We start from the raw sequence: 72089 nt of genomic DNA, 5'->3' as shown, positions 1-72089 counted from the left end.
GTCCGGTGGGATTTTTAGAATTATTCTCTTGTGTGTCTCCCAATCATCCCCTTTCTGAGTGGGAATGTTTACAGAAGTTACCCTATCCTGAAACCATCATTGAGTATTGGATGTGTAATGAAAAGAAAATCTACCACTTTAGTCTTAAAGTCTCTGGATCAAAAAGCACCATTTCTAAACCTGCTGTAGAGACTACAGCACACCACTAGATACCCTAGACTTTGCATTTGGTTTCCTTACTCTGTGGGGCTTTTTGGTTGTTTTCCTTGGGGTGAGAATAAATGTATTTTGCACATAAAAAGAAGACTGAATCAAATATTGTGTTTCATAGAACAACTGTGGAAGATATTAAAGTGTTCTGCTTCCTCTCTCCTCCCAGGCAAAACAGACGATGGTATTTCCTTCTCCAGTGTGACTTGCTTAAACCAGTAAGACATGAATGGAAGTGCCATATGTTCCTTCCATGTGGTAGCGCTAAGGCCAGTATGTAATTCACCACATTCCCTTTTTACATTTGGTGATTAGGCCTTGGTGATTATGGATGTGTTGAGATGGAGTGCCTATCAGCCTACATCCCTGAAAGACTGCAATAAGCAGAGGCCCTCTAACCCATGTAGAACACCTAGCAAGTGAAAGAAATACTGTAAAGTTGTGTTGTGTTCTGTTGTGTTGTGTTGTCTGAAGAGCCCTGAGATTTGGAGTTGTGTGTTACTGCACCATAATCTAGTGCATCCAGATGTGTATGCTGCTTTCTTGCAACGATTAGGAATTTACAGTGGAGTCAGCCCCAGTCACCTGGCCTCATTCAGGGTGCCTTTTTATCCTTTCGAGTACATTCAAAATCTCTTCATTTTTGTTCACTCGATTTGTTGAACTTAGTATCGATTCTATCTGGTGAGACAGCACCCACTAATTCTTGTGACCAGGCATTTTCAGCCTTATACCTCAATGGGTATTTTCTTTGTTATGAAATGACTTAGGTATTTTTTTAAAAGCCACCTAATTAAGTTTTCATCTTGTCTCCACATTTAGCTGGAAAAATCATTCTTACCAGATTCCTAATATGAAGCAACTATTTATATTTTTTAAGACTGAGCCCTCAGGGTCCTAATAAAGAACAGTGCCATGCAATGTTCCAGGCCTCAAAAATGTGTTTCTTCCTCCAATGTCTTTTTCTTAATTATGCTTTTCCCCTCTAATCCTCTAAGGAAGATTCAGCTGAATTTGTGTCAGTCTATCTAGCACTGACTACTTGGGCCTGAAACTAAGAATATAAACCCAAAATCTCAGCTGCCTTGCAATTCAAGAGAACCAATTACAAGGGCAGAGGTATGGCCAAAAATACTTAAAAGGCCCCTAAAGAACCTATTTTCTCTATCTTTGGAACTTTGCTTCTTGTATCAGTCAGTAATCACTGTGTAACAAATCATCCTAAAATGTAGAGGCTTAAGACAATATTATTTGTTATTTATTATGAAACTACATATCAGTTTAACTGTTTTGTTGAGTTGTGTTTAGCTGTTCTCATTTGGATTCCTCCATATATCTGTGGTCAACTGAAAAAGTAGAGCGGCAGCCAGGTGGTCTAAGTTAGTATTATTGGGGTGACCCATTTCTGCTTCATGTGGTCTCTTATCCTTTAGCAAACTACACAGACTTGTTTTCATGACAATGGCAGGATTTCAAGAGAGGAAGCAGAATCACTCAAATACATTTCCAAACCTCTGCTTGCATTGTGTCTGCTACTATCCCATTGGCTGAAGAAAGTCATGTGAGCAAGTGCAGAATCAGATAGGGAAAACACTATCAAAGGGCATAGATACAGATGGCACAGAAAATAGGGGCCACTAGTGCAGTTAATATATCACACCTCAACCAATGTGCTTAGGAAAAGCTAAGTACATAAAAATCTGTATCAGTCTGCACTCTAAGACCATTTTGAAACCTGTTCACAGGTTTGGTTCTGGCCCTCTAAGTGGTTGTTATTTGATGATGACAATTCACAGTCTATTTGCTAGGATCTATTCACCTTTGTCCAGGTCTACTTTGCCTGTGTGCTCTTGCCAAGAAACTCTGGTTCCCATAAGCCTACGGTCTCATAGCCCTGCACACACTTGACACCTAAGATGTCTCTGTACACTCTTGATAAGGAAGCAAATAGCCCATGGGTAGTTGTTTGGTTTTTTTGTTTTTGTTTTTAAATCCTGAAGTGCTTCATGAATCTTAGAACTATCACTTACCTGTGCATCAAGCCTCCATAAGTTACAGTTGAAGATTGTCATAGACTGAATGTTTGTGTCCCCCCCAAAATTCATATGTTGAATCCCTACCCCTCAATGTGATGATATTAGGAGGAGGGGCTTTGGGGAGGTTATTAGGTTTAGACATGGTCATGAGGGTAGAGTGCTCATGATGGGATTAGTGTCCTTATAAGAAAAGGAAGAGATGCCAGAGCTTCCTCTCTCTGCATGTGAGGATACAGTGAGAAGGCAGACATCTACAAGCAAAGAATAAGGTCCATGACACAAACTGAATCTGCCAGCATCTTGATCTTGGACTTCCCACCCTCCAGAACTGTGAAATAAACATCTGTTGTTTAAGTTCCCCAGTGTATGGTATTTTGTTATAGCAGCCTGAGCTGACTAATACACAGACCAAAGTCAAGTACCACATGCCTAAAACAGTAGAAACAGAAAGTTAGTACAATATAAACTTCTACAAAGTGCCAAGGTCAAAACAATCTACATACACATTAAAATCAAATGTCTAGGGCTTCCCTGGTGGTGCAGTGGTTAAGAATCCACCTGCCAATGCAGGGGACATGGGTTCAAGCCCTGGTCTGGGAAGATCCCACATGCCATGGAGCAACTAAGCCCATGAGCCACAACTACTGAGCCTGCACTCTAGAGCCTGTGAGCCACAACTACTGAACCCACGAGCCACAACTACTGGAGCCCGTGCACCTAGAGCCCATGCTCTGCAACAAGAGAAGCCACTGCATTGAGAAGCCTGCGCACCACAACGAAGAGTAGCCCCCACTCACAGCTGGAGAAAGCCCGCGTGCAACAATGAAGACCCAACGCGGCCAAAAATAAAGTAAATAAAATAAATAAATATTTTTAAAAGATTATTAAAAAAAAGTTAAAAAAAATCAAATGTCTAAAGCTATACCAAATTTTTCTTTGGGTGTAATTTTTATTGGCAAGTTCTATTCTCTGTTATATCTAGCAATATTTCTAACCTCTACACCAAATACTAAGAATTTCAGAGGGCCTTGATAAATAGCACCCCTCTCTCCTGCTGAGATTATTACACAATTTTACAAAAAGACATACCAGCTCTTAGGCAACCAAAATATCACCTTTATGATTGATAGAGGCAAAGCTAGAGGATGCAAGTTAGTGTGACAGCCAAATGTGCTTGCTAACCGAACCCTAGAATTAGGCAGACTAATTAATTCAGATATAGGCAGTACTGATGAGAACTCTACTCTTTGTGATGGGAGGTGGGTGGTCTGATCCAGGAGGAATTACTGCATGGAAAGCAGAAGTTATCCTGCTTCCCAGTTCTTGCTTCCCTCAGACTTTTATTCCCCACAAGAAAAAGAGTGGAAACCAAGCCAATCAGGTTTAATTTATTTCATCCAAAGTGTAGAGCTCCAATGCATCACTGATTGCTCTCTGGGATAGATTAAGTTAAGGGGTGAAATTACACTAATCGAGTTACCTCTACATTGATGGATATATCAGAAATTGGTGATTTGTATTTCTCCCTAAAATCAATAAATGGAATAAAAAATATGCAAAAGCATGATAGAAAAAAATTCCCTGCATTAAAGGAAAAAATATGCCTATTAAAATGAAACACTATGAATTCCACTTTTACCCATGAAGAAATTCAATGATGGATATATATATATATATATATATATATACATATATATATATATATATATATATATACATTTCAACTAATGACAGTGGAGCAATTAGATGTCAATAAGTAAAAAAATAAAACTTGACCCAAACTTCATACTTTATAAAAAAATTTATTCAAAATGGATAGTGTGCTGAAATTATAAAATTATAACAGTTAAAGCGCTATTACCAAAAGACAGCACAATGATTGTTGAGGAACCTTAAAGAAAGTGTCCTCAGCTAGTGACTGATTTGTAAGTATCTTTCCCAGTCAGAAGTATCAATGCTGTCTGGCATTCACTGTTATTTATTCATGTATTCATTCATTCATTTATGTCACTCTTCTCGGAGGAGTTCAAAACACCAGAAAATGAAGTGTTTGTTCTTCTCCAGGCACTACATCTGCTGATCTGTCATCACGTTAATCCTGCAGAGGAGGTTAACACAGAACCTCGGATGGGGTACCCTTGTGGTGTAGCAAGCACACTGCATCGGTTGAATTATGGCAAGAAAGTAGGGAGGCTGCTATGACTAGCTCCCCGGACACCTCTTCTGCCCTGAGCTTCACAGATGGGATTCCTTTGAATTTTTAAATTTTTTTTCATTAAAATTCATTTTTTCATTTAAATTCATTTTTTTCAGTAAGGTATAGTTGATGTACAACATTATATGTTTCAGGTGTACAACAAAATCATTCACAATTTTTAAAGGTTATATTCCATTTATAGTTACTATAAAATATTGGCTATACTCCCTAGGCTGTACAATATATCCCTGTTGCTTATTTATTTTATACATAGAAGTTTGTACCTCTTAATCCCATACTCCTATCTTGCCCCTCCACCTTTCCCTCTCCCCATTGGTAACTGCTAGTTGGTACCGCAAAAAAAAAAAAAAAAAAAATTCTCTCCAGGACTTCCCTGGGTCCACTGGTTAAAACTCTGTGTTCCCAATGCCGGGGGCATGGGTTCAATCTCCAGTTAGGAACTAAGATCCCACATGCCACATGGTGTGGCCTAAAAAATAATTTTAAAAATTCTCTCCAAATATTAATATCAGTGAATATGAGGACATTGAGGACATTTACAGAAAGATAATGAGGGGATAACATTCTCCTCTTTTGTTAGAAGATAAGCTTTATTCCTGCCAAAATGAATTCCTATTTCTCCCCAAAATGGTGTGTGTGTGTGTGTGTGTGTGTGTGTGTGTGTGTGTGAAAATATTTTGCCAACTACTGGACACTAGTCACATATCAATATAAATTTTTTTATCGTGGGCTTCCCTGGTGGCGCAGTGGTTAAGAGTCCGCCTGCCAATGCAGAGGACACGGGTTCGTGCCCCAGTCCGGGAAGATCCCACATGCCGCGGAGCGGCTGGGCCCGTGAGCCATGGCCACTGAGCCTGCGCATCCGGAGCCTGTGCTCCGCAATGGGAGAGGCCACAGCGGTGAGAGGCCCAGATACTGCAAAAAAAAAAAAAAAGCAATTTTTTTATCGTTACCCCATTAAGGAGTTAAAAGTATATGTTTGCTTCCCTTTAGCATTTAGTGTCTGGTTACTAGGCAATAGAGCTTCATGGATAATAAAGGTGAAATCACCAATGAAATTCTTTTAAGAAAAAGAAAAAAATCCAGCTATGCCAAAGTTCTGAGAGTTCCATGTTGTGCAATAAAGCCACTGGCTTTGAAACAGTGCCATGACTCCAGCACCTTGTGCCAGATACTACATTTACTCAGGGTCATTTGGGCAAAACTAATGAAAAATATTAAAGCAATGTTTACATAGCAGATATGCAATATCAATCATGTTATGTACATTGGTGATAAGAGTAAGGATTGGGTTGTTTGGGAGAAAAGTGACATTTTCTCTTAAGTAGTGGAAAATTACCAGGAGACAGTGTGTTTGAGTTCTCTACTTAACTTTATTTCTTTATTCTTTCTTCATGCAGCTGCACTGTAAAGCATTGTGATAGCAAAAAAAAAGGTATCACCAGACATGTTTTCTAGAGTGATCTGAGAGTCAAAGAAACATGCTGATAAACTATAAATTATACATTGTCCAGTTTGTTATTTCTATGATGACATAAATGGGCAAAGTGTGGGAGCAATAATTATGCTCAGAAAATGCTTATTAATTGCCCTCAAGAAGAAGACCACAATCCAGCTCCTACCTCTCCCAGTCTCACTCTGATAACAAATTCTAAAGGCTTACAATGCAAGTGAACATCCCGCAGTTCTGCTTAGCAATATAAGTTAAGTTAAGTCCTAGATCTACCAATAGGTTTAAGTTGAGAGTTGTCTTGTGGCCCCAAATGTGGTTTTCTTTGAAACCCACTGAACTGTAGCTGTTCCTCAAACCCAAGCAATGCTTGCTCCATCCTAGTGACTAGCTTTGTTGTTTATTCAGTAATCATATAGTTGGGTCCTTAATTCCATACCCAACTCTTCTATCTGCTAACAGCAAGCACTAGCCCTTGATACCTTATTTCCTATTCCCAAACTGAATACCATTCCCTAAAATAAAGGGCTCTAAATGCTTATTAATCCCCAGTCCAACCCACAAAAGCCTAAGTAATACATGGCACACCTAAAATCAGTATTCCAACTACTTCCAACTACCTACTTTGCCATTTCCTTTCCCTTTGAGAAATGTATTGAATCCCACTAGAGGAGCCAAAGAAGAATGTCTTCCCTTGATAGTAACAGAAGCTTTTATCTATTTTTGAAGGGATAGAAGTAGAACTAAGCTTATCGCTTACACTGTTGCCCCGGGCACTTCACACAGGTTATCTTATTTAATCCCCAAGCAGATGTTACACAGATTTTACAAATGGGGAAGTAGAGGCCCTGAGAGCCCAAAGTGAAAAAGGAGTAAGTGATCAAATCAGGATTCACACTGTTAGAGGTCTAATTTCATAGTCCATGCTCCTTCTAAGAATACCATTCTGCCTTTCAAAAGAAAAGTCCAGGCCTAGGTTAACTACTGCTCAGGTGATCTAAATGAGGAACAAAGAGAAATTATTCCTGTTATGGACTGAATTCTGTTTCCCCAAATTCACGTGTTGAAGCCCTAAATCCAGTACCTCAGAATGTGGCTGTATTTGGAGACAGGGTCTTTAAAAAGGTCATTAAGTTGAAATGAGGTAATTCCCCATTAGGGTGGGCCCTAATCCAATATGACTAGAGTCCTTATAAGAAGAGATTAGGACACACAGAGAGACACCAGGGACACACATACACACACGTGTACACACATGGAAGAAAGATCATGTGAAACTACAGCAAGAAGGTGGCCATCTTCAAACCAAAGAGAGAGGCCTCAAAGGAAATCAACCTTGTTAACACCTTGATCTTGGACTTTCAGCCTCCAGAAATGTGAGGAAAAAATTTCTGTTGTATAAGAGAACAGTCTAGTCTATGGTGTTTTGCTATAGCAGAACTAGCAAACTAATTCAATTCCCATGATAGGGAGTGCTGGATCTCCTACCCATTTATGTGGCATGAGTTATCTTGAGGCCATTGTTGAATAATGCAGTTCATCTTTTCTAGGCTTGAGGTCTGATTTCTATAGAGCTTTCTATATAACCAAATCAGTCTAATTTCTATTACGTCTTCAAATATTTTCTTTAGGCATAGGAAACCACCTCAGTGCATGGGATTGGAGACAGAGATATAAAGTAAACATGACAGAGATGTGTACAATATACCTGTTGTGATTGGTACCCTCCTGGTCTGGGAGAACTCAGCTTCCCACCCCAAAGGTGGGGGTGTGGTAGGCTAGAGATTAAGCTCTATAAAAACTCAGGAACAACAAGATTTAATAAGCTTCTAGATCGGTAGACATATGAAGGTGGTAGGAAGGTGACACACCCTAAGAGGGTATGGAAGCTCCACACCCCATGCCCCATAATGGGGCATATATGTGTGCATCTATGCATCTCTCCCATCTGGTGGTCTGAGTTGTATCCTTTTATAATAAATCAGCAAGTGTAAGGAAACACTTCCCTGGGTTCTGTGAACCATTCTAGCAAGTTATCAAACCTGAGGAGGGGGTCATGGAAACCCTGGTTGGTCAGAAGTACAGGTGGCAATCTGGATGTAGCGGTTGACATCTGAGGTGGGGACAGTCTTGTGGGACTGAGCCCTTGACTTGTGGGATCTGATGCTATCTCCAGGTAGATAGTGTCAGAATTGAGTTAAATTTATAGGAGACTCGGTCAATGTCCACTGAGAACTAGAGAATTACTTGTTGTGGGAAAAATCCACACCTCTGGTGTCAGAGAATTATTGAGAGTAGAGGAGGAAAATTAAGTTTTCTCATACAATACCCTTAAAAATCCCAAAACTTTGGGTTGGCCTCAGAACCTTGTTGGCTTCCCACTGTCCTCTAGAAAGTGGATGACCTACAGCTGGGCAAGGTCCCCAGCATTCTTCCAGGATACACTCATGCTCTTGAAGAGGAGGGTCTATCCAAGGGCAGGGGAAAGTACCAGGGGGCCTGCTACAGGCTGTGTCTTCCACAACGTTGAGCCTCACAACGTCCAGCCTCAGAAACTCACATTCTTCTGCTTGATCTGTGTGCTTTGTTTACTAGTTAAGATGTAGGATGAAATATTTAATAAGTACCCCAAGACTCACTGCCTTCTTCTACATTACCTATCTTGATATGCCTGATGACTTTAAATTAGCACAATGGCTTTTTATTTTCTCTAGTGCACACAGAAGTTGACCTGGAAAACCATTTCCCCTTTATCCTTCCATTCCAATCCACTAGGGTGGTGGAAGAATGATTGCTGGAGTTATTATTGTATGTTTAAAATTTGTTCCCAAAAGGTGGATAGGGCAAATTGATATTTAGATATTGCAGAAAGTATAAACCCCGGTCCCCTCCCCAGCCATTTGTGACGGGGGCAAGAGTTGACTTGTAAGCACACTTGCCAGGAGTAACAGGGCTTCGCCCTGCCAAGCACAAGTGTGTTGCTTTCTGTCCGCCCCTGGCCTGGGGCACTTATCCTAAGTGTGAGCATGTACTGGAGCCAGTGGGAGAGGCAGAGAGGGCAGGAGGGGGATGAAGAACAAAGGTCAGAGAGGAAAATCAGCCCTCACTGCAATCAGCAGCTTATTCTCCCTAGCCTAGGGAAGAGCTTGGTCATGTGCCATTTTCTTGGTCCCCTAGACAAGCTCAATGGAAATGCCAGGGCAGCCAAGAAATGCTTTCATTCATTATCAAGACTGCAAAGATGACTCAGCCTCTAAGAGAAACACTTTTCACCAGACTCAGAGGGAAACTGCCAGTCTAATGTCCACTTGCCTGGTATCACGAATACATGGGTATCAACTTTGCTGCACTAGAACTCAAACCTTTATTACAAATGATCAGTATCATATTTTTCAGAAAAGCATGTTGCTTTTATTAAAAATCAGCCCCACTCATCATTCTTATTTTTCCTCCATAACACTAGGGAATGAACTAAATCCTCTTGAGGCCCTCAGCTCAGGAAGGTATCTCTAGACTAGTGAAGGAGACTCTCCCCACCCTCCTTTCTCTCCTTTGGCCCCTGGCCAAGGCTGCTGGCAGGAGCTGTGCAGTTACTCCACCTGAGAAGCCATAGGAATATTCCCTTCTGGGCAGCTGAGCTGTGGCCAGTGCTGCAGGGCAGAGCAGCTGTCCCTGACAGGCCCCCCTGAGCAGCCCCAAACATTCCATCTCTATGGGAAGTGCAGCCAAGAACGTTTGGAGGGCCTGGTAAGGTGATGCAGAGAACAAAGTTAGGTACATAGTTCTCCTCCAGGGAAGTCTGAAGAAGAATCTGAGGAAGAGAGAGAGTACCTCACTGGGTATTTATCCAATAATAGGAGAAAATGTGTTCCTACTGTGATTCTAAAAAAAACCAGAGTTCTTTAGAAAAATCTTATTTGCAAATGTGTATTCTTATTTCCTCTCACACAACAGAGGACAGAAAAAAAATGTTGTGACATGACATGTCTCAAGTCATGGAACATCTGAAACTTAGGGATTAAAAGAGTTGGGGGGAGTGGGGAGGAGAGATGGTCTTCTATTGTAACCGAGCAGGACCCTATGAGGCCTTCTCAGAACTGACTCCCCGCTGCCCCACCATGTCCTAAGCCTGCCTCTTGTCTGTTAAAAAACTTTAGCCTCCTAGGCCTTCCCCAAGTTCCAAAGAGTAAATTTAATCAGAGAAGTGAGAAAATGCAGAAAGACAGGAAAACAGTTAAACAAGACAAAATAATACTTTAGCCATTAAACAAAGCCAAGGACCTTTAGTTCCTCCTCAAAGGCTTTAGATAATATTCTGAGCCACGTCCTTTAAGCTGTTTTGCAGATACTGAAATCCCCACCAGGTGGAAGAAGTTAACTGTGTGCTGCCCACAGGCACATAGCCCCCAGGCTTGTTGGAACCAGAAGGTTAATGATGTTGATTCCTGATTACCTCACCACCAACCAATCAGAAGAATGTCCATGTGCTGATAACACCCCCCAAAAACCCCCTCCCTCACCCTGTTTTTAAAAACGTTTTTCTGAAAGCCTTCAGGGAGTTGGGGCCTTTTAAGCACTAGCTGCCTGGACTCCTTGCTTGGTGCCCTGCAATACATGCTGTACTTTCCTTCACTACAACCCGGGGTCAGGAGATTGGCTTTACTGCAGGTGGGCAAGTAGACCCAAGTTTGGTTTGGTAACACTACTTTCATTCTAAAATCTACCATTTCTAATCCACTAACAAGAACCAAGTATCTGGAAAAACAATAAATAAACAATAGATAAATAGATTTTATTCTCTTTTTATAAAACAAGAGAATAAACTCTGGCACTACCCATTGTTACTTACAGAAAAAAAATTTTTCATTTAAAAATAGAGTTAACTTAAATATGAAATATCTTACTATATACTTCTTATAAATTAGATCTAGACTAAAGGTAAGCAAATGGAAATAATTTGAACAAACATGCAACTCAGGGTTTTACAATAATGTGTTACCTTTGGTATAGTATAACATCCTTGTATCAGACACACAAGACAATTTAACTGGACATGTGAAAAATGATTACTTCTACCCATTTCTGAAAAATAATGAATGGCATTTGTTAACATTTTAATAGGTGAATATTAAATATTTCTTCTATAAAACTGAACAGCAATTTAAAATTGATTATACCACCCACTCTTACTATAATTTACTGTTGGCAATCCTGTGTACATTTGATGGCAATGGGAACTCCCCAGGGGGCCTACAAATGGATAGACAGCCCCCTGCACATGTGTATCAAGTAACAACATTTTCAAGTCATTCTACCCAAATATATGTATTATAAAATGTTGGATGTATAATTTAAAAGTTGATTTTCACTTTTTAAAATAGTTTTTATTTTATTTCTTTTTTTCTAGGCTTTCTCTTTTAAACCCATCTGTGTATGTGTATTTTTCTCCTGCTTTAAAAATAACCTAAGTAATAGCATTTCATTACACAAATTTAAACAGTACCAGAATATACAACAGTAGACAAGGAAAGTACCCAGCAAGACCACTAATAAGACGAGAGACTGGTAGTTTCCACACGAACACTGGCTTTAGACTGCCTGCATTCAAGCCCCAACTCAGCTACTTGCTATCAGTGTGATGTTGGCAGAGTTACTTCGATCCATAAAAAGAGGTACCTAAGAAAGGTAAAAATCTTTCCTCAAAATGTTGTGACTGTTAAATAAAATCATCCACATAAAACACATAGTATAGTCCCCAGTTATACTAAGAGCCCAGTAAATATCAGCTTATCATCATCATCTTCATTAGTATCATTATGTTTAACGGGCAACCACCTTCAATGGTTTGATTTAATTTTCAAAGTTACTTCACTACTCTTAGTGACTTGAAGATCTTCTCAATTCACTTCCCCTTGACAGATCCTTCGACCTATTTCTGTGAATTTACAGGAACCAAATTCTTTGAATTGTAACTAAAGTCCAGAATAAATAGAAGCAGACTATTAAGACAGTATCTGCTCTTTTTCTCTACTACCTGTTAGAATTTCCCTCTCACCAAGCATTCATTTCCTGTCACTGGGATAGTTCCTGGACAATTCTAGCATAGATTAGAAAAGGCTTGTGTAAATAGATCATTCTCATTTGGTATCGAAAGGGTACCTTCTCTCCATCTCAAATTCAACGTCTTCCACCCCCATGGATCCACACCCATAATGCATTCACTCCCCCCACTCCACTCAGCGCTCCACAAACTGCTCACCAGGCCCCCCTTCTCATAATCCATAATCCAAGGTGACTATAACACCTTGAAAAAACCAAATGCTGGCATTTCAGCTTTGCTTCCTAATGCTTGGCGTGTTCTGACACTCCTCCAGTCTGGAGGTTGCAAACGTGGGCTGTGCATGACAATCTATCATGGTGTAAGTTTCTACAGTCAGTTCTGCTAGAATGCTTGTTTTGCAAACGTGAATTTGTTCCAACGTGACTGATAAATGAGGGAAAATTTTAGCACAACAGTAATTTTGGATTTGCTGGTGCCAATTTCATCTCCAGGCCAACACAGAAAACTGTACCCAGCTGAACTGAGCTTTGCACAAATCAACAAAATGCACACAACCTCTCAAGGACAATGAGCTCTACCTACATTTGCTGTTCCGTTTACTGTTCCAACTTTCTGCATATGCTCTTCCAACTTTCCATCTGATTTCAGGTAACCTCCTTCTGATCACTCATACGCTGCAACCCTGCATTTCGGTCTCATGCCCTCCCTTCTCTTCCATTTTTTCCCCTTTCCTCTCAGCCTATTTTGTGGTTTTCCTCTCTGTTCTCTCTTATTTTTCTCTCTTTATTTCTCTTTCCCTCGCTTTTTTCCTACCTTCCTACTGTTCTCTTCCTCTGGCACACAGGGTGGCAGCCACGGGAACAAGGCAGGCTTGGAAGGGGGGCAGGTTCGTAGGAGCTCCCACCCCGACAGACAAATGAGACATTTTCAGGGTCAAGTGCCATATTTATTGTAATAGTGACATATTTCTTTACCATTCACCATGGATAAAACTGTGCTACCATTTTTATTATGTTGCTATCTTTTCTATGTGTCACTGACAAAACTGTTGAGTGTTTATTCCAATCCCAGCCCTGTAGCTTTTAGTGCATGGTTTTGCACAGTACAGTGAGTCTTAGGAACACATATGTTAGGTATAGCAGAACTGATAGTATCTATCTCTCTATGATTTATTGAGCTTTTACCAGATTCTCAAAGGAACGCATTATCATTCAAAAAAGTTTAAGAACTATTGTTCTACAGGAGTTTTGTCCAACAGAAATGTGAACCACATATGTAAATTAACATTTTTGAATACTGAAAAGTAAAAAGAAATGAAGTTAATTGAAAGAAATTAATTTTAATAATGTTTTCTTTAACCCAACTATTGTCATTTCAATGTATAATTAATATAAAAAATATGTAAATGAGCTAGTTCACCATCTTTATTTTTTCTACTAAGGCTTCGAAATCTAGTGTATATATTACAGCACACTTCAAGTGCTCAATAGCCACGTGTGACTAATGGCTACTGTTACCAGGGTAGGTATGTCTAAAGGATTCTACCTCTCTGATCAGAAGAGAATGGAAGGCAAGGAAGAAGGTACCTACTTCACACTTTTTTCTCAGATAATATAAATAAAGTGAAAAGGTAGCTTTGGTTAAAAAGGGCCTTGAAATAAATCTACTAGCCTTTATATGCTTCCTAGCCTGATTTAGATAATTCCTTGCTTAGTGTCAGATCTGATGTGGTCCAAGGGTAGGGAAAATGCACATCCATTTAAATACATCATCTATTTGTTGGGGAACTCCTGGGGAATATATAAGAGTTTTCTCTTTCCGAACCACTTCTCCTGGACTATAAGGTTTATGAATACATGAGCACTCTTTGACTAATAGTTCTTCTAACAGTGAGAAGCATGGCTTTTAAAATCACTTTCATGAACAAAAACAAGAAAAAGAAACACATTTAATTTTAAGTTGATTCATATAGGACCAAAATTCATATAGGACTAATAATGCATAAAGAATACATTCATAATGAATGTATTTTTAAAAATCCATTTTAGAATGTAGGCCTTCTATGAAAAGTTCCCTACATTCAGTTGCTTCTGAGTATCAATTTGATTATCATCAACTAAACACACTCATAGTTTTCTGAAAATTTTTAGGGCAATTCTTTCTTCAAGGGAAATACTATATAAAAGCCAAATATGTAAAATCAAAGCTTCCTTCCCTCCCCACCTTCATGTAGAAACTCAGGGGATTTTCTCTATAGAGCATATTGGGAAAAACAAACTAACAAACAAACAAAGCCCTAACATCTCTGTCATTTAGAATAATCTGGGTACAAAATTAAGTTAAAGCTCTTAGGGAAATGTAAAAGATCTGAAAAAAACAGTCCTGCATTTAAAAAATTTAAAATATATCATCTGAAGAGACACTACTAACAACAAAGACATAAAAAATTAGAGAACAATTATGAGGGACTGATGGTAAATATAATGTAAAAGTTGTTTGAAGAAGAGGTGTTCTGGTCTCTTTAATCCCTAACCTCTAATGCACAGTGACTTTATAAGTAGGCTAAGAGTGCATTGGCCCATATATCATGGTTTGAGATGCAAGGGGCATGACCTCCCATCCAATAATATATCTCCTAAAACTCCTGCTTTGGACCGTTATCTGTGTGGCTTGTAGGTCTTAACTGAACATGCGCTCGTATACAAACCCTCTCCAGACTCAGGATGAAGGAATTTGCTAGTACACTGGGGTCACTATCAAATCAGCCTTGACCCTAACTGCTCATATCCCACGATCCAGAACACAGATCCTGCCAGGAATCCTCGTGACCTTAGAGTCCAACCACAGGCACTGCCTGGTACTCCAGGTCCTCCAGCACTGGAGTCCTACGGTGTGTGCACCTTCAATATACCCAGAAGCCCCAACACTCATCACCCTACGCACTCTTTCTAGAGCCTAGAATTCCCTTGCTTAAACTCCAGGAGTGTGACTGGATCTCTGCTACGTGAAACTGCCTGTCCCTAACATTGTCACTTGCCTAAATCTCTACCTGGTGTTTTCCAGGGTATTAGGCTGATCTGACTACGGTATCTGGCTCATCAGTGATGGGTAAAGTTGATTTATGAGATCTGGCCTTCTACGCTATTATTTCCTTTCTCCTTCGCCATTCCCTCAGCAGACCTCACAGAGATGACTTTTTAAAAGGAGAGCAGTTCTCTTACCAAGGAAATGCAGCTCCTGTTCTTCCCTGATCAACAGCACCTCCCCCATTCTTTATTGCCTGTTGTTTGGAGCTGTCTTAATTCTCCACTCCTTTCCCAAGGGCCTGTCCATTCTCCAGAGGTGACCCTTCGCCGGTCTACTTTGTCTTACTACAAAAGCTCTCTCCCTGAAACCTACCATTAAAAATGCTCCTTTTGAAAGCTTATAGATTCTCCAGAGCTTCCTATTAAATGCATATATCCCTAAGGGAAATAGTTTCATATATTCTAGCAGTTAATACCATAACTGACACCAACCTAAAGGCAAAAGCTAGTGGAAGGAGTTGAATATGTACAGACAGAATCTTCACAATTAAACACCTTTAAGACACAGAATACCATATTATATGTAATACAGAATACAATAAAGATTTAGGAATGATTTAACACTAATATTTGATAAATGGATAGTATATATGGCTCAACATACTCTGATCCAAGAAAGTCAGAATTCCCGGAGTGGGGGGAAAATTGATGAATTCAATGAGTTCTAAGAATCTTTAGTTATAGTTTGTATATCAATATTAAGTAAACTAAGAAATTTTCAAATATCTTTTATATAAGAATGTACAGATTACAGTAATGATATAACAAGGTTTAATTTTTTTAAATGGCCCATGATACTGTCACTCCCCCATGAGTTTTGCTTACTAATGTGAAAATGTTCAAATAGCCAACTACTAGATCCCGTTATTGAGAGTTAGTTATGTACGATTAATCCCCACTCAAAAATTCCCAATAAATTAAGAATAGTTGTGTTTTACATCCTAGCTTATGATATGAAAAAGGAGAAATTCACTTTTAGAAAGGGTTATAATTATCTAGCCCAACTTCAGTATCACTATTAAATGTCAGGAGAGAACCCGTTTTCACAAACTGCTTTGACACTTGCTGTCAATCAAGGATAAGATGTGTATGTGGAAACGGTGTTTAAAGATCAAAGACTCAGCATAATTTTCATTGTTATCTTTTCATCCTCCCAAGTTGGCCCGTTAATTCTTGTAGGGAAAGCAGCAGAGGGGAGCGCCAACCATTGCTCTTCTGTATTGTGTGCTCTAAAAACAAAAGGGACTGTCCTTTCTTTACGGAGTTTTAGATGTTTTACCAAGATTGGTAAAAACCTTGTAAAATACAAATTATACCTATGACTACTAAATTTCCTCTTTCAGTGTTTATATTAAATCAGTACTGAAACATTTTCTTTATTAATGTTTTAATTAAGAAAGTAATATATATTTGTTGTACAAAGTGAAACAAAGCAGGAAAAAAGTTTAAAAAGTTAATAAGCTCCTGCCTCCCCTTCAGATCCTGTGTATTATAAACAGAGTGGTATGTATCTTTTCATATCCTTCTTATTAAAACAAGTAAAATATACATACTTATAAATTATATTTTAATACATATTATATATTTATGTATATATATTATATACATATATTATATATATATATATCCCCCATGTCGTAGTTTTTTACTTGCTTTTTTTTTAATGGAGGAAGTCACACTAAAAAAGCCTATCAATAGGTAAAAATAGCATGAAACATCCATGAATATACAATGGATTCCATAAGAAATATCAAATAAACACAATGTCAGGCCATATAAAAACCATGTATGTACAAAAGATCAAAAGCATATACCACCAAAATGATACTGCTGCCTTTTGAATGAAAAATCTAAACACATATGAATGGATTTGTGGATCTGGAAAATCAAATAAGCAAGCCAGAATATACAACACCCTTCTTAAAATGCCACGAGGAATACTATGTGAATTAATATCTGGTTTGTAATTTATATTACCAAGGTCTTCACAAAATAAAACAACAGCAATAAAACTCAATGGCGAAAGGTTTTTAAAAAACTGAAATGTATTAAAATGCACTCTTTACAATTCACGATATTTCATACACTCTAAATTGAAGTAGGAGATGAAATCCCTCTCCACTCAAAGCTACACTCTATTCAGTTGTATAATTTAGTGAAAAAGGAAAAGGATGTAGCCACAGCTGTGGCCAGAAGAGGCTCTCCATCTATCCCATTGAGAGAATCCCTGAATTTCACTCTACGTTCCAACTCTTTTCCAACCCCCATCTCTTCACAAAAAGAACCTCTAAATAAGTGGTCCCAGGCCCCAGAGACCCAGCTTGCCAGCTGGTAACTGTCTCTGAAGTCCCATATATTTGTAAAAGCTTCCATAGCCCTTACTGTCACTCCCCACCCAGTCAACTCAGAAGGCCCTCCTTGTGTTCCTGGTGTCTCCGCTCACCCACAGCGGACAAAGCCTTTTAGAGGTATTCTTCAGCTTTGCTAATTTCTATGCACCTTGATCTCACAGCGTATTGCTATGAAGGAAACATTGCAGGCGTAGAGGGAAAGGGAGAAAGAGACAGACAAGAAGGTGCAGGGGGAGACAGGAAGAGAGAGGGAGGGAGAGAGGGAGAGAGGAAAAGAGCAAAAGAAAAGGATGAGGAAAAAACTGATGTGAGTAGGAGGGAAATTTCCCTACCTACAGGATTGGAGAATGAATTATTTCTAGGAGTAATTAACCAGCTGTGGTTTCCTTTCCATCTCTCCCCAAGAAGCAGGAAAAGGTCATTGTATCTGATTTCTTTTTCCTTTTGCTAGCGGCTTCAAGCATTTAGAAAATCTTTCAACAACCATACCTTCCTGATAAAATAAGAGAACACTGCATACTCATTTGACAGAAGAGGAAAAAGTGAGGAATGGGGAGGTCCAAAGCCTGGCTCAATGTCACAGGAAAGGCAGTTGCAAAATGAGGATAAGACCTAGGGTTCTTGACTCCAGCCCTTGACTTTATCCACAAAGTCAACACAAACAGTCTAGATGTGTTATCTCGCCCCCTTCTGTCTCAAAAGCTGAGTGACAAAGAGTGCTTAGTGTGATACTGAGTGTAAATGACAGCACAGGAAGCCCATTCTCAGGGCAAGCTGTGAGACTGGCAGCTGAACAGGAGGCCAGAAAACAAGTCTGTACAGAGCACTTTCAGTCTACACCCACCATCTCACCTGCCCCTACCGTGGCCAGAGTCCACAGGGCCACGGGGAGGAGTTGTGAGGCTGCGGGAGGGTACCAGAAGGTTCAAAGTCCACTTAACTCATCAATTCCTGAGCACCTCTGGGGGAGACAAAAGGCTGTGCCTTAATAAGAAATGAGTCATGTACAGAACTGAGTATTTTACATTATTTTAAAAATAATATTTATATTCTAATTCACTTACGAGCGATATTATACAATCATTTATGAACCCTACATATAAATAACTGTGCAAATCCTCAAATTTTCTGACATGGTACTAACCTCAGGATTCAGCTCTTTGAAACATGTTAATACAGTTCTCCAGGAATTCCATCCAGTCACGTATCACATGTTCGAAGCTTAAATGCTGAAAGTAAAGAAATGTTACATCAAAACAGGTTCAGTATGAATATCAGCCATATATGGAAGAAACATTTACAGGGAAACCACACCCACTGCTAAATTCACACTCGTATCAGCCAAGACATTTGTATACACACAAAGTGTGTAAGTTTAATCGTGTAGCACAAAGATGGGTTTATTTGTGCTATTATGGCATTGTCATTCATTGCAAATATCAAGGAAAATAAATGAAAAAAGAAAAGAATAGAAATAGAAAAGAAGCCTACAATGACCTAAGTCTACTACAAATTGAATTTCATTATTATCTTCCTGTAAACATACCTTTCATTACGTGTTTTATTACAAATAATCTCTTCAACAAAATAAATAAAAATAAGTTTATTGAAGGACCAAATCCCAAAGTATAATTTATAATTTCTCATTTAATGCTAAATTATAATTGTCTTTATTTATTAAATAGTAGTAAAAATATCCTGTAATATAGATGTTTTACATAATCAATTTAAATTGATTGACATAGACCTAGTGCATTGAAATCTGACAGATTCTCAAATACATTTCTTTTTTAATTCTAAATGTCCACAAGTTGTGAAAAGCTAATCTTTATGGTACACAATGATAGATCATAAAATATTTTCATTTGGAATGGATTTCTATTTGAAATATCAAGCATCTGTAAAATAAAGATAAACAGTAATCATCACAGAAGGGAATTGTTTTATGTTAATCATTTATACTTATATTTATACTTAATTATTGCTAAGGTCAGTCAGAGGTTGGCAGATTTTTCCAAAATCTGAAGGGCAAACGTATTCAAGGAGGGAAAGACACACACAAAGAAAACACGAAAACAGGCACAAAGAGAGACACAAAAAGACCAAAAACGCTCAAAATGTACTTTCTTAAAATAGCAGACTACTTCAGTTAAGACATATGCACTAGCTTGGGGTTCCTAAATCAGCAGACTGAAGCAAAACTGCCTTGTCATCAGAACTCCAAAATATATGGATCCCACGAGAAACAGATATGTGGAGCTATAGGTCTAAATCCAAACTCTCTCTGTAGAAGAAAACAAATTTTAGCTGTATAAGTTGAGCGTCTTGACCAACACATTAGAAATTACTAAAGATATTCTAAGGACAAGATACTAAACTCATTTTCCTTTCAAAAGGGAGGAAAGCACAGATAAGGGACACTCACGGCAGCAAACAGAATGCAAAAATGAAAAGCCAAAATAAAAAAAGACGATGAAAGCATAACATTAAAAAGAGAAGTGTTTAGCTGTTAAATCATCCAAATTGCTTTGCCAAATTTTGACATGCTTGATTTCCTGTAGTAAAAATCTTTTTTTTTTGTCTTTGAAAAAAAAAAAAAAAAAAAGGGAGGAAAAATAACCAGCTGTTCCTTGTATAGTTCAGGAAACAAGTTTGATTTATTACTTGAAGGTTATTTTTGAATGAGCTGCTTGTGGCAGCCAGAGTGCAAGAAAAGTCACTGAGGCCTGTCCACTTGAAGGGCTCAAACTGTTTCCTGAACAGTCCTTCACTCCGCACCTCCGATGGCTATTATTGACAACGTGTGACTGGGGCCTTCCAGGATTTTAAAACAGCGGGGGTCCCGGCCAAACAATCAGCCTGTCAATTACCTTTTCCCCTGTTGTGAAAAAGGGGCCCAGGACAATGCAACTTCCCAGCAGGGAGTCGTGCAGCTCCCAGTCTGTAACCCACTCCTGCACGGTTCAGCATTCAATGCCCAGTAAATGGTCAGTGCCTTCACTTTTGTCTGTGTGTGTCAGTTCCAACCAGCATTACTGCAAGGTAGATGTCTCCATGGAAGGATTCTTAAGTTCTTGCAAGGGCAAAATTGCCTCTGTACATTGTCATCTCTGGTCTTCTCGGACTTTTTTTGTTTTGCCCTAAGATCCAAATGGACACAAAGAGCACCCCCCAGCCCCCCTCTGTAGGCTTGTCCTCCGGGAGTGCCCAACCCTCTCTACCTAGATTGTTGCTTAAAAAAACTTCCTGTGGGCATTGATGACTCGCTGTGAGGACTGTCTGTCATCCTACCCCTTTGTCCGGCAGTCACTTCCATTCGAATTTGACTGACTGAGGAAGCTTGAGTTATTTGTAAAGAACAACAAGGCTTTTCATTCATAATTTTACTAGGGGGACAGGGTGCTAATGACTGAGCTTGAATAACTCTGGAATGTGGTATTCAAGGCAGGAAGAAGCCTAACCGACTGCCAAACGAGGGAAGGAGAGATGTAGTTGAAAAGTGCCTGGGTAAAAAGCCAAACAATGGCGGGAGGATCACACATGTATAGAAGTACAAATCGAGGTTGACAAAGGTGAGACAATCAAAAAGATGGAAGCAGGAAGGAGGGCAGGGAAAGTCTTACAGGGTTTCATTAGCTTTGGGGTCAACTTACATGACAGAGTTTACAGAATCCGAAACCCATAATGTCTACAGAGGAAGTGATCTTTTCTTCCACTGATGGTTCTCCTCCAAAAATTAAAAAAATAGTTAAAAAAAAAAGTAAAACTGGTTTTCACTCTCTTTTGGTACCTTCCATATGTTCAGACAGAGAGTTTGTTTTGCAGGGGTGCTCAGCTTAGTAATCCAGTCTGGGTTCCAAAGAGCTTGCCTCCTTTCAGGGTCTCTAGTCAATTTTTTGTGCATGCAGCATAAATACAATATATAATAATGTTATATACCTGCTGCTTCCAAGGGGGAGAAATTGTACAAATATCAATTTCTGGTCTAACTTAACTGTATAGCTAAGTATTATAAGTTTTCTTTTTCTTGCTAAAATAATACAATTGTGGTTTGGATTTTTAAATTAAGAAATTAAAAGTATCATATTGAATTTTTTTTTTTTTTTTTTTGCGGTACGTGGGCCTCTCACTGTTGTGGCCTCTCCCGTTGCGGAGCACAGGCTCCGGAAGCGCAGGCTCAGCGGCCATGGCTCACGGGCCCAGCCGCTCCACGGCACATGGGATCTTCCCGGACCGGGGCACAAACCCATGTCCCCTGCATCAGCAGGCGGACTCTCAACCACTGCGCCACCAGGGAAGCCTCATATTGAATTTTTAATGCATGATTTTATACATTAGATATAGAAAATAATCCAAAATAACAGTGTTGCACATTTCAATCTAATGTAAAACCAAAGTAATTCTATAAGTGAAGAATGTTTCAATCATTATTAGAAAATGCTTACTATGTCTCTTTTGTTAAAGCAAGTCAAATAAAGGTTAAAGTGAAGAATAAAAAATGCTGATTTACTTAGAGATCAGCAAAAATAAATTGTCAGGTAGTAGGACTCTAGCTCAGTCTCCATTGAGTCTATTAGGACTGGGGTCCCCAACCCCGGGGCCGGGACCCATACCAGTCCTCAGCCTGTTAGGAACCGTGCCACACAGTGGGAAGTGAGCGGTGGACAAGTGAGCGAAGCTTCATCTGCTGCTCCCCACTGCTCCCCATCGCCTGCATTACTGCCTGAACCATCCGCTGCACCCCGCCCTCATCCGTGGAAAAATTTATCTTCCACGAAACTGGTCTCTGGTGCCAAAAATGTTGAAGACTGCTGTATTAGGACTAGCGGTCTGAGGGAGTTCTAGGGCTACTGAGGTCCAAGGTCAAAGTTCAGACTCTGGGCTGGATGCTTACTTAGCTCTAAGTTCCTAAGCCATAAACTGACCTAGCAAACGTTCTTGAAAACTGAGGCACCAACTACAATCCCTATGTGGTTAAAATCCATTATCTCATATCAGTCTGGCAACCATCCTGCTCTGACCAGTGAGGAGACTGAGGTGTGGAGACCCTCCAGTACTTTCCATCTGTTTCCACCTGGGTACCCAACAAAGGCAAAGGATGATGCGAACACACTCCTGGAGCATTCCAAAACTAACCATTCCAAAAGTAGACTTCAGGGGGATTTCCTCATCATCATCATTTTGGGCTTGGGTTTTAAGAATGTACATGAATCTAAATAAAGTTAGGTGGACCAGGTTTATCTTGTGGCTTCCTATGCCCCTGCTATATCCCCACAAATCCCTAGTTGCTTTTTCTTTTCCAGCTTTATTGAGGTACAGTTGACAACTAAAAATGTAATATATTTTAAAGTGTACAGCATAATAATTTGATACACCTATATACCATGAAATGATTTCCACAACCAAGTTAATTAACAATCTATCACCTCACATAGTTGCTTTTTGTGTGTGCATGTGAGAATGCTTTAGGTCTACTCTCTTAGAAAATTTCAAGTATACAATACAGTATTATTAACTATAGCCACCATGCTGGACATTAAATCCTCAGAATCCTTATTCATTCCATAACTGAAAGTTTATACCCTTTGACCAACCTCTCCCCATTTCCACCAGCCTCTGGCAACCACCATTCTACTCTCTGTTTCTATGAGTTCAAATCCTTAAGTTTTTGAGAGCAGGATTAAATAATTTGCCCCAACACTTAGAACTAATGATTGATTGAGAGTTCAGTCACACTCTGGTGATTCTTGATTCAAAACGTAGGCCCCAGGTCCATGAATGACAGATGGCCATGACTGGCCTGGTCCAAGCCCAGGCCATTTAAATCATGAAGTAAGTGTATGATGTTTTTCACCCCAGACCTCCCTGCCAGCTGCCTCAATCCTCTCTTGCGGTGATATTGTTAATAACTGGATCTCTGGGATACAAAAAAAAAAAAAGAAGAACAAAATAAAACCAAACAAAACCCCTTGATTTCAGCATTTGGTGATTTATGTGTTGTAAATAAACTCACCATGACTGATTTTCAAACCTAATGTCACTAAATGTGGAGATGAGAAGAGATACCCATAATCAGCTCTTGCACGCAAGCATGAGCCTGTTCTACCATTTTCATCTACCCATGCTCTGTTTAGTGTCTACTGCATTTTCTATTCTTGTTCTCAGTGAGCTATGAATCTCTCTTATGGTTCCATTATAATAATATAATGACTTTCGTTTATAGAAGAGTTATTACAAGTCAGACTTCTTCTAAAACTCCACATGCATTATTCATTTAACCCTCATGATGATGCTTGGACATAGAAAATAATTTTATCCCCACTTTATGGGTGAAGAAACTAAGGCAGTGGGCGACTGAGAAATTTATATAAGGCCTCATCTCAGACCAACCTAAAATGGACTCTATGTGAAGGATCTTGTCATCTAATTTTTTAAAAATCTCCCAAGTAATGCTAATGTATGGCCAGGGTTGAGAACAATTGATCTAGAAAATAAAGCAAGAACTCTTGCTATTTGAAAAAAAATACAACTTTCCAATTGAATGAGGTATGTTAGATCTTGGAAAAAGCTCAATTCATAATTCTACTTGGCTGTGTAGACACACATCGTACATTAAAAAACCTTTATGGAAGGACTTCTCTGATGGAGCAGTGGTTAAGAATCTGCCTGCCAGTGCAGGGGACACAGGTTTGAGCCCTGGTCCGGGAAGATCCCCACATGCCGTGGAGCAACTAAGCCTGTGCGCCACAACTACTGAGTCTGCTCTCTAGAGCCCACGAGCCACAACTGCCGAGCCGTGCTCTACAAATGCTGAAGCCTGCGCGCCTACAGCCCATGCTCCACAACAAGAGAAGTCACCGCAATGAGAAGCCTGCACACCGCAACGAAGAGAAGCCTCTGCTCACCGCGACTACAGAAAGCCCGCGTGCAGCAACAAAGACCCAATGCAGCCAAAAATAAAAATAAGTTAATTAATTAATTTTTTTAAAAAACCTTTGTGGAGATCAAATTAGAATGTGGGTCATCTTTAGGACGTGATAGAGTTTTTCTAAAAAAAAATACTCTGAATAACCTAAATATCTCAATAAGTAGGGTAACAGTCCATTTGGTAAAATCTCTACTGTCTTACTGAAAGCATGTTAAATCCCTCCCTGTCATGGATGATTTGATTTATATGCCTGCTGAACTGTAATGCTAATGGAAGATGCCCTTTGCCTCTTAGGCACCATGGGGCCAGGACATTTGGTATTATCTTAGGTTTCAGAAGTATCATGACCCACTAATAACTTGAAAAGTATTTTTAAAGGTAAGGCATAAAAGCAAATTATTTTAACAGTTGTGTAAAGTTCATGAGAAAAGGATGCCAAATAATGGGAAGAAAATCATTTGTCTGTTGCCACAAACCCTGGCCCTCCCTCCCTCCCTCCCTGAGGTTGAAATTGTTCCTATGATGTCTTGAATATACTTAGAGAATTCTTTAGGAAAATTCAAATATTTCAGCTTCTGTCTAGAACTATCTTTTTTTTTTTTTTTTTTTTTTTTGCGGTACTCGGGACTCTCGCTGTTGTGGCCTCTCCCGTTGCGGAGCACAGGCTCCGGACACGCAGGCTCAGCGGCCATGGCTCACGGGCGCAGCCGCTCCGCGGCGTGTGGGATCTTCCCTGACCGGGGCACGAACCCGTGTCCCCTGCATCGGCAGGCGGACTCTCAACCACTGCGCCGCCAGGGAAGCCCTAGAACTATCTTATCTGAATTCCGTTATAAAGTTACAGTACTAGAGACATAAAGCTCTTTTTTCACCCACACTCTAGGTATATATTCAGAGAGTTTTAGCTCCTTAATAAACCACTCAAAATGTACTGCCAAAATGGGAGAACGATAGACCTGTACACTGAGGCCCAAAGACAGCTAACAACTGGCCCACTGCCCTGCTCAGAGGCTGCCTCCTTTGGGATCCTCCTTAACTCTGCTGAGCCAACAAACCCTCAAGCACCAATAGCAGCCAGTTGAAAACTGACTTAGTAGATGCCCTTGAATGGCTTTCCAGTATTTTCATGGCTATTTGTCTCACCTGCCATTTAGACTGTCTGCCCCTTGCAGCCAGAAACTAGCTAGTTCTCATCTCAAACCCCTGAGCAAAGTGATAGAACCAGTGGCTCCCAGGCCAAGGCCATGAAGAGAGGAATTCTGCCCCCAGAAGGCCACACTATATGGATATTCAATAAGAAAGAGTGGTTGACATGTGTTTCCCCAGAATGCTGGAGAATAGGATTTGTTATATAGTTCAAGACTCTAAATATTATTATTCTGAGTCATTGCACATTCACCTTCACAGGATCATAATAACCTGAAGAATTTAGAACAATGGACCATCCTAGCCTTCCAGTGTACAACAAATACCTCTGCCACACACCATTTAATGTAAGTGAATGTGTATCTTCTTCCTAACAGGGGATAGAGCTTTAACACCATTTCAGACACAGGGCTCCATCCCCAAAATATACACTTAAAAATTCAGTGTTGGTAAGAGCCCAAATGTCAAAGCCACTCTCAAATAAGAAGGAACTCGTATTTCTCAAGCCTCTAGATTTCCTGAACAAGTAAATTCAATGAGGAGACATTCCAGTCAGAAACAACCACATCAGCTAAATAAGTCCCATCTTCCCTAAAGTTCTCTACCTACTTTGAGAAGGTACATGAAAACAAAAATCACTGTAAGGTTAAGGTTTCTTTGAAATGCTGTTAATAGTTGAATATAGCTAATAACAGTCAACACGTGTTCTAAATCTCTATTTTTATCCCTACATAAGCACAAAAAAATAAGATACATAAATCAAATTATGCTTACTATGTAATTTTAAAACTTTTTGAAAATATGGAGGCAAAACCATATTTAAATATTCATTTACCATATTCATTTACCAAATAAACTACCAAGCCCAATTTAACTGAAATTATCACTGCTACTTACTGAGAGCTTCCCATATGCTAGCCTTCATAGATACTTCATATCATCCAATCCTAACAGCAACTCTTTTACAGCTGGGCACTAAGGTTAATTGCCTGACTCATTCATTCATTCATCTTACTTTAAAATGTTTGAGTTACTTATATATGCCAGATCCTTCAGTGCTGGGGGTAAAATGGCAGGCAACACCGGATTTGGATTCCAGCTCTCATGGAGCTTAGAATACAGCAAAGGAGACAGTTAATAAATGATCACTCAATTATATGTATGTTTGCCGCAGAGAAGGTCAGGAGAGGAACAAGGGAGGTTTGACCCAGTCAAAGGGTCAGAAAAAAGGTTTCCTGAGAAAAAGACAACAGAGATTTGAAAGATAAGTAGAAGTTAACACAGCAAAAGGCCAGAAAAGTGAAAGGGGAGATTGCATATACAGAGGTAATAGTCACAGCAGCAAGGCAGCAAGCAGGGGGTGTGCAGTAACAGGAGGCTGGGAAGGAAAAGGGGCTGGACTGTAGGGCCAGGAAGTTGGGTTAAGGACTTGAATCTTTAACCCAGGAATAATGAAAAGCCGGGAGAGCGGGTTTGAGTATCAGGGCATCCCGATCAGATTGGCCCCAAATGACTTAGCCTGAACCTAATTCCAGATTTCTTAAACTCTCAACGTCTCTGGAACCTATTATGACATTTAACAGTTTAACCTTCAGTATCATTTTTTTTTTTAGGAATGACTGCTAAAAAAAAAAATTCTTAGATCTAATTTTGCCCATGCATGATTTTAACATCTTTTAGGGTATAATGCAAGTATGTTGCTGTACTGTAAACAGGGTGTGAAGAATATTTCTCAAAATTGCAAGGGGACTTTCACATAGAACGTGAAAGGCAAAATTGGTTCACTATTTGGTGGCTTTCTTGAAGCTATTTTAAAAATGCATTGTCGAAGGTTAGCAAAGTGCTAACTTCTTAATTTGAAACTACAGATTAGTACTTAATTTTAATTATTAATATACTTAGACTTTTGCCAAATGCACTTTTTTCAGTAAAAAATTCATGAGTTTTCTTTTACCTATTCTTTAGCCCCCCCATGATCAGCCTTTTTGTTAACTTCTTTATTATATAGTTTGAGAGTAGATGTTCCCTACAGATTTTCTTCCAAACACATAAAATTTCCATAAAGATCTTTTTTAAGATTTCTTTTTAAACTTTATAATATTTACTATTTCAGGGGTTAAAAATCATGGTCTGAACAAACTTATTTCAGTCACTTCCTAATAATTACACAAAACACAGTAGTAATTTCCAGGTTAATGGAACGACTCAAGTTCTGCCATTAAAAAATACAAAAACTCTTTATTTGCTTTAAGAAAATTAAGGCAAGGGACTTCCCTGGTGGCGCAGTGATTAAGAATCCGCCTGCCAATGCAGGGAACACGGGTTCGAGCCCTGGTCCAGGAAGATCCCACATGCTGTGGAGCAACTAAGCCCGTGCGCCACAACTACTGAGCCTGCTTTCTAGAGCCCACAAGCCACAACTACTGACCCCAGTGACACAACTACTGAAGTCCACATGCCTAGAGTCTGTGCTCCGCAACAAAAGAAGCCACCGCAGTGAGAAGCCCATGCACCAAAATGAAGAATAGCCCCCGCTCGCTGCAACTAGAGAAAGCCCGCACGCAACAATGAAGACCCAACACAGTCGAAAATAAATAAATAAATTTATAAAAAAAAGGATGAAAGAAAATTAAGGCAAAAAAATTTACTTATTTTAACTACATTCATTAATTTCATTCATTTATTGGAAAGCACTTATTAAGTGGATAACGTTTAGAGTGATTTTTTTTTTTTAAGAATAAGATGGTGAAGAACCTTTCTATTTCAGTTCCAGCCCACTAAGTCCAAGGCAGTCCTGACACGGACTCCCTCAGATCCTTGGAGCAGTTTAGCCTTTCGAAGAGTCACACCCAATACACAGTTTGTATAGAAAAGCTGGTTTATATAACACCACAATATTCTCAAATGATTCACAATTCACGGAAACTTCAAAATACTTCCTGTCCAAAGGAACAGGACAGGAAGAACAAATTGAATCTGCATGCACCCATATTCCATTTACCATATTGAACATTTTTAGACCTGACCTGTTAACGGAGATTATTAATTCAGGGCTGGCTGGCAGCCTGGATTTTATAGCATCTGGATTATAAGAATGGCTGGTGTGGAATCTGTTTGACTAAATCTTCCTTAGAGAACGGGATGAACTTCCTATGCCCTTTTGATCACATGTCCACATAATGGGAAGTATAAAAACCCAAACTTCCTATTTATTCAGAGGCTAAAATCTTCCTACTGCCTCTAAGCTTGGCCAGTAATATCCAAATACTCATTTCAATTTATGATTTTCACTTTAGCATCTGGGTTAAAAAGATTCCAAAATAAAGGGATCAAATGTTAAAAACAAACAGAATAAAACTAATAAACCTAGGGCTATCTGGGGACAGGCAAAGCAACAATGCTGTGGTCTCACTGATTAGACTTTCTCTGCACACGTCAGTCCTACAAAGAAAGAAGCTTGACTGTAAGGTCAAGGGATAAATATATTGGAAATATAATGAGAAAAGTCATGTTGGACTGCAGAGAATTTTTGCCTTGTCACAGAAATTCAGTCCACTTCTGACTTTGCATAAATTGTAGTAATAAAGTACATGGAGCCAGCAGGAAGACTGATTAACCAGTAGAAACCACCAGGTGGATTCAGGTTGAATATAAGATCTCTGAAAAGAGACCCAACCAACCAGAGCCTCCACTTTAAGATCAACTCATCAAACCACTTCTCTTACCCAGAGATAACTCCAGATCTTTCCCCCAGTTCAGTTAAGGATAAAAGGACATCACCAAAGAAGGTCAGATGCAGAGATAAGCTGTCCCCAGTCCTCCTAGGGATGTAGATAAGAACTCAAGTGTCCTATTTTGAATTCCAATCGCAGCCACTCCCAGTTCCCTACAAAAGGTAGCAGCTTTAGAATTTTGAGATTCAAAGCAATTCAAAAAAGTAAAATGACTACAGTCCTGGCTGTCAAATCAAAAGGTCATTATTGCAAAGCCGGTTCTTTAACTTAGGAAGGTCCCTCCCAGAAAAGTCCATGCATAAATTGTTTACTAAGGCAACTGGGATACTAAATTGTTACTCGTGGAAGCAGTATACGCTGTTGTATTCTGGGCCATCTTTAAATACGAATACATATATAACTCACCTTGGTTATAAAACTAAAAATAAAATAAAATAAAATAACCAAATAATCAATATTCTTCTTTGTCTCAAAAACGCATCATATCACTGCAAGACGTCTCTCTGGTTATCAAACCTGGGCCTGAACCCAGTAAGCCCAAGTGGTTTGGTCAATCTCACAAAGAAACTGGAACTAGAGTTGTTTAAAACTACATTCTCCCATTACTAAGACATAAATCAGAAGCTTAGATGATTACGTGCAACCTTGAAAATATGACTTAACTTGGCCAACAGACCTACTGGTAAAGAAGCATGTCTACAGTGTCTACCAAAGACTGGGGGAGGCAAAATTCACGTCTGCTTATACACTGCCTCATTTGAAAAAAATAACTGAGGGTAATTTTAGTTATAAAATGAAGTAAATCCAAAGAAATGAAGACAGAAAGTTAAATGAAGGCAGAGATGAGCTCCCAAAAGTATGACAACACACAGTCCTGTTCAGTGGCTCAGACTAAGAGGGCATGTTACCTGGTCCCTCCAGAGAACTTAGAGGTGAGTACTGGTGTAGCAGGCGTTTCCAAGGATTGGACATTTTTCAACATCAGGGAACAGGAACACGTGTTCAAACATCAGGGGTGCCTCTCTAGAACCCTCCACAGCACGTTTGAAAATGGGCTTCATTGTGAAGTTTTACATAACATCCTTTCACAATTTTAAAGTATCTTCCAAAATTAACGCCAGTTATAATTTTGGCATGTAACAGGAGAATCAATTTTGGGACACATTACAACAGCTGCACCAAACACTTCATTGTGTGTGCATGCACGCGCATACCTAGAAGCATAATTCCTCTCTGGGACGACAACTAAGTAAACTTTGGAGGCACAATATAGTGCTTTATACACTGCTTCTGAAAGGTAGTAATAATAAATAATAAATTAAATAGTAAGGAGTAAATTCGAAAGACTCCAACAGATAACTCGTTTTTACCTTGTGCTTAAGTTATAGGTTAAATGTTTTCCCAGCTTGCAAACAGGAGGCTGCTGGGGAAGAAGGAAGAGCTAGATTACATGGGATTCCTTCTAGCTCATGAAAGATTAAGTATAAATTCCTAGATTCTTCTCTATTGATTCAGTAAAAATGGAAGGTACTCTCAGCTGCCGGAGGCTTCTAATTTAAATTCCATTTTATACTTTGAACCAGAACAACGTGTTTTCACAGAGTTCCTGCAGCGCTGGGAGCACAGTCTGGGCACAAGTGTCTCCTAAGAAGCAGCCATCGGGTGCAGGGGTTTGAGGAAGCAAACAGAAGGCGTTTGTTTCACCTGTTCTGCCGGAGACTTGGCCATATTCAGGCAGCGCGTTCCCACCAGCCTTACACACCCTGGCTTTGGCCCCCAAGTCCGTCCCCTCGGTAAAAGCCGGGGTTCTTCTGCACCTGGTACCTCATCTCACATTCAAAAGGAATGTGTCGGGGCTTCCCTGGTGGCGGAGTGGTTGAGCGTCCACCTGCCGATGCAGGGGACACGGGTTCGTGCCCCGGTCCGGGAAGATACCACATGCCGCGGAGCGGCTGGGCCCGTGAGCCGTGGCCGCTGAGCCTGCGCGTCCGGAGCCTGTGCTCCGCAACGGGAGAGGCCGCGGCAGTGAGAGGCCCGCGTACCGCAAAAAAAAAAAAAAAAAAAAAAAAGGAATGTGTCCGAGAAGAGGGTAGGGAAAGCCACTTGCTGTTGCACTTACATAATAAATGTCTTTTTATTCATTGTGAACCAGTCGGTCCAAGGTCCATTTTGTTAGGCACCTCCGCCTGCCTTCGTTGAGTCCCGAGAAAGAAAGCAGCCTCAGCCCCACGCCGGGCCGGCGGGGGCGGGCGGGCGCCCCCTGGTGGCCCGACGGGCCGTGAGCGCAGCGGCGCTTGACTTCACCCGGAGGCTCAAAGGACTCGGGCGTCAGGCGAGCGGCCAGAGCTGGGGCGGGGCGGGGGGGAGGCAAGTCGTCCCTTGTCCTCAGGCCCGGGGACGCCGTGGAGCAGGCGGACGTAGCCCGGTGCACCCTCACCCGAGGGGTGGGGGGGACGTAGGCCAGCGCCCGGAAATAACGCATGCCACTTCCCCTGCCACCTCTGGGTCCAAACCTCGGGCGAGGAGAGCCCTAGAGAAACATGGAGAAGGCAGGGCGAGAGCGCAGCGCGGCCGGGAACGGTCCGGGGACGTTCCAGGACGTGAGCTCGGGAGAAGGCAACGAGTGCCAGGGTAGCTGTGAATGGATGTGGGCTGGAGCCGGACCCGGGAAATCTAGCACCACGTTTTCCTAGCACTGTTTCAAGAACTCTAACCCCAGCACGGCGAGATCGCAGGTGCTCTTCGGGAGTTTTGACCGTACTTCTCTGTAAAGTAAAACCATTCTGTAAATCATTAGAATCCAATATTAGGAGTGTGTTGGGAGGGGTGTTAATTTCCCACCGGTGCTCCCACATGCAAGCACGTTTCTTAGTAAATGAACGGCAGTTAGAGCAGTGCATATGTATGTTTTTTGGTTTTGTTTTTTGCGGTACGCGGGCCTCTCGCTGTTGTGGCCTCTCCCATTGCGGAGCACAGGCTCCGGACGCGCAGGCTCAGCGGCCATGGCTCACGGGCCCAGCCGCTCCGCGGCATGTGGTATCTTCCCGGACCGGGGCACGAACCCGTGTTCCCTGCCTCGGCAGGCGGACTCTCAACCACTGCGCCACCAGGGGGTCCCCATTTTCTATCTTTATATATGTATACGTATTTTTTTTAAGTGGGAAAACAGACCACCTTCAAAATGGACAATAGGATCTTCTTGGGAAATGTTCTACGTGACAAGGATAGTCGGAAATGAAGGGTGACTCTTTTGGTTAAAAAGAGTGGAGGAGGACATCTGCAGTGAAACAGCGTGCCCCCTCCCATTTCAGAAGCCCGTGATGTCGCCCTTAGTAATCGTTTATGTGTGTATGACTGAATTAACTAATTTTAAGAAGGCCTGTATTGTAGTTTCCTTCCGCTGTTGCGTCAAACAAAACAGTAAGAAAGATCTTCAGAAAGCCTCCATCTGTAGCTAACTGCCCCTTTAAAAATAAAATCTAATATTAAACCGAAAAACTACATATCAACACAGTCAAAAGCAAATCCCGGCAAGAGAAGAAGGTACTTGAAACTCGAATCTGCATTCCGTTCCTCTCGTACGCAGCTCTGAGGTGGGAGTGGCGGTTTGTGCTGGTGCCTGGTGTATAATCGGGTTAATCCAGTAGACAAAGAATAAACCAATAGCCCTCCCACCTCACTTCCCGCTCCCCTTCCCCTCCCCCTCCTTCTCTCCCCGTCGCCCCCTCGAGGGGGAACAGAAAAGGAGAGAAGTTGGCTTGCAATGGATTCCGAATAAAGTCTCAAAACCTGCAACTTGTTTTTAATGCTAACACTGCCTGGCCCGGATTAGTTTGAAATGTTCATTCCCTTTTCCTAGTGGCGGGGAGAAAGTTCCCTAAGCCAGCCGAGCTAAGGCTCTTCCTCATGGCCCCTGGGGAAACCTTAAGGTCAGTGTTTCCTTGAAACTAGATAAACTGACCCCGCCGTGCCCAGCCCGGCCCCGCGGGCACCCCGCGTGACGGCGCCCGGCCGGCAGGACCAGCCTAGGGACGCGCGGGGCGGCGCAGTTGCCCTTTTGAATGCCTCCTGCGGCTCGGAGCGCTGGCGGGCGCTGGAGTGTGAGTGAATGTAGCCCCGCGGAGCCAATGAGCTGGGACCGGATGCGATATATCCTCTGGGACAACAACTGCTCTGTTCCGCCTCGGATCCACATGACGCCATTTACTGCTGCCGCGGCCGCCGCAGAGCTCCCTGCCTCCTCCGGAAAGGCGAGGGCGCAAGCCAACGGCGAGCCCCCCCGTCCGGGCCCCAGACCCTCCTCCTCCTCCTCCTCCTCCTTCTCCTCCTCCTTCGCACCCACCGCCCCCGCCTCGGCCTCGCCGCCGCGCCTCCACAACGCCCAGTCTGCACCGCCGAGAGCTGCGCGCCGCAGCGCGAGCGGAGGAGAGGGGCCGGCGGAGCGCGCAGCGCCCAGGCCCCCGCGCCCGCCCGGCCCGCAGCCCTGCTGCCCCGCGCCCCCGCGTCGCCTCCGCTCGGACGCGGCCGCGGCCGCACGACTTGGCCATCTGGCTTTAGGTTCTCTGTAAGGCCGTTTTCTTTTCTCATTCGCTCATCTGCCAAGAAAGGAGACTCGCCGTTGGCGCTTTGGCCTCCAGTTCATTGAGAAAAAAGAGGAAATACTCCGCGTGCGCTTTTAGAAAGGGGGTCGCCTCCTGCCCCGAACTCCAGAGTGTTCATCGCCTGGGGACTTGGCTCCGGATTTTCCTCTCCTTTTCTCGTCCAGCCGATTGCTCGGAAGTTAGACTGAAGCAGAGTTTAGAAGCAAGAGGGGGAAAAGTTTGCATCGGGGCTGGATTTATTTGCACATCGCAGGAAGAAGAGAATCCAACGGAGAGGGGTTGGTGCAAAGCCGCGATCACGGTGAGGCGCGTTTGGCTGGCTCTTCCCCTCCTGGCTCCGTGGCCGGCGTGTTGTGGGCAACATGGAGTAGGTGCAGCCGGACCGGGAGTGGGGTCCGTCTCTCCTCCGGCCTCCCTTTCTCTAACCCCGCAGGTTTTCCGTGGGGTACCCGGGAGCTGCCCGCGGGTGTGCCTCGCCTTGGGCTCGGTCTGTCTCGGCGGGGGCTGCAGTGCGCGCCGGGTGCAGTGTCCCCGACCCCACGCGCCCGCGCTCTGGGGGGTTGGGGTGGCGGACGGCTCGCGGCGAGTCGGGTCCCGGCGGTGCACTGGCCGCGAATTGGGCTCTGAGAGCGGGAGAAAACACTTTGTGTTTTCCAGGTCGCCGTTGCAGGCGCCCGCATTGCTAACCTGTTCCTCTCCGGGGAAGGCACGTCCTGAGAGAGGCTGTCCCGAGGCAGGGGCGCCGGGGTTACCGAGGGAGCGTGGGTCGCTCGCCTCGCGGGGGCAGCTAGACCTCGCGGATGAAAAAAAGGGGCAGGGTGCTGGGTGGAGGGAGCCCCCGCCTCTGCTCGGTGTGAACACAGGCGAGCACGGAGCCGGGTAGGAGCGTCGCCCTGCCTGGCGCCGCGTCTCTGCGGTTCGGAAGTGCAGCTTTCTCTTTTTTCCGTTCGCCGTGGTCGGCTTGGGTCATGCTTTTTTTTATTTTTGGAAGATTGGGCCGACCCAGCACAGGAAGAAAGTCATCAAGCGGTCGCGATCGTTTTCCATTACCTGAAAATAGGTGGCAAAAGGGACTAGGGTTTGTTCCCCCCCCCTTTTCCTTTGATGGGCTGATCCACTTTTTTGTTGCTGCTTCTGTTTCTTAATTCGGAATCTTGTGCGTTTTTACAAAGCGGTTTCTGTGTCGGTTTGCCCCACCCTTGCTTGTGCTGAAGTCTTTTCCCCCTAATCCTTAGTCTGATCACACACTGTCCTTAATGGGGGTTTCAAAGCGCTTTCAAAGCGGGGGGCGGGGGGGGGCGGGGGCGAGGGAGCGGGGGAAGGAGGGGTGCTGCGAAGGAGGCCAGGGATAAGCAGAAATCATTCTAGTAAACCTCCTTCCCCGCAAAGATGCTACTTTGCACTGCAAGCAAATCTGCGCGGAAAGTTTCCAGTTTAGGGATCTGGGTCTTGCACGCCCGGCGTGGGACCCTGGAAAATGTTCTTTCTTTTAAAAGCATTTTTTATTTGATTTTAAGAAATATATACATGTACATATATAGATATATTTAATATATAGGCGTTTGCAGATTGCAGGCAATGCCCCTTCGGTCAGCGCAGGGTGGAGTCGCCGGGTGTACATGGGCTAGACCTCGAAGTGTCCCGGCTCTATGTCTAAGGCAGGGCTTTCTTCGTCGCGGCGTCGGGGCTGAAAACCAGTGCCCCGTGTTCGAGGGCCTTGGCCGGAACGTGCTGCGATGAGCGATGTGACCTCCGCCTAAGGGTGGAGTGGCTCCCTCTTGGAGATGGGAGGCAGTTCTCTGGGGTGGGGGAGATTCTATCTGGGAAGGAAGAGAGGGGGAAGCGCGCTCTAGCGTTTCAGGGCACGTCCCGTTCCGAGGCGCCCGCGCCCCCCGCCTGTCTGTCCGTCTCGGAATTGTGCGCAGGGGGGCCAGCTTGGCTTCTGGGCTGCGTCAGTCCTCCGGAAAAAAGTCCCTCGGGGCTCCGACTGTGTGTCCCACCTGCTGGGGACCGTGTCGGGGCGCAGATAGAGCCGATAAACGGAGTGAAAGCAAAGAGCAGCGCGATCTCGTCTAGCCTTTCTGTTGGAACTGAGATCCGGTCTCCAACTCTGCCTTTTCCCGAATTGGAAGGCGTGTGTCACCTGCCTGTGTCTCTTTTCTAAAAAGCCAGACTGGATGAAGGTCCACTTTTGCGCGTTTTTAGTCATTGTAGACTTGGTTGGCAAAGGGGGTGGTAGTTTTGAAATTTTACAGAGAGGTGGCAATTTAAGCGGCTACTTGTCAGGATGATAGATTTGAGATGTGACACTTGAATTTTTAAAACACTTCCTGTTACCGCCAATCAGTTTATGTTCTCAATTATTAGGTTTTTGGGAATGGGCAAAGTAGTTAAGATTTTGGCAGAATTTAAAATGTTCTCCTAGGCTCTCGGGCTGTACAATATGTGATTCTCAAGTTATTGGGAAGTTAAAAATAAGTTCCTGTCTTTTAGTTGCTCGTGGTGTAAGTTTGCTTTATTCTAGTCCTGGCACCTGACAGGATTTGAATTGGTGTGTTTTTAATTCTATAACTTTGTGCTACTGTATAGTTAATGATAATGCATGATTGTTGTATAAAAGGTATAACTATTCCTTGGGGGGGGGGATATTTACTTTTTTGCATGTCAGAGTCATCTTATGGGGTTTTATAAAGTTACAGAATAGTTCAAGGTATTTGATGTAAAAGCAGACTTCAAGTATTTCTAGGCTGTATTTATTGATGTTTAAGGCAAAAATGATCATGATAAGTTTAAACCTGTTTCAGAATCTGAAAAGGTATTCAACTTTTGAAAATGTCAGTATCAATGTTATATTCCAACACTACTTTCCCACAGTGTTTTACATGGAACCTGAACCTTGCAGATTTTATGCTTATTTGAGTAAGGAATTGTTACTTTCGCAATTGAAACAAAAACCAGCTTGGTGTCACCACACATCACGGGATTAAAGAATTGTTGATACACAGCCATAATTTTTACTTTTTGATACAGGCGTGGATCAGATGGCTGTCCGAATACCCTCCTCAGCAACTCCGCTTCGAAGCCTGTTTCTCTAGGGGAAGTGGGGAGTGAAGAGTTAACTCAAAGGGGTGGAGAGTGGGAAGTATCCTGGAGTGTAAACCGTCTCCTTCCTCTTGGTTTCCGCAGGAATTCAGATGTGTTCTAAGCCTGCTGGGGTGAGCACACTTCCAAGACCTGATGGAGGCCAGAGCTCAGAGTGGCAGTGGATCGCAGCCCTTGCTGCAGTCACCCCGTGACGGTGGCAGACAGCGTGGGGAGCCCGACCCCAGAGACGCCCTCGCCCAGCAGGTACACGTGCTGTCTCTGGATCAGATCAGAGCCATCCGAAACACCAATGAGTACACAGAGGGACCTACTGTGGTCCCCAGACCTGGGCTCAAGCCTGCACCTCGCCCCTCCGCTCAGCACAAACACGAGAGACTCCACGGTCTGCCTGAGCACCGCCAGCCCCCCAGGCCCCAGCACTCACAGGCGCACGCTTCTGCGAGGGTCACTCTGTCCAGGTCCATCAGCACAGTCAGCTCGGGGTCTCGCAGCAGTACGAGGACAAGTACCAGCAGCATTTCCTCTGAACAGAGGCTCTTGGGATCATCCTTCTCCTCGGGGCCTGTTGCTGATGGGATAATCCGGGTGCAGCCCAAATCAGAGCTCCAGCCAGGTGAGCTTAAGCCGCTGAGCAAGGAGGATTTGGGGCTGCACGCCTACAGGTGTGAGGACTGCGGCAAGTGCAAATGTAAGGAGTGCACCTACCCAAGGCCTCTGCCATCGGACTGGATCTGCCACGAGCAGTGCCTTTGCTCGGCCCAGAACGTGATCGACTACGGGACCTGTGTGTGCTGTGTGAAAGGCCTCTTCTATCACTGTTCTAATGATGACGAGGATAACTGCGCTGACAACCCATGTTCCTGCAGCCAGTCTCACTGTTGTACACGGTGGTCGGCCATGGGCGTCATGTCGCTCTTTTTGCCTTGTTTATGGTGTTACCTTCCAGCCAAGGGTTGCCTTAAATTGTGCCAGGGGTGTTACGACCGGGTGAACAGGCCTGGATGCCGTTGTAAAAATTCAAACACAGTCTGCTGCAAAGTTCCCACTGTCCCTCCCAGGAACTTTGAAAAACCAACATAGCATCATTAATCAGGAATATTGCTGTGATAAGGATCCCCCCCCCCTTTTTTTTTTCTAACACACACATATGCAACCAACTAAACAGTTAGAAATCTTGGCACTGTTGATAGAGGGTTGGGATATCCTTTGCTGTTTGCAGTGAAATGCTTTTTGTCCGTGTGCCATTTTAACTGATACGCGTGTTAGAATTCAGCTAATGGAGCTCAGAGTATGTGATGCAGATCTTGGCAACCTACATGTTGCATAAGCTAAAGCAACAGACACTCCTAGGCAAAGTTTTTGTTTGTGAATAGTACTTGCAAAATTTGTAAATTAGCAAATGACTTTTTTTCCCCATTGTTTTCTCCAGAGATAATGTGCTATATTTTTGTATATACAATAATATTTGCAACTGTGAAAAACAAGTTGTGCCATACTATATGGCACAGTCACAAAATATTATACTAATATGTTGTACATTCGGAAGAATGTGAATCAATCAGTATGTTTTTAGATTGTATTTTGCCTTACAGAAAGCCTTTATTGTAAGACTCTGATTTCCCTTTGGACTTCATGTATATTGTACAGTTACAGTAAAATTCTACCTTTATTTTCTAATTTTTTCAACATATTGTTTAGTGTAAAGAATATTTATTTGAAGTTTTATTATTTTATAAAGAAGAATATTTATTTTAAGAGGCATCTTACAAATTTTGCCCCTTTTATGAGGATGGGATAGTTGCTGCAAATGAGGGGTTACAGATGCATATGTTCAATATAAAATAGAAAATATATTAACGTTTGAAATTAAACTGAGCTGGATTGTCTTATTTTACCTTTTCTTTTGTTTTTTGAAGTAAAAAAGAAACCAGTTTATGTCAAGGATAGCATTTCAGTGAAATTGTTTCACTTATCTATGAGATTATCTTATGGTTGCTGCTTTAAAGTCGAGTGGAGATTTGGTGATTTTCAGAGATAACTCTAGCCATCAGGAGAGAAATAGCTGAGCACCTGACTCACTTAATAGTATTAATCATATGAGGGCTCATTTTTGGCTCCTGTTGTTTTACTGATTTGCAGACTAGCCTTGCAGGTTTAAAAAAAAAACGTCTTATTCATTCAGGAGACTTCCCTAAAAGATGAACCATTAGACTTTTTCTTTATATACAATATTAAGAATGAATGTCATAAGGCTAATTCAAGACCAGAGAAATTAGTTCATTTCAACAAATATTTATTGACTGTCCTCTGTGTGTCAGGCATGCAGTATACACAGATCAATGCTTATAATTGAAGCAAAAATGTTTTCTTGACTTAGCAGATCATGGCTCTGTTTTTTCTAGTCTCTTTGGTTTTAGACTCTTAAGTTTATCACTGTGATACCAAGTTCCTTATGTTAGAAAAGACATGGAAAACATAACTTGTTTTGGTTCAGGCACTGGGTATCATGAAATTTCATCCTGTACTGGCCTAATAATTCAAGCACAAGCTGGCCAACTTGAGAGGCCCTGTTGTATTTATTTAATCAGATTATCCAGAAAACTGTTAAATTTTACACTGGGAAAAGATGCAGTATGGCAAAAAAGTCAGTGTTTGCGGTTATCTTTTGGACGCAAACACACAGCAAGCTGCTAAAAGCCCATCTTGACAAATATTGGGTTTTCTTACTTGTAATAAGTCACTTGATTAATTAGTCACTTTATGGCTGATTTTTTTTTTTTTTCCCCCAAAGCACAGCCTTTTGCTGCCAAGAATCACCGGAAGTCTAGGAAATGATTTACCTGACATTATTGTTTAATCTCTCGTTTCCTGTTCTAAGCCTCCTTCTCTTAGGTTAAGAGGTCTTAGTACAGGCTGTCTTCTATTTTGTTTTTTTGAAATTGGCTTTCAAGAAACTATATAGCCTCCTAAACTAAGACAAGGGTAAATTAATTTAGAAATTATTTACTCTTAAGTTTCAACTCTGGGATACTGAATGTTGCAATTCTAATACTCATATCTAACCATTATGGTGTAAGAGGAATTTGAATATTGAAAAAAAAATAGGACAGGGTTTCTTATTCATCGTATAGTTTTCAGGATTTGTAAAGCACAAAAATTTTGACCACCAGTTTCTGACTGTATCAGAAACTGCCATATGCACTGAGAACCTTTTTGGTGTAGAAATTGTGAGTCCTTTTTTTTTTTTAAACCACATGAGCAGCTTTCAAAGTGTTATACAGAATCAGATGCAATTGGGTGTTTATTGAAGATGTAGAATAAAGACCTCTTTCCATGGTTATGGAATCAATCTCTGATCGTGTGGCCCAGGGATTTGCATTTTTAATCATTTCACTAGTTATTATGTACAGTTTGAGAACCACTGACCTAGATATTGCTTTCTAATTTAGCGTTTTTTTTAATGGAGTCCATTGTAAAGCGTAATTCACGAGTTTGAATGTAGAACATAGTGATAAACCAGCTGAAGTTAGAAGAGGACTTGGTGTAAGTATATATGAAGTCCTGATCAAAATTATTTAAAGATAAATAAGGAAAATTGGATTCCTCAAGAAGCTTCTAACTAACCTATTAAATGTTGAGTTTGTCTATAAACCAGTATAGAATTCATTTTCAGAATATAAAAACTGTTTCTATCTAAACAGATTGAAAACAGATGGTGCTCACTCTTCAGTGTGTTAAAGAGTTCCAGGTCATCTCACTGAGGTAAAGGAATAATCACCTCAAGTTCGTGAAAATTCTTATTATAAATACCAGTTGATAATGCAATGGCCATTATTTGGATATTGCGATAGATTAAAAGTATAATGATACAGTCAACATTAGTTGACCCCTTAGTATTTAGGGGCCTCTTAAGTATATATTTTTCTGATTTCTTGCCTTTTTATTTTTTTTGGAAACCTGTGCATTCTCTATATTGAGATTCATTTAAGGATGACAATTTGATTGCTGTTTCTGAAAACAGTCATTTATGTGTGTTGAGGAGGAGACTTTAAGGCCCTGCCAGGTTTCTCCATGTTGGAGCATGCTCTGGGCATTGTCTGTGAAAGAAAGCCAAAGCCAAATACAGGTACTCTCAACCAAACTTTGCATGACTTCTTTCTCCAATACACCTTTGTCTCAAGGACTGTTTGCCTCCAGGATATGTAAGATAGTGATGATGTCAGATAAATGAGTTTGCTTTTTGCACAGTGCAGTGAGGTATTGGATAGACAGTTGATGGGTTTAATGCTTTTGAACGTATATGTCAGAACTTTCAAGGGTTTAATGGGGTTCGAGTTTCACTTGTAGTTATATCCAAATCTGGCCATTTGTCTTCCTCTCTTAAATGTGCAGAAGGACCAGGATGTACGTGCAAAAGTCTCAACTTTGAAAATGGGTTAAACTGTGTGGCTCAAAAACATTGTTTGTCATCTTGTGCACAATCTTTTTTACACTAGTAAAGAACAATAAAAATAGGCATTAACTAGTTACATCAATACTATATCAGTATCCATTCTTTGGTTTTCAATATTCATTAAGATACAAGTTATGTTAATTTCTACTTTAATTAGGCCCTTGCCTCATTTCTCTGCAAGATACCAAGGGTGAGTCTCCACTGATTAAAGACTAGAGCAGAATTTTAAAATCAGGCCTGTCTGATTCGGCTGAACTGATCCTCAGAGTGAAGCTTTACATCTGGAATATTTAACCACTGGTTTGGCCATTCATGGGAGGATAAAACTGTCAGACTGTATCGTATAGTTGCATTTTATTTGGATATCATACCACTACCTTCCTTACATCATGAGAGACAACCATTCGAATAATGATAGACAAAATGTGAATTCCACTAATGATAGTGTACCTCTGGTCAAAATTAAATTTAAGATATTCATTTAATTTGTAGTCGAAAAAAGAGAAATATATCTAGAATATATGTTACATAGAATATAATACACATATTCTATAGAGAGAGAGAATGTAAAAATATATAGAAATAGAGCAAATAAAAAAAGATTAGCACTTAAACCTTTACCAAATGTTTCACATTTTTATATAAAACTGCATTTTGATTGACCTAAAGAATTTTTAAAAGCCAGTCTTAACTTGGCAACTAATATTGTTTTAATAAACTATTAAAGGAGATTAGAACGAAGCCTGTTTGTTGCCTTGGCCTCTGGCTTGGCTAGGTGGGGCATGTAAGGCTTCAGCATACCTTGAAGGAGTTAATTTCTCAAAACAGTTCTAATGCACAGAGAAGACACTAAAAATTTGGCTTAATACAAGGACCACACTCGCCATCCCCGGAATGGAATTTGGGTCCCCAAAATTAGGCATTTCAATTGAACACATTTTTTTTTTTTGAATGCCTACTCCTTACCCATCACAGGGCTAGTGGCTGAAGTACAAAAGGAAAGGGTTAGTGACTCATGCAAGCCAGAACGTTCCACAGCAAAGGCACAAGCAAGGTGCTATGAGAGACAGAAAATGAGTAAAGTTCTGATGCATTCACGGTGGGTTTGATCTCCAAGGCTTTGCAATGGTTACAGATATTTAAATAGGCACAGAGTTTTTTGCTGAGGCAGAGGCAACAGAATTCCCACTACTCATTAAATAAAACTGTTCAACATGCGTATATATTAAATTCTAAATGAAATGTAGAGGGGAATCCCTGCTGGTCCAGTGATTAGGACTCCAAGCTCTCACTGCAGAGGGCTGGTGGTTCAATCCCTGGTTGGGGAACTAAGATCCCACAAGCATGAGGTGTGGCCAAAAAAAATATTTTAAATAAATGAAATGTAGAGATATTTAATATTTGGACACCTATAATTTGCTGTATTTATTCTTAATTTTATGATTCATGATTAATTAAAACTTTTCCCTAAAAAATGTGGATTAAAAAATACATTTTGGGGCTTCCCTGGTGGCGCAGTGGTTGAGAGTCCGCCTGCCGATGCAGGGGACACGGGTTCGTGCCCCGGTCCGGGAAGATCCCACATGCCGCGGAGCGGCTGGGCCCGTGAGCCATGGCCGCTGAGCCTGCGCGTCCGGAGCCTGTGCTCCGCAACGGGAGAGGCCACAACACAGAGAGGCCCGCGTACCGCAAAAAATATATATATATAAAAAAATAAAAAATATATAACTAAGACATAAGTTGGAAAGATCTGTTTATTTTTGTTTTTCCAGTTTTTACTAGAGTTTCCCTCTTGTCACTAACCCATAATTTTTTTTTTTTCCTCGGTACGCGGGCCTCTCACTGTTGTGGCCTCTCCCGTTGCGGAGCACAGGCTCCGGATACACAGGCTCAGCGGCCATGGCTCACGGGCCCAGCCGCTCCGCGGCATGTGGGATCCTCCCGGACCGGGGCACGAACCCATGTCCCCTACATCGGCAGGCGGACTCTCAACCACTGCGCCACCAGGGAAGCCCATAACCCATAATTTTAGCTTGCTTCTGTACCTAGAAAAATGAATACTTGTGAAGAACGAATTGGGGATAATGAAACAGAAAAAAACGCATTCATGATAGCATGAAAGAAAGTAGTTGAGCTTTGGAGCAATTCCGCCCTTGCCAAAAAACAATGCCTGGGACCTGACTTCCCAGGTCCACGCGGCTCGCAAAGCCCAGATGACCACCTCTGGCAACTACAGTAACACAACTTCCATTTTTGAAATGGTTTTGTGCTCCGGATAACATCTGGTTTACTGACTTGCATCAATAGGGCTCACAGTCAAGCAGTTTCTGGTAAATATCATATTTGTATCGCCTCTCATTTCTCCAAGTTCTTAATAGTCTCAAGTGCATCCTTCCTAGACCCAGCTTTCCTGCTCCAAAGTAGGCACAAAGTAGCCCTAATATGGGGAGGGGGAAGGGTAAGCTGTGACGAAGTGAGAGTGGCATGGATATATATATGCTACCAAATGTAAGATAGATAGCTAGAGGGAAGCAGCCACAGAGCGCAGGGAGATCAGCTCTGTGCTTTGTGACCACCTAGAGGGGTGGGATAGGGAGGGTGGGAGGGAGGGAGATGCAAGAGGGAAGAGATATGGGGACATGTGTGTGTGTATGGCTGATTCACTTTGTTATAAAGCAGAAACTAACGCACCATTGTGAAGCAGTTATACTCCAATAAAGATGTTTAAAATATATATATATCTGCTGCTAGTAGTAGCAGAAGTTGTTCCTGAGATTCCTGTTACAAGGTCATCTTTATAAGTTTGGAACTGCATTCAGGGATGCATATCTGAGGGTCACTGTGAACATTATAAAGCCTAGTGACCAAGCAGCCCAGCATGCATCGAACAGCAGCACATACAGAGCCTTGGGACCAACATTTAGTCGCTGTTATGTTGGCAAACTAATAGCTAGGATGTGTCGAGAGATGTTTGTCTTTGACCCGTCTCTCTGCTAATGAGGAACTGACTCCAGGACCAGTGATCACACGATCAACATTCGCATTCAGGTCTGGATGTCACACAATTAGGATACAGCCTAATTTGGTTTCATTCCAAACATTCATTAACACTCTATTGTACCTTTGAGCTTAAGCTTTGGCAGTGGTTCTTTTACAGACTATTGATCTGATTCTAATAATCATCGATCTGAATCTAATCATCTGATCCTAATCATCGTATCACAAGATACGAACCCAACAGTGTGTCTTCTGAGCCTTTGCCCTGCCACGGGAACAATAAAAACTACAGGTTCAGAGTGCAATTTCTTGTCACTGATGTCATATTTATGGTGTATCTTCAGTGTAAGAGATGCTACAGTAAGTGGGGGAAAAAGCATTAGATCTGTGATTGTGGACTAGCAAAATAAGAATGATGCCTACAGCCTTTTGGAAGCTAATAATCTAGGACTTAGGGTTTTAGTCATAGGAAATGATTGGTAGCATGACCCACTTCCTGCCCTGGGCAGTTTGATCCCCCAAGGGGACATTTGCCAAGGTCTGGAGACATTTCTGGGTTTCACTACTGGGGGTGGAAAGGAGGAGTTATTGGCATTTGCAGGTAGACACAAATTGCTAAACATCCTCCACTGGCCAGCATTCCCAACAACAAATAATTATTCAGCCCCAAATGCCAACAACGCTGAGTTTGAGAAACCCTGCTAAGAGGAAGCTAGGAGAGTAGTGGGGAGAAGGTAATATATCCTTCTGAGACAGGGCAAGGGCAGCCATCAGCTGTGTGAGGGAGGGAGAGGTCAAACCCCTGGGGGGATTGCTGTGACCATAATTGTAGAATTTCAGATCTGAGTGCTAAACCTCTGAAATTCTTCAAATGGAAAACACCCTACATTTTTAAGTATCTATATATGTCCACACATCTACTTTTCTGTAGTGCTTGAAGTTCATGTGCTCTGGAGACAAGCACTGTGCAGATTCCCTTGTCTGTTACCTGTTAGCTGTGTAGCCACATGCAAGTTACTTAACATCTCTAAGCCTGATGTCTTCATCTGAGAGATAATAATTCTTGACCCAAAAGTTGTGAAGATTGAAGAGGTATGTGTGAAATATTAACCCTTGTGATGGGTACAAAATAAGTAGTAAAAAAAAATATTTACTATTATTTTGTATTTGGGTGATTTTTCTTCTCCTCCTCCTTCCTCTCCTTTTCTTTATCCTTCTTCTCCCTCTCCTTCTCCTTCTTCTTCCCTCAGGCACAGTGTTAAATGCTGAAGACTAAAGACAGTATCTCCCGCCCTCTTAGAACCTGTTTGTAGGAAAACCAAATATTTACTATAGAGTATAATACATGTGATTACAGACTTAAAATACACATAAAGAGGAAATGATTAACTCTATCTTGGGTGTAGTACGTGGGATTAGGAAAGCTTCCCAGAGAGGATGATGTCTGCAAAACAACTTGAGTGATTCTCTTAAACTGAGGTAGTGGGTAGGAGCCCACAGACAGCCAGGTGTAAAAGAGAAAGAATTCTATTCTTGACTGTGAAAGAAGAAAACACAATTGACATGATGCCGAAGGACTGATATATTTCAAATAAGTGTTTCTTTATAAGAGATTTATGAGATTTTAGTTTCTGAAAATTGAGTTCTAATAAATCCGTGTGTGTGTATATGTATATATATATATGCACTCAAGAGACATGCATCTTTAGAATTTATTGATGTGTTTCTGACATTTCTTAATGGACATAAATTTGTTTCAAGTAGCAAAACTTAGTCAATTGTGCCATAAAATTAACAAAATCCCTTTGGCAGCTGAAAAAAACCACACCAAATGAGAAACCCCTACTCCAGGATGATTCTGTAAGTGAAATTATCAGCTTTACTCTAGTTTTAATCAATTTGTGGTATGTATACTATCTTTCATATTAAGCTATTTTGAAGTTCTTGGAGAAAAGGTAAAAGTCCAAATCATTGTAAATAATACTCTAGTTAAAAAAAAAGTTGGGTTGTTAAAATTGAAGGTTTGTTCAGAAACCCTTTTTTCTTTCTAAACTGATTTTTGCTTCTTGATAGGTGCTACTTTCTTCCCACTTACCTAAGTAGTTGACACACTGAAGCATACTTTAAAAATAAACTTCTGTTGAAAAAAAGACACAGGTAAATCCCTTTGTAAAGCAATGAAAATTTTCATATAACAAATAACTCCAAATCAGACTATCCATAACTAAGATGGAAGTCTGAAAAGGAAGTATGTAAAACTCTTATTGCTAGATATTAACTACTTCTAAGATATTAAAAGTGTCAAATTTATGTGGTTTAATATGAGGAACATTGGCTATAGAATCATAGGACATGCATCTTTGTGGGCAAGTTACATACCTCTCTATGGTTAACTTCTTAGTTTCTTCCTACAAATAGGGGGTAATAATACATACTTCAAAACTAGTCTGACAATTAAATGAGATACTACCCTTTAAATAAAGTATCTGTTAACAAAACACTGTTAAACGGACATTGTTAATAATATAGTTATGTGTTCATTTTACTACAATTTCTCCAGAGAGACTGCGTGCATCTATATATGCATGCGTCTGTGTGTTTGTGTGCACATATAGGTTTTTGCAATATTTCTACTAAAACAAATAGCTATATTCATTTCATCCTATGTTAATGTACTTTGAGAACACTACCAGAAAGAGGAAATTTAGGAATTCATGCATAGTCCCAAGTACTACAGCTTTACATTGATAACTTCCCAGTTGGATTTGTCACAGTGTTACAAATTTAGGTTTGTTTTTGGTTTCGTTTTTGCTTTTTTGGTGAGGGGAGGTGGAGGTTAATGGTAGTTGTCCATTTGAGCAGAGCCCAGTACTGGCATGTAGGAGGTACTCAATGAGAATTTGATGAATGAATGAATAGATGAATGAATTCAGTTGAAAGTAAAGGTATACTGAAGGAGTCTAAGAAAGAAAGGATGAATAATAATACATGGCAAAATCTAAAATTAATTGATTGGTATAGATATAGTTCTTCAATTCTAAGATGAACATTTTTATTCTTGTTTATGCATTTCTGAAATTAAGAGCATCTTACCATCAAGCGTGTTTTACACTTGCCATTGGCTAGGCAGCAGTCATGACATACCTGTCATTGTTTGCAGTGGTTGAACTTGACTGTAGCTATTCATCCACTTCTACGTAGTTAATATGCATTGTTAGTTCTACACATTTTAAGTTTAATTGTGTTTAAAATGTCTGCATGAAACAGCATGGAAATGAAAAGTTATCATGTGCCCCAAAAACAAAGCTATTAAATATTGTGTTATTGGGCTTAAATTTAATACTAAGGAAAAAAATGCTATTTGAGAAATGATTCCAATCTGATTTTTCTTGCAAGAAACAAATAAATGCCTATAGGACATAAGAAACAGAGAGTCCCACAAGTCAATGAGTAGATGAGATAAATTTCAAAGCCATGCTAAGATGGCATGACCAATTTATGTAACTCAACAGGCTGACGTTAAGATTTTGTTATGAATTTATCAACAGTACTTTCATTTTCTTCATGGTTCAGAAATACTGGTGTCTCTTACAATCTGTGGCGTCTTGAATTTTCAGAAACAGGGTCGTCATTTGGGACTTTTAGAGAAATTGGCAATGCTCAACCAGGGTACGGAGGACAGATAAACTTTTGCCTGGCTGTTGAAAAATAGGTAGTGAGGAGGTGTTCTGGAAAGCCAAAAACCAGGATTGAGCAAAGTTTCATTCAGGGTAGAGTGAATAGACCAGTCTGGCTGAAATACATGTTTATGTAAGGGAGAAGTGAAAACGAAGACTGGAAAGACAGATTTGGCCCCAACTCTGAGGAATCGGAATGTTAAACTAAAGAACCTGGATTTATTCCGAACATGTCCCCAAATCCATTTTTGGCCATTCAATAACATTTTCCAGTTAACAGTAAGCATAATCCTTCCAAAGTGTATTATAAACATTTTGATCCCTTTTTAAACAGATTTGATGACTTCCTTTTGCTCTTGGAACAGAATTCCAATTCTTTCGGGATCCTGAATGATCTGGTCCCTCCCCACTCCAATGCCTATGCTTCTGTCCCTTTCCACCCTAACCCCAAGGGTCCGCCTTCTCTCTTTTTCTGACGTCAGTTTCCTTCCTTCCCTCCACACATCCTTCGCAAATACTATTGCCTCTACATGGAATCGTCTTCCTTAGCCCTCATTCCACATCCGTTCATCTGAGAAATTCTTACTCTTCCTTTAAGATTCAGTGAAAATGTCACCCCCCAGGGAAGCAAGCTCCTTCTCACCCCTAGTCTAGATAATGTCCCCTGGTGATTCTCTCTCATATTATTCAGTCTTTTTCTTTCATAGTCTGTATTATCAATGTAGCTACATAATCATCTGTGTGATTATTTAATTTTTCTCTCTGTTAGTCCTTTTTTATTTCGTTTACAGCTGGATTTCCAGGGCCAAGTCCCATACCTGGTGCATAGGAGATGCTCAATAAATATTTGAGGAATAAATGAATGGATTAATTTAATAGACTTCAGATATACTGATGGTGTCTAAGAAAGAGAAGATATGAAGAAGTAGCCATTTGGGGAAATTCGGCTGATCATTTCATATGGAATGAATAAGAAGAGAAAGAATTTAGTTAAAGAAAAACTTGCCTCTTCTGCCTTGCATAGCCATTTGTCAGAGGGCAGCTGTAACTTGCTACTACTCTAACTTACTTACATACCTATGCTTCTGAACTGAGTGTAAGGTTTTTAAAGACTGGAATGAAATCTTTCTGTCTCCAGCACTTATCACTATGCCTGGCACAAAGTAGATGCTCTCTGAATGTCATTCAGATGAGTGGGTTTTTACTAACCACAATCCAACCATTACTGAGATGAGTCTATTATGATTTTAAATGTATATATCTCTTATCTTAGATACACATGACCCTTTGAGATTTTTTTCGGAGCCTCTGCATTTACTCCATCAGTCCAAACAGAAATATGGACTAGCTTTCCTAGTGGCAATGAATTAGATCACAGAACTGGAGAGAGTTTTATCACATTTTTTGAACTTTTGCAGTAGTCGACTAGAACCAGCAAAAATTTCCCTCACTTATCCCTCACCGCCCCAGAGCCTTCAACTAGCCTGAAATAAAAAGACCCTCAAAAGCCCCGAAGACAGGCAACAATCTAGCAGAAATACACTTACAAAGAAAAAGAGAAAAAAAATCTTGAATTTCTGATCATCCTGGGTAGGACTCCTTTAACTTAACTGTGTGCATGAAACACCTGGGGATCCTGTTAAGATGCAGATTCTGAACAATAGCTTGAGGGAGGGGTCTGAGATCCTGCATTTCTAACAAATTCCCTCCGGGTCTGCTGATCACTCTCCAGCAGTGTTAGTCAGGGTTCTCCAGAGAAATAGAACCAATAGGGTATGCGAGTGCGCATGTGTGCTTGCACGCAGAAAAAGAGACTTATTTTAAGGAATTTACTCAGGTGGTTATGGAGGCTGAAACGTCCAAAATCTGCAGGATGGACTGCAGGCTGGAGACCTAGGTAAGAGCCAGTATTGCAGTTCAGGTCCAAAGGCATCTGCTGGTAGAATTCCTTTCTTGGAGGAGGTCAGTCTTGGTTCTATTAAAGCCTTCAACTGATTGGATGAGACTCACCCACGTTATGGAGCGCAATCTACTTTACTCAAAATCCACCGATTTAAATGTTAATCTCATCCCAAAAAACACCCTTACAGAAATACCCAGAATAATGTTTGACCAAATATCCAGGTACCATGGCCCAGTCAAGTTGACACATAAAATTATCACAAGCAACAAGGAGCTAGGGAAACACTAGATTCTTAATCAGAATAGTTATGTCTGACTTGCTTTGCCTATAGGCCTTCATCAGTACATCAAAAATTCACTACATGGTGACAAAAGAATGGGACTTTAAAAAATAGGACACTAAGCCTCTCGTATTAAATAATAAAGAATATATTTCTCTTCTGAAAAAGGATATATTTAAAATATCACTGTGTGTGTAAATAACTTTATAGGAGGACAATTTAATGTCTAAACTACCTATTAGAGCTTCAATGGGTCTCTAAGGAAGCACCAAAAAATTTATTTTGGGGCTTCCCTGGTGGCGCTGTGGTTGAGAATCTGCCTGCCAATGCAGGAGAAACGGGTTCGAGACCTGGTCTGGGAAGATCCCACATGCCACGGAGCAACTAGACCCGTGAGCCACAACTACAGAGCCTGCGCGTCTGGAGCCTGTGCTCCGCAACAAGAGAGGCCGCGATAGTGAGAGGCCCGCGCACCGCGATGAAGAGTGGACCCCGCTTGCCGCAGCTAGAGAAAGTCCTTTCACAGAAACAAAGACCCAACACAGCCAAAAAAATAATAAATAAATAAATTAATTTTAAAAAAAAAATTATTTTGATGCCATACAAACATAAGCAGTCCAAATCACTTACTTTAGAAATTGATAGAAGGCATCTCATGTTGGTGCCATCACTTGCTGACTGACTGGCCTTAGGGTGGTTACTTAACATCTCTGAGCATCAGTTTACTCACATAAAAAAGAGAGATTTTAAACTATTCTTTTGTGAACTGTTTTGTGATTAAAACTATAATGTATCTTCACAGTCTTCTTTAAGTTGGTTTGTATACTCCTTGACCTGCGAAGGATATTTTATCCCCAGTATCTGGCAAGTCCTTTGGATTTGCAATATTTGTGGCATGATTACATGGCAATAAACAAAGTACTTGATAAATGGCAGCTTTGATTGTTAGGCAGCCACTTCACTTTCTTCATAGGGTGAAGCAGAATAGAAATAAGACCATTTTAGACTAAATATCATTATGTACCAAATGTACCCTGTCTCTGTTTTTACCCCCTAGTTTTTAATATGCAAATTGGGGCCACATCTGTGCAAATCATAGTAATGTATTACAGTACCCTACGGTTGCTTTCACATACAGAATCTCATGTTGACTTTTGATGGTGGCCCTGGGATGCTTGTAAGGACAGAAATTAATATTTCTATTTTACATAACAGGACACTGGAGTTTCTGTAGATGAGAGGATTGCTCCAAATCATATAGGAAGCAAGTAAAAATATCTTCAAGCCCAGACTTTTGATTCCAAGTCCCATGTGTTGATCATATCATAGTTGAATCTTTCTATTAATGCTTGCCGAGAAACAGCTCTTAAATGCATTCTGCATTGATGACATTTTTCATTCTGGCGTCTTCATACATGGGCAACAAATTATTATTTAAAATGAGGCTATTCCAGACTATCTTCTTACATGAGGTCTAACTCAATATTTATTGTTGTAATTATCATTGCCATTGTTACTATTCCTTCAAATCAGGGATTAATAATCTCATCCAGTACTTCTCAGCAATTCTAATCCTATAAGATAATGAAAGAATACACAGACCTTCATATTTTTTATATGAAAAGTACTTAATTTGAAAACATATCTAAAGAGAAAGCCATGAAAGTATATTTTCTATCCTCTACTGTGTTGCATTTTAATAAATCAGAATTGAGAAAGTAGTTGAATAACAAGAGTTCCCTCATGGACCTTGAATTTAAGAACAATTTATGTAATAGTTTACTCAAAATTTGCCATTCAATTCTCTAGTCAGTTATTATTAGGAAACATACCATTTTATTTTAATTGATTTTCCTAATAACTATAAAATGCAATTATTTTATAATACTCTAATCATACTAATCTAAAAATAGAAAGAGTTATGAATTTAAAAACTGAAACACTAAATTTCATATTCTATTTGAATTTGATTGAACTGATAAATAAAGGTTGCCCAAGGACTGTACTGGAGTCATAATTGGGAACCTTCCAAATTCTGGGTTGGTTACTATTGTAGCTTTCTTTTCTTCCCTATAGAAAATGAAATGATGCTGACTTACTGAGTGTGGCTGATCCATTCTTATTTATTGCTTTAATTTATTGTTAATTTATTTAATTGTTTTAAATTTATTTAATTTATTATTGTTTTATTTATTATTTATTGTTTTAATCTGTTGTCTGTCTCATATACCATTAAACTCTAGGATTCACATCTGCAAATGCACTTACCAAAGGAAAAAAAAAAAAAGAATTTACTTAAACTTTTCCCAAGTTCAACAGATTTGCAGGTGCATTCAGATACATATAATTATCTGCTATCCCATCATCCCTCTCCAGACCCCTCTCCTCCCAAAAAAGCCTCCTTTCCTAAGACTCTGAGTTTATTTTTTTACAAGCAAAGGTCTTATACATACATAGAAGGGAGAGATGAGGCAGGGATTTGACTTAAAAGGCCAAACCCTCTCAGTTACCTGCCTAAATCCTTGGAACCAAGCCTAAACTTTAAGTAGCAATTTAAACAGTAAATAAATTCTGCTAATGGCTATTAGATTGCTAGCTGGGGAGATTAGTATAGGGAGTAATTCTAATTAAATAGAGAACACTGAAGAGAGTTGAAACCGTTTCAAGAGCAGATTTTGTCTCCCATGCCTCATTAGGAATATAAAATCAGCTTCCGCTGTTAGAAAGACAACCCTTCAAAAGACTGCTCTTGGGCCATAACGAGGTTGTATAAGCTTCATTTTCAAATTTTGCATTCCTTTTTCAGTAGTGAAGGGTATTTTTTTTTTGCCCAAATCCAATAGAAACTATGCTAAATCACCATGTCTGTTCACAACAATGTATCTCCCATTTAGACACATAGAAAGGCTGACTTCAGCCTCTGTAGCAGAAGGTAAGACTTCACAGATTCTGGCCTCCCAGTGGTTCTTAGATAGGCCTTGGAGGAGTGGGTGTCAGCTCACTTAACCTTCTCCACCTTGCCTGCCTTCTGGACCCAGACCTCACACATCTTGCAGCGCCCTAGGTATAATTCATAAACAGAAGTGGAGAAGAAAATGAGGGTAGATCACTAAGTAATTGATTGGGTCTGCCTGATAGTCTCATCAATTCAAAGATTAATTGCACAATTGATTAACTTAAAAAAAAGGTGACTGAGTTTTGTGGTAAGCGAAACTATGAGCATTTATAAAAGAAAACCGTGTATTTGTTTCGTTCCTTTCTCTATGAACATAAGTGAATTAGCACTAGTTCTTACACCCTTTGCCTTGAATCTTTGACTCGTGTTTCTTCTGCAGGTATTAAAAACATGAGAGCATTTAATACAGGAGAGACTGTAGTTTATTCATTTTTTATTGTTGTATAATCATGATAGTTAAAAAAAGCTTAGACATTGAAATAGACAAAAAATCACTTTCAAATTTTGGAAGTAAACTTCTAGGGGATCTCTCTGAGAATGGAAAATATAGGAACCGCCCCCACTCCCCTCCCTAACAAATGGCACTTACTGCTCTAAGCATGAGGTAATGAACCTACCAGGTATCTTAGCCAGAAGGAAGGGCCAGGTGCCTAGTTCCATCCCCTCTCTCCTTCACTCAGTTACTCCTCACCCCTGCCTCTCCCTGTGGAACCAGAACAAACTATGCTGCGGTGTTGTCATAGATTATGTCAACATCATCAAGGTAGGTTGATCCTTTGCTTGGAATATACGTGCTGGTAGGGAGCTCACCTATAACTAAGACTCTTATGAGTCATTTTATTTATTAGTTTATTTGCTTATTTTACTAGAGTAATTTCCTGCAAAAAAATAAGTAGGACAATTTATTTATTTGTTTTACTGATTCATTGTGCAGTGTCCCAGAAAGAACTTGAGACGAAGTCTGTAATACCCTGATTTGGTCCCTGCTCTGCTAGAAGAAACCATGTGACCTTGGGTGAGTGTCTTAACCTCTCTGGGTTTCTTCATCCTTATTGAAAGGAAAAGTAATGCTTATTTCTCAAGTTTTATAAGAATTCATGATAAGATACGGTATGTGCATTTTCAAGGACAGCATCTGGCTCATGGAGGGTGGTTCACAAGTATTAGTTCTTTTTTATCTCCAATTCTCTTTACATCTCCCAATCATATCAATCCCTGATGTGACAGTCTAGTCTCTCCTGATTCCCATGGTTTTGATGTTTTAGCTTTAGATTTGTAATTAAGACACACTGAATAAGTATCTTTTAATTCTCTTTCTACTATAGTGCCCCTCTCATCCTGCTCTTGAGGGAGGATTGCAATGAAAGTCAATATCCCTTTTAAGGAATTATACTTTTGCTCTCAGGGTGACCAGCATTTCCCTGAACTGCTCAGTGTCAGGGAGCCAGCCCTGGTTTTGAGACGCTAGGATATTGGCATTATCTGAGGCAGAATCAGGTGGTAAGTGCTCTCCAAGTTCAAGTAACCCTAACGTCCTGCATAGTCTCTGCAAAATCGAATGATGGGAGCCCTTCCCTTTCTGTGAGGTAATTACACCGTTATGTCCTTCGAGTACAAATTCAGCCTTTCTGATAGCATGTCCTCCTACACCAGGGGACAGGACCTTGCTTTGGACTGTCACGAGGATGCTGGGGCTCTAGCACAATCAGACCTGCCATGCATGCAAAGCAATGGCATCGTGGGGTCCTTAACCACAGGTGGGCATATATTTATGTCACAATCAACCTAAAATGAAGTTACAATAACTGCACCAGCTTTCACTGTTCCTCTACACCCTCCCACATACGTTTTTCCTGCTGCCATTAGTGCAGTCTATGGGAATAACATGGGCAAAGAGAGTAACTAGATACCACTTTCTAGAGTGTGTCCTATCCCAAGGTCATTACTTTGCTTTTGTTACCCCAGATTTGCTTCTCTCTCTCTCTCTCACCTTTAAGAGTCTGATTTCTCTTCTCATTCATTCCACATGAAATGATCAGCTGAATTTTCCAAAATGTCTACTTCTTCATACTTTTTCTCTCTTAGACACCATCAGTATATCTTTGCTCTATTAAATTCATTCATTCATTTATTCCTCAAATACTTATTGAGCGCCTCCTATGCCCCAGGTGCTAGGTTTCGCCCTGGAAATCTAGTGGCTGCCAGTTTCTTGCAACTGCCTCCCTGAGAGCCCCAGTCCAAGCTGAGCAAATTTTCCTGCCCGATCACTCCACATTGCAACATGGCACTGCATCTGGGGTGGCCATGACCAGGGAAAAGACATGGGACACAAAGGCGACCTGGTCCTGGGGAGGAGTCTGGGTGGGGTAGTGATAGCCATTGGTGGTGCTTACTCAAGCAGTGCCCCAAGAAGCAGCCCAGATCTCTGCTGGCAGCCACTCCACCACAGCTCACCTCCCGATACACTCCAAGAGTCCATGTGGGCCCCGTCTGCCCTGCTGAGTGGTTCCACAGCAGGGTGGGGCTGGCAGAGGCTGGGGGCAGTGACTGGCTGTGAGGAACAAAGGGGACTTGCACCTGAGGCTGTGTCTGAGTGGACACATGGGAGCCTACAGAGGCAGCACATCAGATCTCCGTCTGCAGGGGACTTGCATCTATATCAAAGCCAGCCCTCGCACTAAAGGCACCAGGCCCATGCAACCTGTATAGGGATGCTCCCACATAACATCACCACTTCAAGACCACAAGAGATGACTGTTGCACCTAAATTCATAGAAGCAGAGGAACTACTCTCAATTGAAAGAAGAAGGGAAAACCCCTGAAAAAATAAAAAAAGAGAAAGTAAAAAAAAAAAAAACCCATTTAAAATTTTATCTAAAATAATAAAGTACCTAGGAATAAACTTAACCAAGAAAGTGAGAGACCTATACTTTGCAAACTATAAAACATCGATGAAGGAAATTGAAGAGGATATGAAGAAATGGAAAGATATCCCATGCTCTTGGATTAGAATAATCAATATTATTAAAATGGTCATACTACCCAAAGCAATCTACAGATTTAATACAATTCCTATCAAAATACCCACGACTTTTTCGCAGAACTAGGATAAATAATCCTAAAATTTATATGGAACTACAAAACACCCAGAATTGCCACAGCAATCTTGAAAAAAAAGAACAAAGCGGCAGGTATCACCCTCCCAGACTTCAGACTACACTACTAAGCTACAGTAATCAGTACAGTACAAAGCATAGTACTGGCACCAAAACAGACACATAGATCAATGGAACAGAATAGAGAGTCCAGAAATAAACCCACTCACTTATGGTCAATTAATCTACAACAAAGGAGGCAAGAATATACAATGGAGATAAGACAGTCTCTTTAACATGTAGTCCTGGGAAAAACTGGACAGCTATATGTAAAATGATGAGATTAGAACATTTTCTCACACCATATAGAAAAATAAACTCAAAATGGATTAAAAAACTAAATGTAAGACCTGAAAATATAAAACGCCTAGAAGAGAACATAGGCAGAACACTCCTTGACATAAATCACAGCAATATTTTTTTGGATTTGTCTCCTAAAGCAGAAGAATAAAAGCAAAAATAAACTAATGGGACCTATTTCAACTTAAAAGGTTTTGCATAGCAAAGGAAACCATTGGGAAAAAAAAAAACCTACTGAATGGGAGAAAATATTTGCTAATGATATGACCAACAAGGGATTAATATACAAAATATATAAACAGCTCATACAACTCAATATAAAAATCAAAAAATGGGCAGAAGACCTGAATATTTTTCTGAAGAAGGCATACAGATACATGACAGGCACATGAAAAGCTGTTCAACATCGCTAGTTATGAGAGAAATGCAAATCAAAACAACAGTGAGGTACCACCTCACATCGGTCAGAATGGCCATCTTTAAAAAGTCTACAAATAATAAATGTTGGTAAGGATGTGGAGAAAAGGGAACTCTTGTACACTGTTGGTGGGAATGTAAATTGGTGCAGCCTCTATGGAAACAGTACAAGTTTCATCAAGTAACTAAAAATAGAACTACCATATGATACAGCAATTCCACTCCTGGGTATATATCAAGAAAATATGAAAACCTTATTAGAAAATATACATGCACCCAATGTTCATAGAAGCACTGTTTACAGTAGCCAAGATATGGAAGCTAACCAAGTGTCCATCAACAATCAGATGGATAAAGAAGATTGATACACACACACACACACACACACACACACACACACACACACACACAATGGAATATTACTCGGCCATAAAAAAGAATGAAATTCTGCCATTCACAGCACCGTGGATGGACCTAGAGAATATTATGCTTAGTGAAATAAGTCAGACAAAGAAACATAAATACTGCATGATATCACTATATATGGAATCTAAAAAATAATACAAACGAATATATGTAGCAAAACAGAAACAGACTTACAGATATAGAAAACAACCTATCAGTGAGGAGAGGGAAGAGAAAGACATGTTAAGAATATGGGATTAAGAAATACAAACTACTATGTATAAAACAGAGAAGCAACCAAGATATATTTAATGCACAGGGAATTATGGCCCTTATCTGATAATAATTTTTAATGGAGTATAAACTAAAAATACTGAATCACTATGCTGTACACCTGAAACTGATGTAATATTGTAAATCAACTATACTTCAATTAAGAAAAAAAAGAAAGAAAGACAATGATAAGGATGTTATGTGTCAGGGAAACCTGGAGTTTTTTTGAAGTAGTTCAGCAGAAATATATCTTACAGATAAAATTCCAGGACAACAGAAGGCACATCAGGAAAGAGTGCCTTATAAAACAGAACTCTTTTTTAATTGCTTGATTGCTCAAAGAAATGCTCTGTTCATCTGCTTAATATGGTACATTATTGGCAGTAAATAAGCTGCACAAGTGCTTTGCACCTTGGTTGCGAGGTTATTGCTCTACAAAAGCCCCCTCGGGTATGCTTCTTCGGTGAGAAAATATGCAGCAAGTGGAGCAACCATGAGGTGAGCTGGGTTCTGATCCTGATTCTCTCACTAACTGTTTAGCAGCAGGCAAGTCACTTAGTCCATTTTTGCCTCCTATAACGGAGGAGAATTGGATTAATAATAATGATCACTAAAATCTTTTACAGAAATAATGGGCTCTACTTTTTGGAAAAAGAAAAATAGAACTTGACAATATCTAAGCTCTTACATCGTTTCCCCATCTAGTCACCAAGAAGCAATTCTCCTTTGATGTCTTTAAGCACCCCTACCTTCTCCGAAGTGCACTCTCAACCCTCCTTGTTGTCCATGAACTAAATTTTCAACACAGAATGAACAGATACCCTATGGAGTCCATTACACTGCATTTATATATGCCATAAAAAAAAAAAAAAAGATAAAGGTAGGCTGATTGACGATTTAAAGAACATTTGCTCAAGAGAATAGCTTTTGCTTAGAGAATACATTGATTTTGAATCAAATGCTACTCTACTGCTTAAAATACTGTTAATTTTCAAGAGGTAACAAAATCGTTTTTTCTAACCAGTAAGAGGTTTTTTTCTTTTTGTTTTTTGCTTGTATTGAAACTAATATAATATTTCTGACCAGATTTCATCTTTTAGCGTGAACGGTTTAGCGGAGTAGTCTCCAAAGTGGGATGGGGGCTCCCCAGAGATATGTATAATGAACTACTGGCCTATAGAAAGATTATATATAGTTTTTTACTTTACAAATAATAAAAGTTAATCTTTCTTAATTTTTAGTTTTGGGTTACATACTAAGGACTTCAAAGTTCTCATGCAAGTATCCGATGTTCATCCCAGCTGTGGGGAGCAGGCCACTGATGGAGAGCGGAGCAATGAACACGGCTCGCACTAGGACCTTGCTTTCAGCACATACTAACATTTGACAGCTGTGTGTTCTGGGTTAACTGCATGTGCCCATTATATTATCTAGTTTAACCTAACCTAACACTCAAAGCCTAAACAAATGCTTAAAAATTTAGTTCAAATAGCGCATGCACGAATAAGCAGTAAGAAAATGAAATAGTTGATATTTCTACTGCAAATCCTAGCTCTTCATTGGTCAAGATACAAGAAAAAAAGAGTGATAGTCTGAACGGAAATTGAAAAAAAAACAAGAGTATGTAAAAGATGGACATATTCGGCCTTGCAACCATCAGTTGCTTGTGCCCTTCTGATCCCATACCTTGGTGCGTTCAGTTCCCTACTCCCTCTCGTCGATTGTTGCTACACTTTGAGGACCCGCCGCGGCTGGCGGCAAGTGGCGCCCGAACAGGAACCTGACAAGAGGGACATCTGAATCTCGGTAGGTGAATCCCTGGAGTTAAGGGTGAAAGTGTGGCCACATAGTAAAGTTGATAGTAACTCGGGGCAATAGTCAGAAGTAAAAAAATATGGGACAAGAAGCGACCAGAGATCACTGATCAAGAGAAGGAGTTGTCCACCAGTGCTTTCCAGGCTTTTACAGCTGGAAATTATGATGTCTGTCTGCAACATCTTGCCTGCCTACAAGATATAAACAACGACGATTATAAAATAATTTTGAATACGGCAGTAGCTGAGTTTTTCAAAAGTAACCAGATAACAACAGATAGTTTAAGACAGACACTTAACCAATTGAAGAATCAGGTACACTCGGCTGTTGAAGAAATGGATGGACTAGATGATCTTGAAAACAGTATGTTGTATTACAACCAAGCAGTCATCCTGTATCATGTCCGACAGTATACAGAAGCCGTATCCATTGGTGAAAAACTTTATCAGTTCATAGAACCTTTTGAAGAAAAATTTGCCCAAGCAGTGTGTTTTTTGCTCGTAGACCTGTATATATTAACCTACCAAGCTGAGAAAGCTTTACATCTTCTTGCTGTTCTAGAAAAAATGATTTCACAGGGCAACAATAACAAAAATGGAAAGAATGAGACTGGTAATTACAGCAACAAATATGGGTCTAATCATAAAGCTGAAAGTGGAGCTCTAATAGAAGCTGCAAAGTCAAAGATACTATCTTTGTGTTGAAGTATATGTAGGAGGACAAGGGACTTTACTGGCCGGCCATAGTTTAAAGGTAGTTAAAGCTGTTACAAGTTTGAAGTTTCCCTCCTTTTTTCCTTCTGATTTTCCCCAATCTGATTTTTGAATTCTCAAATCTGGTGCATCTTAAATTATAATAATGGTACCATTTTAATTTCTTCAGTTTCTGTTACTAATAATAGTTTGGTTTTTTATAAGCGTTGGGATTTGGGGAAGTTTGCATTGTCTTATTCTTATCAACCGGTTATTGTGTTACACCCTCATATGCCTTGCTAATAGGAGATTTACAGATTGAGTTTACTTCTGGTTCCTTAGGATATAATATAACTTGTCAGAATTGTATTTTTAGTACTTGCATTCTGCCTATGAAAGGAACTTTTTCTGTTATGATGTTAAAACAACCTTCCTATGTAATGCTGCCTGTAAATATTTCTGAACCATGGTATCATAGCACTAGCATGCAAGCTTGGCTAGAATTATCTGAAGCTTTAAAAAGACCTAAACGATTCATTGGAATATTAATATGTAGCATATTAGCCTTAGCCGCTTTAACAGCCACAGCCACTACTACCAGTTTAGCATTAAGTAAAACTGTACAACAAGCACATTATGTTAGTCAATTGTCTAAAAATACCAGTATTGCATTAGCATTACAAAGTCATATTGATACTCAACTAAAAACTGAGGTTGATGAGTTAAAAAATGCTCTCTTAGGTTTAGGAGACCAAATTATGGCTTTAAAATTGAAAATGCGTTTGATTTGCCATGCTAAATATACTTGGATTTGTGTGACTCAACACGCTTATAATAAAACTGACTGGGATTGGAACAAAGTAAAAATGCACTTTTTAAGTGTATGGACTGATGGACACATTAGTTTCGACATACAAAAACTTAATGCAGAAATACAAGCAATTCAAGAAGCTCATCTACAAGAAGACGGGCCCCAACAATTAATTCAAGGACTCTTGGATCAGCTTCAATGGTTAAACCCAATGCATTGGTTTCAAAATGGACTCACAGGATTGATTACCTTGGGGTCATGTGTATTGTTGATGTTAATTGCCTTACCTTGTTTATTACGCTTTATTGTTGGCCGTCTCGCTGCTCTTCATCAGGAGGTGTATGGGTTGAAATTGCATTATCAAGCTTTAAAAAATAAAAGAGGGGGAAATGTGGCGAGCATTGCCCTCTGAGGAAGGCACCATTAAGACCCTCATAAGCCTCAGGGCCCGGTTGTACTCTCCTTGGTATGCATCCTGGACTTTATGGTATGAACGTAAAAAAGGAGATGGCCTTTAGCCAAATCGCTCCAGGGACCTGCTCAGTTACTGGGAGTCCCTGGTTGTTCCCTAAAGCTAGGAAAAGCAACCCTGGAGGGGAAATTGGTGCCTTTGAGGGAGAAGCTGAGAAGCCAATCAACCAGCTGATGCCGATAAGGCGTGACTAAGCCGAGAAGCCAATTAACCAGCTGATGCCGATAAGATGGTGACTAAGCAAATTCCCTGCTTTAGGGGGATATATATGGCTATGCTTTGTTATTAAACTTGCCTTGCAACCATCAGTTGCTTGTGCCCTTCTGATCCCATACCTTGGTGCGTTCAGTTCCCTACCCCCTCTCGTCGATTGTTGCTACACTTTGAGGACCCGCCGCGGCTGGCGGCAGTTCTGTAGCTTTCTTTCCTTGTACCAACTTTAGTAATGCTGTTCTCATAAAATAAGTTTAGAAGGTTTCCCTCCTCTTCAATATTCTGGAAGGGTTTGGATAGGATGTATGTTATTTCTTCTTTAAATGTTTGGTAGAATTCACCAGCAAAGCAATTTGGGCTTAGAATTTCCTTGTGGGAAGGGGTTTAACCACAAATTCAATTTCTTTAATAGATATAGTGCTATTCATGTTATCTATTTCTTCTTGAGTGAGTTTTCACAGAATGTGTCTTTCATCTAAGGTGCTGACTTTTTAGGAATAAAGTTGTTCATAACATTAAAAAAAAAAAAAAAAAAGGACATATTCACTAGCATGAGCAATAAAACATACCTTAAGTGTTTATTTTATATAATAGCACTTTGTGACATGTCTTTCCCAACAGCCAAACGAATTATCAATATTAACTGAGCCTAACGTAGAATCAGATTTTTAAACCACTATGTCACAAAACATTAATTTAAAAATTAAATATAGTCAGTGATGGTGGTTTTGTTATTTGTAGTAAGGGCAAATTTATTTTTGTACTCTTTTTTTTTTTTTTTTTTTTTTTTTTGCGGTGCGCCGGCCTCTCACTGCCGTGGCCTCTCCCGTTGCGGAGCGCAGGCTCCGGACGCGCAGGCTCAGCGGCCGTGGCTCACGGGCCCAGCTGCTCCGCGTCTTGTGGGATCTTCCCGGACTGGGGCACGAAACCGTGTCCCCTGCATCGGCAGACGGACTCTCAACCACTGCGCCACCAGGGAAGTCCTATTCTTAATTCTTGTTCTTAATTCTGATAAACTGGGGTTTCTATTGGTTTCTTTTATTGTGGTACGCGGGCCTCTCACTGTTGTGGCCTCTCCCTTTGTGGAGCGCAGGCTCCGGACCCGCAGGCTCAGCGGCCATGGCTCATGGGCCCAGCCGCTCCGCGGCACGTGGGATCCTCCTGGACCGGGGCATGAACCCGTGTCCCCTGCATCGGCAGGCGGACTCTCAACCACTGCACGACCAGGGAAGTCCCTATTTTTGTACTCTTAATAATAAGACAAAGAATTACTTTAAAGCATTCATTATTCTATTTTTATCATATTCTTTTTAATTTTTTTGCTATATGTTATTATAGACAATACATTAATATAGTAATACTTGTATATTTGTAAGTTATGACATAGTACACTGTAAACTGTTACTGATGGGTACATGAACAAATGTTTGGTTACCACTGAGTTAGAAAAAATTTAGAAAGTGGCTTGGAGGAGGACTTCTTTATTATCTATGTGACTTCGGGAAAGTGTTTTAGGTTTCTTACCTGTACAATGTGAATATTAATAGTACCTAATATATATGATATTTGTGGGGATTAAATGTGTGTATATGTATGAGCATGTGTATTTTTTAAAAGTGCATGATGTTGATATGTTAGATATTCACTCATTCACTCATGTTACTGCAGAATTTCCCAAACTTTGTTCCAACATACTTTTCTGGAAAAGTGTCTGTATAAAAGTGAGCAATGCTGCATACTCATCTTTTCTTGGAGATTTGCAAAACACATTACTATGTTAATAGTTCTGAGACTTCCTAAAGTAAAGGAATCTGTTTAATTTTATTTAATTCTTCATTGCTCAGATGTATTTGAGCCCAGAAGCCATTTTGTTTTTAAGGAACACATATGAATATCTCTCAAAACATGGTTTGGGAAAACTACCTTCCTGATTATTTGTGTCTTGTCTTAATATTGTTCTGCTACCTTAAGTGTCCTGAATGTTAAAGGTCAAGTTGGTTGATACAAACCCTCAGTGTTAGGTCCATGTCCAGAGAAAAGTCACCCTTACGTGAGTTCTAGGTCTAATCATAGCACCTCCTTTTATTTCAGTACTTCCCAGAAATCAGAAAGATACCAGGACAACCCACTAGAATCATAATAACACAGAAGATACCTCAATTTAAAAACAAAAAGAAAAGAATAAAGAAAATACTGCTACTACTATTAATAATAATACTAGCACAGTAGCTCCATTAGGGAGGTGAAGGGAGATTCTAATCTCACTGAAATCCTTAGGCTAAGATAAATGAACTTAAACAACCTTGACCTTCTGATATAGAGCATAAATCAAGTATGAATATTGCTGAACACAAATTTCACAGCAAGTTTTCCAGGGAGAGTTTGCAAAGTCCAGTACACCGCTGTTAACTCTCTCAGAAGAATGAGTTTCCATTTCCGTCTCTGGTGTTTAAGGTTAAAGTCAGACCAGCAGAATCCCCGTTTCCCTTCCCTCCTGGGAAAGTCACATTTCCTTCCAATCTCCTATAAAAACTTTTCTGAACAACTGTCAACATTAGCTAGCAAAACTTCTAACCCTTCCAGCAAATAACAAAGGACAAGGAGAGGCTTTTGAAAATTCTTATTTAAAATGTCATTGGAATCTTTCCTGGCTCTCTTCATTCATTTTTTTGTGCTTTTTCAGTAATACTATTCCTATATTCCCCTGGAAATTCACAATAAAAAGTATTTCAATATTAGTGTTTCTGAAAAAAATATGTGTAATATATGAAATGAAAAGCAGGATATAATGGAATAACCTCTTTAAACTGCTTTAAGAAAAACTTAATAGCCTTGAATAAACAGAACTATTTCCAGGAATAACAACAGTTTTCAGAGCATTTTTTCTCCTTTTTATTTCAAAATAAAATACAGCATAAAAACTAAGCTTCATAAATCACTGAGATATGGAAATAAAAGAAGCTATGTAACTTCCTAAATCAGGGAGAAAAATATTTTTAAATTTAATTTACCTATTTATAAGGATAAATATATCATATCTGAAGTATAAGTAATTATAAAGTTACAAGTAATTTATCCTTCAGAGTGACAAACTTTTGAACAATTTCCAAATTTTCAACACTGTAAATAATATATAATTTAATATTCTGTTCTTTAAGTTACAGGATGATGAAAGATATTTTTCTTCTGAAATGCTGTCATAACTAGTTTGTAAATTTGCTCAAGTTAAAAGCCAGATATTTCATAATTAGATGATTAATGAGTTTCTTTCTTTAGTTCATGGGTCAGATAAGGGTCTGAGTTAAAGATTTCTTAGGGTTTATTAAACAGAAATACATTCATTCACATCCTTTTCTGCTTAAGAAAGCCTAAGACATCCTTCCATGGTTCCCTAACACAGCGGTCATTTGGAGATCTGGCCTGGAAAAGGTCAGAGCCTCTTATTTCCTATGGAGAGTCTTCTACAAGCTTTCTTCCTGAAACTCAGAACTGATCACATAATTCTCCTGCTCAAAATGCTACCATACCAATTCACATCCTCTACAAGTTGACCCCATCATCTATCCAGCTCTACCAACCACTACCGAGTTTCTCTCCTACCCAACCCAACTTTACCCTTCCCATGTACACTCTTAAGTTCCTGAAATGACTTTTGTCAACTATTATTATTCAAACTGTTTTCTCAGCCCGGAATTCCCATCTTCCACTACTCTCTCCATCTGCACCTTTAAATTCCACCATGAGTCCCACCTCCTCCAAGATGCCTTTCCTAATGTACGCAGTTCAGAATTAAACTCTGCCATCTTTAAACTCTCACAGCATCTGTGTTGACCACTGGTATACCTTGGATTTTTCCAGTATTCTAACCTGTTTCCTCATCTCATCTTACTACAGATTCTTGCCTTGGTTAAAGTCATCTACCCACATGGGATTAGCTATTATCGAAATGAAACTGATTCCAGAATGTATATTTTCAGTTCCAACCACTCCTCTGAGTGTCTCACCAAAACGGGCTCATTGGCCTGCATGCCCTGTGTTGGATGATATATCATCATCTGCCAAGTCACTCATGCTATATTCCCGAATCACCTTTGACTCATGTCTCTTACTTATCCTTCACATCCACTGCGTGTCCAAGTCTGGTCAATTTAATCTCGCAAATGGTTCCCGCTTTTGTTCTTCATCCCCAAGATCAGTGCTCGACGCCGAACTTTGTTCGTTTCTTGCCTGGACTGTTCAAACAGGCTCCTGGCTTGTTTTCTCTTTCTAGTTAGCCTGTGCCTGTTTTGGCTTTCACTTATTATTAGAATTATCTTTCTAAAACAACAGTATTAAGAATGTCATTTCCAAAGTCAGATAGATATTGAGACTAGATTTGCAACTACTAAGTGTACGACCTTAGGAAAGATACACTGTCTCTCTGAGCTTCAGTTTCTTCAAGGGCCAATGGGATAAAAACAGTATCTACCTCAGAGGATTTTTTGTGACAACTAAAGAGTATAATGCATATAAAGCTTTCAGGACAAAATGCACTCTACAAAAATTCTCTATCCAAAAGTTTCAGATATGAGCTCCTATTATATCATTATCATTTTCACCATCACACTGGCTAGACACCTCAGTGTTGAAGGGGTAATTATTAATCATCATTCAATAAAAATGGTCTTTATTAAGTAAATAAACTCTAACTAAAAGCAGGATGATTGCAAATCAATGCCTGCAGTTTGGAACATTTGCTCTCAGGGCTTATAGTTGAAACCACTATTTATTGCTTTGTTCATGGTATTTTACTTTGTTGTTAGTTCTCTCCCATCAGCTGTCACACAAGCCTCTTTTTGCTGTCAGGAGGATAGCTGCTCCTATGGCCCCCAAAGTAAACTTAACATATGTCAAGAACTTTGTGTTTTAGGGCCCATCTACTCAAATATAAATTCCAAATTTGATGAAATAAATTCAGCTCTTGCTATGATGAGGTAAAGGGCACTCAGAAGATTTAATGTATATTAAAGACTCTATTGTTTTAAAAATTAAAGTTCTTTATTACCCTATTCAAAAATTTGACACTCTGGCTTAAATGATCTGGCTTAAATGTACATTTCTGGGTTTATCTCTCTCCACTACTTCAATTCCCCTACTCAATGCAAACACACTTTTCTTGTAAGATCACGTTTTCTTAATGTCTTTCCTTATGGATCCAGAATCCTCTTCTCTGGCTCTGCCTAGTAACACATTGTCTTCTTCTCCTAGGTCTATCCTAAATGTTAGTCCTACAGTAAAACCATTCCCATGACTGATTTCCCTACCCATTCACAACTTTCTTTTGGAGTCCACACAGCATTTTATTCATCATGTAGATGAAAAGATCACATTGTTGTGAAGTTAACCTTATAGATCTGAATCTCTTGGTTAGATTGTCAGCTTCTTAAGGATCACAAGTACTTGTACAAATAATGTCTGGTACAGCACCTGGAATATAGATACTGACTGGATCTTTGCTGCATAGAATGATATTATACTGATGTTTAGTACCCCTTTTGTATACTGACTTTTATTGGAGCTACTTCCAAACAAGTTTTCCCAACTAGATTGTCTCCTGGATAGAAAACATCATGTTTCATTCTTCTTTATATTTCTCAGAGGGTGTATTACAGCATTTTGACCACAGTAGGAGCATAAACTGACAAAAGATTAACATGAGAAAAGATATATAAATTTTATTCGATGTTAATATTTTAATTATTACATGCACAAATGCTTTCTTAGAAAAGAAATGAAGACAGACTCAAAGAGGCATTAAACCCAGGGGCTTATATATCAACAAAGGGTGATAAATTTGGGGAGAGGTGAGGAGACAAAGAAAAGGGGGTTTAAATTCTAGGGATGGTGAATTATGGGAAGGTAAATATATGGGGTAAACTAATGGAAGAAAGGGATTTTAGTAAGGTTTGTTTGTGCAGGCTCATGTCAGTGCCTACCTTCTGTCTCCAGTGATAATTGTTGTGATTTCTCTTCTTGGTACGGGAAAGGAAAGGGAGTAAACCTTCACAAAGGGGAATTTATGCCCTGCTTTTAGGCGCATTAGGGGGAGGGCAGAGACCCCTTTCTATGTTTGCTGTTTTTTTAATTGCCTTCAGCTTAAAACAAGTCTTATGCTAAAATGGCATATTTGAGGATGGCATATTCTGATCCCCTTAATATAACAAAAGTGACATTTAAAAATCAAAGAAGAGGGCTACCCTGGTGGCACAGTGGTTAAGAATCCACCTACCAATACAGGGGACATGAGTTCGTGCCTTGGTCCAGGAAGATACCACATGCCACAGAGCAACTGGGCCCATGAGCCACAGCTGCTGAGCCTGCGCTTTAAGGCCCACAAGCCACAACTACTGAGCCTGTGTGCTGCAACTACTGAAGCCCACGCACCTACAACCCGTGCTCCACAGCAAGAGAAGCCACCTCAGTGAGAGGCCCACGCACCACAGCAAAGAGTGGCACCCACTCGCCGCAACTAGAGAAAGCTCACACACAGCAGCGAAGACCCAATGCAGCCAAAAATAAATAAAGAAATAGAAAAAAAATTAAAATAAATAAATAAATAAAAATCAAAGAGGAAATGATTGATTGTTTAATAAATGATTTGGGGTTTATTGACAAGTGTTTTGGGGAAAATATAAGTTTGCTCCCTTAAAAGTACAAATACATTAAAAAGGAATGAATAGTCAAATGTGTAAATTAAAAAAAACAAAACAGGAAACAAAAACTAAAAGATACATGAGTTTTTTCTTTTAATTAAAGAGAGACCTTTTTTTTAACACCAAAACCAGGAACTTTAATGTAAAATAGTGGTAGGTGGCTACATAGATTTTTTTTTGAATGTCTAAATGGTAAAGGCCTAAACAAAGTTGAAAGACAGTTTTTTATCTATCTATCTATCTATCTGTCTATCTATCTATCTCTACCTGCCTACTTATGTATCTACCTATACTTACCTACCTATGGGAAAAAGATGAGCCAAATGATACAAAATGGGCAAACAGTATAAAGAGATAAGTAAAACAAAAATTGTGCAAGTGAAATATTGAAAGATGTTTAAACTCAATAACAGAAAAATAAAGAAAAATGAGATGTTATCTATTACTTAAAAAACAGACAAAGATTAAAAATAAGATGATATCCATTGTTGGTGAAAGGGAGGAAAGTCCATAATTGAGGAAATGAAAATGGGTAGAAACTTTCTAGAGAACTAATGTGAAGTATTAATAATATCAAAAATATGCATACTCTGATCCTATAAATAGATTTTAAGAAAACTGTCTTCGGGAATTATTAGACAAATGTTATAAGCTTTCTATCTAAAGATGTCTAATGCACATGTTTATAATAGCTACGATCAAGCAACCTAAATTGTTATTGATATGATTGTTAAATAAATTATGACACACTTATGTAATGAAAAGTGTTTCATTACATGTGTCGGTTAAAAAGGATGCCATATAAGGGGCTTCCCCGGTTGCGCAGTGGTTGAGAGTCCGCCTGCCGATGCAGGGGACACGGTTTCGTGCCCCGGTCCGGGAGGATCCCACATGCCACGGAGCGGCTGGTCCCGTGAGCCATGGCCGCTGAGCCTGTGTATCCGGAGCCTGTGGTCTGCAATGGGAGAGGCCACAACAGTGAGAGGCCCGCGTAGCAAAAAAAAAAAAAAAAAGAATGCCATATGTCTATATTAATGGTCAGACATGAAAAATATCCAAAAAGCAGATCAGAGAGTAGTCTATATTTAAAATCTCATTCTTGGAAATATGTGTGTGTTGGTGCTTGTGTGTGCGTGTTTCTGTTTATTTAGGGTAGGACATATACCAAATTGTTAATGGTGGTGATTTTGTCTGGGGATACAGGACTTACATTTTATACATTGTTGAATCATTTACTGGAACACTTTCAAGTTTTTCTCTTAGTTTTATAATTTTAAAATGCAGACATGTAATAAAATGGAAAACTTAAGAATAAACAATGAATGGGGCTATGTTCTTGATTTCATCTTTTAGATCAGTGGTCCCCAACATTTTTTGGCACCAGGGACTGGTTTCGTGGAAGACAGTTTTTCCACAGACAAGGTGGGAGAATGGTTCAGGCAGTAATGCTGTGTGTGATGCTGGCTTGCTTGCAGCTCACCTCCTGCTGTGCAGCCTGGTTCCTAACAGGCTGTGGACCACTTCTGGCCCGGGGGTCGGGGACCCGGGTTTTATCTTTCTTTTCTTGTTTTGTTTTTTTTGCAGTACGCGGGCCTCTCCCGTTGCGGAGCACAGGCTCCGGACGCGCAGGCTCAGCGGCCACGGCTCACGGGCCCAGCCGCTCCGCGGCATGTGGGATCTTCCCGGAACGGGGCACGAACCCGTGTCCCCTGCATCGGCAGGCGGACTCTCAACCACTGCGCCACCAGGGAAGCCCGGGGACCCATGTTTTAGATGGACACTACTGGATCCGAGGCGGAGCAAACATCCACTGAAGGGGTTGAGAAGAACTGAATAGAGGGGGCAGTGCAGTTGTTTCTTGAAATAGGAGTAGTTATTCCTGAGGTGGAGAAGGGAGGACAACAGCATTTCAAGTGAGGAGAATTGGGTATATTGAGGCTAAGGGGTGGATCAAAGCCTGGCTTTAAGAAAAATCAGTAGTGATAAAGATCAAGAAGAAATGACTTTGGGTAAAAGTTCCTACAGAACCTGGTGACTAATTGAATGTCCGTGACATAGATAAAGTTAATGATGCAATCCAGTTTTCCAGGCTAGATAATAACATCAATCATAAAGCTAGAGAACACAAGATGCAGAGCCGATTGAATGGAGAAGTTCAAGCATCTTGGTTTTGACATGAGAGGTTTGAGATGTATGTGGAACATCCAGGTAGAGTCCAGGAGCTCTTCTGTACACAGGTTCAGGCTCCAGGCCTGAGATGGAGCCCTCTGAGATGGAGCTTGTTACCTACCGAAAAGGAGGGGTTGGCAAAAGGGATGTGGTGACAGCAGAGAGCCCCTAATTCAAACCAATCTACTCTGCACTTTCCTGAGTTTTACCCCTTGTTGTGCACCTTCCATCAGATCCCTTCTCAGAACCCAGCTGAGCTTCACATTGATAGCAGGCTAAGTTCCTCAACCCATTCTTCCTAAAGCCATCCTCTGGGTGAATAACCCAGCTACAAAATAAGCAAGTTCTTATTCTCTGAAGAGAATAGTTCAGCATGGGTTGAGTAGCTCCCAGATACAGGCACCTAGGTGCGGCTTCTTACAAACATGATTCCATTTAATCCCCACAACCTGCTGTGAGGTAGATACTATCCAACGCTGTAGATAAGATACTAAAGCCTGCAGATGTCAAACTGATATAAATGGCAGAGACTCCTCCATTGAAACTGTTATCTCATTCTAAAGTTTGCATCTTTATCAACTAACTTCCACCCTGTTGCCTCTGTATTCACTGTGATTTACAGCGTTTCTTTAAAAATGTACAAAAGTAACCAAACGAACAAGAAATAAAACAAGACAGTGGGAGGAAGTATCTACTCTCCAATCCCAATGTCAACGTAAAGAGAAGGACAGTTCCTTGGAGCTTTCGAGGATAATTCCTTGACAAAATGATAATTTTCAGAGAATGCCTTTCTTAGAACTGTTTATCTGATACTAATGATTGTCTCCTGGATTTTATATGTGGATTTTACCGTTGGTAAATTTCAGAGCAGAAACTTACCAGCGTTACCTGGGCGTGAAATACAAAATGATGAATAAAGACCTCTGTGTTATCTATGGGGAATTCAGGTGTCTGGTGTGTTGCTCTTAAACTGCTAAATTTTTAAAGCACTAATATTATAAACAGTACTATTCAAGACACTGAGAAAGAAAGACCATATTTGTTCTCAAAAAAATTGTTATGTATGTGGAGAAATAAGAGGAATAGGGTTAGTTAAGAATGTCATTGTTGGGCTTCCCCGGTGGCGCAGTGGTTGAGAGTCCGCCTGCCGATGAAGGGGACATAAGTTCGTGCCCCGGTCCGGGAAGATCCCACAAGCCTCAAAGCGGCTGGGCCAGTGAGCCATGGCCGCTGAGCCTGCGCTTCCGGAGCCTGCGCTCCGCGGCAGGAGGGGCCACAGCAGTGAGAGGCCCGCGTACTGCAAAAAAAAAAAAAAAAAAAGAATGTCATTGTAAAATAAAATAAAAACCAAAGCTTTCTGTGGCCCTGCTTCCCCTCCTTTGCAATGGAAACATTGTGACTATGACATGATAGACTGTAAAAACCCATTACAGGCATGCCCAACATGTGCTCTGTCTCCCAGCCCTCTCCCTTTCAATATTAT

At 40.4% G+C, this 72089-nt stretch overlaps 1 protein-coding gene across 2 annotated transcripts; it reads left to right on the top strand.

The window, feature by feature from the left end:
• Positions 1–33305: 33305 nt before the first annotated feature.
• SPRY2 (sprouty RTK signaling antagonist 2) lies at positions 33306–38797 on the top strand. 2 transcript variants are annotated; one of them, XM_059041900.2, is made up of 2 exons: positions 33306–34122; positions 37008–38797. In XM_059041900.2, exon 2 carries the CDS (start codon positions 37059–37061, stop codon positions 38004–38006), a length of 948 nt encoding a protein of 315 aa, XP_058897883.1. In that variant the 5' UTR covers positions 33306–34122; positions 37008–37058; the 3' UTR covers positions 38007–38797. The 2 variants fall into 2 exon arrangements, with proteins under 2 accessions (XP_058897883.1, XP_066872316.1); XM_067016215.1 differs by lacking the exon at positions 33306–34122 and adding an exon at positions 35189–36004.
• The last annotated feature ends 33292 nt before the right edge of the window (positions 38798–72089 follow it).

Source organism: Kogia breviceps, chromosome 16 (genome assembly GCF_026419965.1).
Source record: "Kogia breviceps isolate mKogBre1 chromosome 16, mKogBre1 haplotype 1, whole genome shotgun sequence".
Classification (NCBI taxonomy): Eukaryota; Metazoa; Chordata; class Mammalia; order Artiodactyla; family Physeteridae; genus Kogia; species Kogia breviceps.
The sequence above is the reverse complement of the archived record's forward strand: the minus strand, read 5'-3'. Positions and strand labels throughout refer to the sequence as shown.

Bases quoted from the DNA above. Each gene is read 5' to 3' on its own strand.
- SPRY2 (XM_059041900.2), top strand. From the start codon at position 37,059: ATGGAGGCCAGAGCTCAGAGTGGCAGTGGATCGCAGCCCTTGCTGCAG.